This window comes from Erpetoichthys calabaricus, chromosome 11, assembly GCF_900747795.2.
Source record: "Erpetoichthys calabaricus chromosome 11, fErpCal1.3, whole genome shotgun sequence".
Classification (NCBI taxonomy): domain Eukaryota; kingdom Metazoa; phylum Chordata; class Cladistia; order Polypteriformes; family Polypteridae; genus Erpetoichthys; species Erpetoichthys calabaricus.
Window position 1 is genome coordinate 29271189 of NC_041404.2, and position 72089 is coordinate 29343277.

General features: G+C 38.5%; 1 protein-coding gene and 1 long non-coding RNA gene across 20 annotated transcripts; one reads left to right on the plus strand and one right to left on the minus strand.

Annotated features, from left to right (window-relative positions):
- Positions 1 to 694: 694 nt before the first annotated feature.
- Positions 695 to 1605, minus strand: LOC127529658 (uncharacterized). The gene is made up of 2 exons (XR_007936274.1): positions 1483 to 1605; positions 695 to 1128 (listed from the first exon to the last, which is right to left on the minus strand). It is a non-coding gene; the product is annotated as an uncharacterized LOC127529658 (long non-coding RNA).
- Positions 1606 to 1646: 41 nt separating this feature from the next.
- On the plus strand, positions 1647 to 38100 carry znf346 (zinc finger protein 346). Of its 19 annotated transcripts, none has more exons than XM_051933921.1 (10): positions 1647 to 1752; positions 12429 to 12532; positions 12636 to 12728; positions 17178 to 17325; positions 24147 to 24359; positions 27232 to 27322; positions 36492 to 36627; positions 36664 to 36771; positions 36808 to 36843; positions 36916 to 38100. In XM_051933921.1, exons 1-10 carry the CDS (start codon positions 1695 to 1697, stop codon positions 37117 to 37119), a joined length of 1191 nt encoding a protein of 396 aa, XP_051789881.1. In that variant the 5' UTR covers positions 1647 to 1694; the 3' UTR covers positions 37120 to 38100. The 19 variants fall into 19 exon arrangements, with proteins under 19 accessions (XP_051789881.1, XP_051789887.1, XP_051789891.1 ...); XM_051933927.1 differs by having other exon boundaries at positions 36664 to 36735; XM_051933931.1 differs by having other exon boundaries at positions 36664 to 36735; positions 36952 to 38100.
- Positions 38101 to 72089: the final 33989 nt, after the last annotated feature.

Sequence of the window (72089 nt, forward strand, 5' to 3'; positions counted from 1 at the left end):
TGGATGAATAAAAGGGACAACCTGGTTGGCGTTCCAAAATTTCTTGGCTGTCTGATACTGTCATTCTTGCACCTGGCACAGTAGCCTTATAGCGTGAGGATAAAAACAGTCAATGAATATATTGGTGTGAGGGCTAGTGGTCTGAAACTGCTTGTCAAAAAGGAGTAGGGCAGAATGTGACTGTGTAAGATGACTAAGGTGTTTAATGATAAGGTTCGCATTTCTTAAGCAGCTCATGATTTTTTTCCTGAAAAAGGGATCTGTATGACAGAAATATTCTGAGCCAACTTTGCCACCCTATACAGTGCTTTGTGGTTGTGGTAAGTCCACTGATGTTGGTGAGCACTGATGGGAGATATTTGGGCTTTCCTCAGCCATCTAAGAAGTAAAGGTGTTGATGGTCCTTGTTTACAATAGCTGAATGTGTAATGTGTGGTGCCCACTCTAGTGGCTCCAAGAAAGTCTGATACATAAAGCACAAAATGTATGAGTAAGTGCATTTATACATATGTGTATGGCCGGTATACAATCCACACTGTTGGACCAATCTCTGCCAAAATATTTACACCTTCCTCATCTGATCAGAGGAAGACTTTAGACTAGGTCTTGGATCTAAATTTTGATGCTGGTACCTTTGTGTGTGTGTGTTTTTTTCCTTTTCAGTACTGTTTGAACGACAGTGCCACTGGGTGGCTCAGGAAAATAGATAGATACTTTATTAATCCCAAGGGGAAATTCACATTCTCCAGCAGCAGCATACTGATACAAAAAAATATATATATATTAAATTAAAGATTGATAATAATGCAGGAAAAAACAGACAATAACTTTTTATAATGTTAACGTTTACCCCCCCCGGTGGAATTGAAGAGTCGCATAGTTTGGAGGAGGAACGATCTTCTCAGTCTGTCAATGGAGCAGGACAGTGACAGCAGTCTGTCGCTGAAGCTGCTCTTCTGTCTGGAGATGACATTGTTTAGTGGATGCAGTGGATTCTCCATAATTGATAGGAGCCTGCTTAGCGCCCGTCGCTCTGCCACAGATGTTAAACTGTCCAGCTCCATGCCAACAATAGAGCCTGCCTTCCTCACCAGTTTGTCCAGGCGTGAGGCGTCTTTTTTCTTAATGCTAGGACAAACAGACCAGAGCTTAAAATTACTTACTGTTTCTAGTTGTATTATATTGTGTCGCATATATTTAATAATTTATAGTGTATTTCTCCTGAAAAACTGATAAAATATTTTCCTTCATTTTTTTCAAACACTTAACTTACGGAACACAAAGTTAAAAACTTTCCTTTGTTAGCCTTTTTATTTGTTAATTATTAATTAACATCTGATTATGAAAACAAATAATGAAGAACTCCAAACCTTACTAGAATGATTTCAGATAAAACTAAATACATAACAGATTCGTAAATACAATCCACTACAGGCAAAATGCTGTGTATTTTCACCAAATAACCATTACTTACTTACTTACATTATGAAAGTAGAGTAATTAATATCATATCACGATTAACTGATTATAATCTCCCTCTCTAATATCTTACTTTATTTTTACAATTGTTCAGACATTTTTCTCGCAGAAAGACTTTAAACACCTACTCCATTGGGAATGCGTGTTCACTTTAAGTCTCGCGGGCTTCACGTAATCTCGCGCCTGCGCATAGGGCTTAGCTGCGGACAGGCAAGATGGACGGTGATACGCTAACTGGAGATTTCTTGTTTGAACCGGTGGGCAAAGCTGAAGGTATGATATAAGGTGATAATGAATGTCTGAATGGAAATAAAATGTGTGTCTAAAGTATGACAAAGGAGCAGCAAGAGGCAAAATAACATAACGATTTTAGCCATAGGTTGCGGATCTGACCGTGGAATGAATGGCCGACTTCCTGCTAGTTACTTGCAGGCAATGGCCTTAAAAATGCAATTTGCTGGTGGGCGCTGAAAAAGGATAATGCTGCTCAAGGTCGCAGTAGCGAGGTGCTTCGAATGAATGAATGAACGAACGAATGAACGAACGAATGAACGAACGAATGAATGAACGAACGAACGAACGAATTACATCTCTTCACATAGCACAAGTGCGATGGTCACGGCCCATCCATTTTGTGCAAAAACAGCGTGCGGGAGACCGCACCGTTGAAAATTTACAGTACGACGTGCTTGATTGCTTTTAATAGATGATAAAACACACACAAGTAATATGGTGTTTTTATATAAAAAAATATTCTTATGTCTTCTGTAAGTTCCCCAAATGCGAAAGCTGGGGTGAGTAATACCATAAAATATTGTACCTTTTAACTTTGAGAGTTTACGTGAATAGCGAGCATGCATCTGACTCGTATATGCTTGCAGAATTAAAATAAATCGTAAATTCAGTTCCAGGGATACAGCTATATCTGGAAGGGAACTTTGGTGACCTATATCATTTTTCTAAAATACGATAATGTTTAATTTTCATTCTTAAGTACATGATATTTTGGTATTTCAGTAGTAATATTGTGTCCGCTTTTGTTTTGTTCATAATCTATCCATTCAGTGAATTCTTTTATTTCCTGCAGGACGTTCAGAGTTATGTACAGTATTATTAGAAAATGTAGTTCATGCTCTGCCTTACCATTTGTATTTTAAGAACTGAGACATTTTAAGCATAGATAGATAGATACTTTATTAATCCCAAGGGGAAATTCACACGCATACTGCCACAAAGTAAATTGTCCATTCGTTAAAGGGTTCGTTCAGGGTCTAGGGTTACCTGGCTACAGTTCATTATAGCAGTATTTTTCATCGCAATATTTTACTGATACACTGACACATACCAAGATTTGTTAGATCGAACAATTTTAAAGTTCTTTTTTAAAATAATTTTTGACAGTTGTTTAAGAAAATGCGTTGCTAAGTCCTTTAAATGGAGCACTGGCCTCTGTTTGTTTTCACTTAAGAAGACACATAGCCCGTGAGCAGTTCTTCTTCTGGTGGATGCTAACTTTAGCATGGCTGACAGAAAATTCTGTGTTCAAGTTGAGCCTTTGGATTTGTTTTTGTTTTCATTATGCATAACTTGAGCTTATTAACAATCCAGGTTTTTGTACCTCCATTGACTGAAATCCAAGGGTATTTTATAAATAAATTGGGTCATTTTGCAAAGTATACAGAACGATATATTACCTTATCAGAGTAGTGAAAGCAACTGTTTAGCCTCATCAGTAGCAGAAAAAAAATACATGTTAAGCAGTATGAGTTTGATTACCTTTCTTGTTATTAAAGTAATGCTCAAAATATAATATATTGATACATTCAAAAACATGTTTAGGCACCACTGATTCATGAAAGTGTTTTAATCCATGCATGAATTTGCTAAAGTCAAAGATATAGTGGGCCATCAATGGTCAACAGTCATTTATTAGTGTAATATTTCATTACAATTACCACTTTTATTCAACTTAAACTTATCAAGTGGAAAATACTAAAATTGTAATCCATTGTTTCGCATCTAACACACAGACCAGGATTATACATTGTTGTGTATGTCTACAGGAGGAGGAGGAGGTTGGGAGCGTGCACTGATACAGTGCATTGCCGCACCCACCACACAACGAACCACCTCAGGATCCCAAATTAGGACCCGAGTGCAGCCATGCAAAAGGTGGCACTTCAGCAGCACACTAGTTTGAATGGAGGTTTTCTTTACAGTGGCTGGAGACACCCAAGTTTTCCCTGCAAGTTGGAGGACCAGCTTGCAGGCGAAATGCAGGTTAATGTTATATCCAGGACGGAGCAATTGCAGGATAAGGACCTTGCTCAAGGGCCCAGTGGAGTGGAATCACTTCATGGCACTTACGGGATTGCAACTGGCAACCTACCAATTGCCAGCGGAGATCTTCAGAGCCACTAGCAGAAGCTATGAACTTGTGTTTTCTATTTCTTTTCATTGCCTTTCTGATGAATTTGTAGACATCCTGCTGTAAAACTAAGAAAGAAATCTGTACAAACTTGTATTGGGTTTGTATCCCTTGCAGAATGAATTTGAACAGTTAATGATTTAAAATTGGAATTGAGTCACTTCTCGCTTCAGTGTACATGTAGCGAGAGTTGTATCAGGTTTACTCTTGTTCAGACAGTTTAACAGTGAAAATTAATAATAAGCAGAGGGGATGCTAGGTAAATAACACTAAAAGACTGCAAATTTACATCAATCCGTCCATTTTTCTAACGTGCTAATCCAGTTCAGAGTCATGGGGCAGCTGGAGCTTATCCTAGCAATCATTGAACACAAGGCAAGAACAATACATTGGCAGGGTGTCAATCCATCACAGGTTTAACACACACAAACGCACACAAGCAAGGGCAACACTAATCCACTTGGGAGAGAATCCACTTGTTGGGGAGAACATTTAAACTCTGTGCAAGGAACACCAGGGGCACAAACCCTGTCTCCTTAATACAAGGCAGTAACGCTACCACTGTGCCACAAAGGCCAGCGTGTTTATTAGTAAATAACTGCCTAAATAACCAGACCACCAGGAAAGCAGAATAACAGTTTTGCAGAAGATTCTTAAATATTAAAAATCCAGATAAAAACAAGTTAATTATACTTTATCAGTTCCATTAAGAATTTCGAAGACCTGGGTTAGGTCCCCCCTCAGTGTCCTCTGCTCGAGTCTAAACCTGGAGCAGATAAACATGATACATACCTTGCCTCAAGAAAAGAGTGGTAAGAATCCTTGATAAAATGTATGACTTCCAGTTTACTTTTATTGTCACAAGCATGCTTTTGAAACATGGAAGGCTTGTTTCTTAAACTAAAGCCTCAGCTGCTTCAAAGAAACATGCTAGATACATTTTAATGTTTTTGTTTTCACATTGGGACCTCGGTGACCTTCACCTCCATTAGAAAACTCAAGTGCAACCTACATATTTTTTTAAAATTCATAAAAATGCTTCACATTGGAAAACCATTCCATGTGGGAAAATTAATATTTACCATGATTATGAAGATATAACTGACCTGTAAAATCCCAAAGTTTAACAAACCAACTATAGCTCCCTGCGATAGATGACATCCACACTACACCCTGTCTCAGGAAAGTGAACCGTATCAGGCAGGACCCCAGAGACCCTGCACTGTCATTTTTCACCCTCCTCTCACCTGGGAAGCGACTAAAGTCCATTTGGATGCGCACCTCCAGGTTCAGGAACAGTTTCTACCTAACTGCAATCAGACTCATGAACAATTGGTAACCTTGTGTCACCTCCACTGCTACCTGCACATATACTTCTGCCTCTGTCTCTATTTATTCCTAGGATTCTGGTTTTATTTATTTACTTATTTATATTCATTTAGTTATTGTGTTTTTGTCTGTTCACTGTCTGCAGGGGCACATGCAAGCAAGCTTTTCATTGTACTTAGTACTTGTACACATGACAATAAAGAATTGAATTGAACAGTAAAATGAAGCACAAAAATGGTGCTTTAGCAATTATTGCTTCAGCAGCAGTAACTTGCTTTCCATTAAGAAATTTAAAGGACTTCAGCCTGCCAAGACTAAAGCTGAGTAGCCTGGCTGTAATATATGGTGTGAAATGTACATGTGCTACTACTAACATAGCAGCGCACAACCTACTAAATGAATTATGATAAAGCAGAATGGTTCTGGGAGTGAGCACAGGAGCCTGAAAACCGATGAAGGATGCAAGCACGCTGTTTTCCTTTAGTTCATTAATACTGTTGGCTCATTGGGAATCTTCATATGCCCTTTGCATGACAAAATTAATGAATTGTGCAGTTGCACTTGTTAACAAGATAGTCACTTGGTGTGCTCCATAGCGGTAATTTTGAAGCAGTTTTCCATGGACCTTAGTTCACTTTAACACGTGTCATGCAGCAGCATGGTTGTTATAAATAAGTATGTATATAACAGATGTTAGCTAGCTAAATTAATCAACAGTCATCAGAGAGATTATCCCTCACTGTCCTCTGTTTATATATTAAAAAAAAAACAAAAAAAAAAACCCTCACATTGTTCAGTGTGGTGCTTAGGTGTCACCCATTGCATGCCTGCACTCCGATCCCAATCCAGTTGGTTCGTCATGTGGTGGGTGCAGCAATGTGTTGTAATCGGTGCATGCTGGGTCGATTGTGCTGCTGTCCCATCAGAAAATGATCATCAGCTCTGGCGAGACTATGATGGAAAATTTACAACTTTTGCAATACGTTTTGAGGTATTTTATGAGCCTGCATTTCAGTTTTAAGCCATTGTAACCTCCATGATTCAGAGGTTGGTAGATTGACTTTAATAATCAGTAGCTGGCCACAGAAAGTAGTAGTCCATTTTCTGAACTAGAATGTTTATTTAGCTGACATGCAAAGGCAGGAGAGGGAAAATTGTTTATATATATATATAAAAAAAATTAGAATCAAAATATTAAAGCTGAGTTTTAGTGCAATAATGTGTGTAGTACTTGTTAAATTATTACTAACATTATTTGTAATTTTGGGTGCGTTTTTGGCTCTTGCCCTTATTTTTTATGTGATAAAAGTGTTGAATTTGCTAATTATTTCTGACTCGAGCAGTTTTTAATCACTGTCTGATTTAGGTCAAGTACACTAGTAAAACATGACATTTTCTTTCTCAAGGTATTATCCAGACATAGTGCTGCATTTGCTTGCTGTGGAATTTTTACACATTTACCATTTTCAAATTCACCTTTCAAAATCACTGTGTTTCTGTGAGTGTGAATATCTTGCTGAGATTTTGGGAGAACAATGAGGCAGTTGCAGCTGATTGGTTACCTGATTCACATAAAGAAAGAATCAGATGATCAACTTTTAAATTAAATAAAAAAAAAACAAAAGAAAAACAAATAGCTGTCTAAATAAATTAAGCACATATTGGACTGCTTAAAACATAATGAGACCACAAACGTAATTTCTGACTGATGTTTTTATTTGTAATTATTTAATGAGATGAGAAGTCAGTATGGATTAAAAATTTGGTGATTCAGAGAGTGTTTTCTCCAAGTTGACCCACATAGTTTCTGTTTTGAAGGGTGTTCACATTTAGTTCTCCATTAGAAAGCTCATATTCCCAATTCTCCAATATAGTTTTCATGGAGTATAAGTTTAGATTGTATACTGACTAGCATACTGTAATGAAGTATTCCTTTGTTGGTTATTGCAATATTCTTTCCATTTATACAATTATAAAAACATATTTAAATATGATGGATTGACTCCAGTTTTTGTTTACTAGGTATGAAGAGTTAATCCATCCATTTTCCAACCCGCTGAATCCGAACACAGGGTCACGGGGGTCTGCTGGAGCCAATCCCAGCCAACACAGGGCACAAGGCAGGAACCAATCCCGGGCAGGGTGCCAACCCACCGCAGGACACGCACAAACACACCCACATATCAAGCACACACTAGGGCCAATTTAGAATCGCCAATCCACCTAACCTGCATGTCTTTGGACTGTGGGAGGAAACCGGAGTGCCCGGAGGAAACCCGCGCAGACACGTGGGAGAACATGTAAACTCCACGCAGGGAGGACCCGGGAAGCGAACCCAGGTCCCCAGGTCTCCCAACTGCGAGGCAGTAGCGCTACCCACGGCGCCACCGTGCCGCCCATGAAGAGTTAATACTTTTTCAAAATAAATGAAGAATATTTGCATAATTAAATTTCAACATTTTCAGATTTTGACCTAATTATTGTGATGGCCCTGACAATTTACTGAAATGCAAATGTTTGATTCTCAGCTTCTGAGCTATAGAGGTCTTTCAAGGTGATTTTGTATTGGCTCTTCACTGGCTCTCAAAAATACTTAATGCAACGCGACATGTGAGCTTGAGGATGATGCTGCTATACAAGCAGTGTAATTTCTATTAAAAAACAAAAAGTCTTTGCCTTCTGATGTTGGTGGTGGTGTGACCGAAGTATCTACAAATGCCCTTAAATGAAAGTTTGCAGTGTGCACTTTAATCATTTCTGAATTGTTTGACTTGTAATTTTAAACTATGGAGCAGAGAGATAAATCAAGGAAATGTGTCTTTGCCCCAAACCCTTTAGAGGACACCATATATCATAGGCAAAGTCGAGATCTTCTAGTGACAAGAACATGGACTATATTATGCCTCTTCTCTGGTCACTGGTGGACTCTTTCATCACAAAGGCCTCTTGCCACATTCATTTTTGTCATTGCTGCATTCAAATACACCTTCTGTGAAACTTTTATAGTCATTTACATAGTATTTGAACAGTGACACAATTTTCATAATTGTGGCTCTGTATGCCACTGCAGTGCATTTGAAATAAAGCAATCAGTATGCGATTCAAGTGTAGACTTTCAGCTTTCATTTAAGAGGTTTACCAAAAATATTGTATGAGCCATTTAGAAATGACAAACTTTTCTATACATGGTCCCCCTATTTTGTGGGGCTCAAAAATATTTGGTCTTTTGTCGGACAAGCTGTTGTTCCATAGCCAGTTGGGAGCAGGTCCCTCATTATTTGTAAAAGTGACAATGACAATAAAGATCTATCTTATTGCATTAACTGTTAAGCAGGTAGAAGGTCTGGAGTTGATTCCATGTGTGGAATTTGCATTTGGAAGCTGACACTGTGAACTCTCAATATGAGGTTCAAAGAGCTGTCCATGCAAGTGAAAACAATCCATCATTTGGCTGAGAAAACAAAACAAACACTTTAAAGAGAGAGAGCTGAAGAACGAGGAGTGATCAGTTCCACCATTTGGTACATTTTTCAAAAGAAGGAACACACTGGTGAACTTGGCAACACCCGAAAGTCTGGACAACCACGGGAGACAACTATGCTAGCTGACTGCAGAATTCTGTCCTTGGTGAAGAAGAACCCCTTCACAACATTGAGCCAAACCAAGAACACACTCCAGGTGGTAGACCTGTCATTGCTAAAGTTTTTTATAATCAAGAGAAAACTACATAAAAGTAAATAAAGAGGGTTAACTGCAAATTGCAAACCGCTGGTAAACCTCAAGCATAGGAAGGACAGATTAGATTTTGCCAGAAAACATTTTTAAAAAGCCTGTCCAGTTCTGGAACAGTTTTCTTTGTACAAAGGGAAAAAAAAGGTCAGTATGCACAAGAATGATGGAAGAAGAAGAGCATGGAGATGAGAAGAAAGGCTCATGATCCAATGAATACCACATCATCTGTGAAGCATGGTGGAGGCAGTTTTATGGCATGATCATGCATGACACTGAATGGAAGTTGGTCACTAGTGTTTATTGATGACTAGCTGTCCCTCGCGGCTCTGCCCGCGTAGTGGTGAAGCAGAACTTTAAAAATCAATGAAAAAAAATGTAATAACTTGTATTGAGAAGAATTAATTTTGATAGCTTTCGTATCTGAGGGCCTTTTTTTATAAACAGTGTTTTTAGTTTTGCTATAAGGGGCGAGAATGTAGTTGTGATCTCTTTGCCAAAAAAGTAAAAGGTTGGCAAGATATCTCTGGCCAAGTGGAAGGTAGGTACGCTCCAACGTCAAACATTGCCACTGTATCTGATCGTGTTCAGGTCTGATGGGAGAGCGTCCCCCACGTGGGGGGAAGAGCACGTGGCCATGATATCTCTGCCAATGAGCAGGTACCCTGTAAAACACAACTGTGATCTCTCTCTCAAAAATGTTAAATGTTATTCTTTAACAATCTCTAGATGATAATATCTGCTCAACAAACAGGTAGCGCTAACTAAGCGGAGGCAAGGTATGCTCCAACATGTGGTGAGAGGTAGAGCGACTCGAATGGAGGCTGTCGCGTGAGTGAGGAGTGCACCACCTGGCTCCCTGCTCCTGAGGTCCTCCCTCCCCTCGGCCCACAGCCTGTCTCTTGGATTCGTGCAAATAAATTGGTGCTGCAACTGAAGTATAATACTTCGTGCGATGAGAGAAGTTGCAAAAATCAACTGAAATGTTCACAAATTATAGAAAAAAACCTAATCTAAATCCATTAAGTAGTTCTCTCGTGAAAAGCGGACAGACATGCAGACCGATTTTTTTATACATAGAGATTTGACTGCTGGCAGAAATAGGAAGAATTTTGAAGTGTATAGGGCTATACTATCTGTTCAGATTCAGCCAAATGCTGTGAATCTGGTAGGACGATGCTTCACAGTACATTTGGACAATGAGCCAAAACATATTGTGAAAACCAAGTGCTTTTCAAGTCAAAGAAATTAAATATTCAATGGTCAAGTCGGTCAACTGAACTCAACCCAACTAGACTTGCATTTCACTTGCTGAAGACAAACCTAATGTCAGAAAATTCAACAAACAAGCAGCAAGTAAAGACAGCTGCAGTAAGACCTGGCAAAGCATCGCTAGGGTGGAATCCCAGCAGGTAGAGATGACCATGTGTTCAGACTTCAGGCATTGAGTGTAAAGGATTTTTGATCAAATATTTAAAATGATCATTATATTTATGATTGTTAGTTTGTCCAAATACTTTTGAGTCCCTGAAAATAGGGAAACCATGCATAAAAATGGCTGTCATTCCTAAACACTGCATATATTTTTGGTAAACCCCTTAAATTGAAATTCTACACTTCAATCACATAATGATTCCTTTATTTAAAATCCATTATGGTGTCATGCCAAATTATGAAAATTGTCACTGTCCAAATACTTAAGGATCTGACTGTATATACCCTTCATAACAGCACATATCCTCATTTAAGTGGATGACATTAATATAAACACTTTCTGAATGCTGAATGACTTTTAAGTGTTGATTTTTTTCTCTCTCTCTCTCTGATTCCCAGACCTATTTTTAAAAGGTTTCTCTTGTGACTCAAAGTTATGTATTAGTTATCTCCATCATCTGTTTGTGCCTATAGTAAGCCTTAAATAGATAAGAAATTAATCCTTTAGCTTGCTTGTATCTGTTTATACAGAATGTAATCAACAATGAATCAATACAAGTAAGAACTGCCATTCCTAATTAATCTTAGTTATGCATAATGTATTGGATAAACTCGAACTGTGTTGCAGTATTAGTGGACTAACAGTTGTTTTTTATGACCATTTACATATTTAATGGTGATCATTACTAAACTGTAAGGTAATGTAGCTTAAGGTATTGTTAAATTAAAATATTACATAGTGTTTTATCAGTATTTTTTTTATTATTGGTACCAGACATTAGGCCCGTTACAATAACGGGCGCGAGAACAGTAGTGCATAAACATTAGTATTTTGCAAGAAGCCTAAAGTAAAATAATAATAAAAGTAAAATAGAAACGTATATGACAATACAGTAAGTATAATTAATATTACATTTATCCTCTCCTCTGTGGCTGTTGATTGATGTGTTGTGTCTGTTTGAAAATCTCCTATCTTGCCTCTCTTTATTTTAGCTTGCTGTGACATTTCTCCAGCAAGTACTGTGCAGTTCCCCAGCAAGTATTTTAATCTGTGCTGGCGTGCATTGTATGTGTGGCGTCTCCCCAGCAACGGATTTTATGTGCGTGAAAATAAATCTACTTTTAAAAGTTATCCTATTGTAATATCCTGAAAATTCGTATATTTAGGAAAACCCCTTCAACGACTGACACTTTACACTTTACCGGGCCAAGCTTCTTAATCGCAAATCTGACATCCTCAGAGTGAACACTTGCACAACAACAAACACTAATCCCACCTCTTTGGGGAAGCTGGTCTCCGCGTCTCAGTACCCGATTGGATTTTTCGTGCCTTATGTTTTAGGTGTTACCTCCTTTACCGATATCCGATTGGATCAGCCTCGCGATATTTTATAGGTCCTGCCCTCTCTGTCTTGTGTGACGCGTCTGGCGGCCTTTGAAGCATCTGCTAGAGGCCGGTGACTCTGCCACTCATTCCGCCCTTCCCTGTACTTCCGCCTTGTCCGTAATATGCGTTTAATTTTCTGTCACAACAGTGGGCAATCAGCAGAGTCTCCTCAGGAACTGATGTAATGTGTGGCATGCAGCTGATAATCGTGGCTGTGGCATCTCTCCAGCAAGTACTGTGCAGTTCACCAGCAAGTATTTTAATCTGTGCTGGCGTGCAGCTGATTATTGTATGTGTGGCGTCTCCCCAGCAACAGATTTTATGCGCACGGCTGCGAGTACCCAATCAGCACTCTCCCCAGCAATGATGTAATTTATTAAAGAGTGCCCCGCGCATGCGCACTTCACCAGAAGACACACACACACATGGATGCACACAGGGATTTTATTAAAGAGGATGCCATTGTGATAATTTTCATAAATGTTCTCATGTCCCTTTGTCTTGATTGAGTAAAATAACATTCAAAAATTATTTTAATGTACAATTTTATATGAAGTATCATTTTGTATGCAGGATGTATTGTGCGGTAAATGCCCTTGGCTGTACTTTCAAATCAAGACTTGTAACATTTTTTTGTTTCAGTGAATCGGATGATAAAAGACAATTGTCATATGTTCTCGGATACACATTGCAAAGTATGCAGTGCAGTTCTGATTTCTGAGTCACAAAAACTTGCACATTATCAGGTAAGTAATTTTGAATGATCCTTTTTCTGTTTTGGTCATGTTTGTCACAGAAAGGTTCAAGTATTCATGAAATTATGAAAAAACAATGTGTTTACTTCTTCAGGGTAAAAAACATGCCAATAAGGTTCGGCGATACATAAGCATCCACAAAGATGAGGAGCCATTGGTGAAAAGGGTAAAACTACAACCTGAGGAAGTAAGTAAGAATTTCATTTTTAGTTTACTAGCTGTTTTTCATTAAACTCCATTGTTACCACTGGAGTTTGACTATAATGATACTTGGTTTTTTAGGTTTATTTAAAATTTGGCCTTGTAATAAATATCATGTTAACAAACATGCACACTTTGTTTGTTTGCTTCTTCTTGGACTATCATGCACTGTAATGGAGCTGTTTCCATGGGGTTTACCCACTAACACACAATAGATGATTTTAGTAAATATTAAAAGTTAGCGTGTGATTTTGCAAAGTCAAAGGTGAGAGTAAAATTTTAACATGAATTATATTCCCATTGATGCTAAGTTAATTTGTTTTTTCTGGTTATGAAAAGAGACTTGTTATAAAGTCTTTAGCAGTAGCAGCAATGGAGAAAATGAACATCTTGAAGTCTTGGGTCTTTCTTTCATTTGACCCCATATTCTTTACATGAAATGCAGACCTGTTTTAAATCAACTTAGTATACTGAAATTTTTTTCTTATTACCATGAAAAGTGGCTTTAGAAAACAAGATGAGGTGAGTTTAGCTGACGCTTTTATTCAAGGGTATTTACATTACATCAGTTTTAGGGATAATTTTTACTGTTTGACTTGAGTCAAAGTCACACAGTGAGTTACAGCTTGGAACCCAACTGGAAAATTTAGGAGTAAAGTCCAGAGTTTTTTACCAGTACACCGCACCATCTACTAAGACAACACCACTACTTTGCATGTTGGCAGTCGAACTTTGGACGCTTCAGTAAATGTCATAATATTTGACGAACCATACATCTCTACTACACTGCTTTTGTATACAAATTTATAATGTGGGCTAGCCCATAATGCTTTTTACCTGTAACTGTAATTATACTGTAATTATCCGTAATTCATAATGTTATAGTTTGTCCCCATTGATTCTCTTTTTACCAGCTTTACATTTAACACAAAAAGTGGTAATATTTTCTTTACCAAAAGTATACTGTTTTGTTAATAATTTTGAAGTAATTGGATACTCTATTTATTGTTCAGTCATGCTTGGGTCATTCAAATGACATAACTGTAGAGACTCTGTTTTAGTTTTGCAGTATTAGGATATGAATACAGTATCTTTGTTTATTTAAAAGCACAGGGAAATTAAATGGTGGACGAGTTCACAAAATGATGCAGAGATTGAAGCAGCAACTTTGGTTGAAATTAGGAGTGTGCCAGTAGGCTGCTTATCTTGACCAAAATACTGACAGTTAATTGTTCTATCTCTACTATCTAGGGGAGGGTGTTTATGGTATAGATTAAGTTACTGCTATCAGATTATTTTCCATTTACGAAATAGTTTAAATGTGTTTATTTTTTTCTTTAAACAAACTTGCCTTTTTTTGTTTAAACAGTGTATTGCTTCCCTACCAACAGTAGCATATATACTATGCAGAAGTATAAGGTACTTTCTTGTGTTTACATATATAAAAAAAAAAAAAAGCTGAAGGTTTTTTTTTTTTTTTTTTACTTAAATGAATGTTTCACTGCAAACCGTAGCCTATAAATGATAAATGGGCTCCAAGCTGTAGCCTATTACCAAAATTAATCATAGCAAAGGTACACTTTGACATTTTTAAAACTGCGTTTTTATGCGTTTCTGCAAATTGTTTCTATTTGATGATTTAATGAAAGCCTTTTTGAAGAAATGGTGGCTAGTAGCCTTTTTATATCAAAATAAGTCTAAACTGCAGACATTGGATTTGGTTTCAAAATAATTTCTCTCGCCTAAGGTCATTCACAATCACTGTCCAGTCATTACCTGGAATAACATTATCCAGTTAAATTGAAAGTTGGTTTAGAATTGCTATAAATCAAAATATGTATTTATTTTTAATTGAGTAGCTTTGGCTAATTTGACAGCCTAACTTATACTGTAAGTGAATAATTCAGTCTTTTGGCCTTTGGAATCTTGAACCATGTATATTACTGAATCCACTCTGATTTGTACTGTTAAATAATGCAAATGAATGGCTTCTAAATGTCAATATTGTATAAAGTCATCATATTATGATAATAAAATAGAAATAAGATGCTTAGCAACCAAACAATATATAAAGAGTTGTCTTACTTTGGTGAAGTAAGGTTTAACTTTTTTTATTACTTTTATTGCTAGTCCCATTTTCATTTGGTTCCAGTGAAGAGCCTCGATCCTTGGCTGTTTGCCTTTGTGCATGTTGTAATATGTGTGAAACATTTACATTTCCTGGTTTCATTCTGTGTAGTTGTTTAGGGTTTATATAGCTTGTCTTATGGCATCTAGCTTATCTATGACATACTGTAGGTCTTTTCCACATTGTTTTTTAGCACTAAATGTCATATATTAAGGTAAGCCTCACTTTACCCCCATTTTGAGCTTCATTCTTGGCACCAACCCAGGTTGAGCACGAACCCTCACATATATACCCTTAAAACTTGACTACATTCTGTTTTTTAAAATAAGGTCATATAACCTCTTGTTTACATAATAGGTAATCTTTCTCTTTGAAGCTCTTATGGCTCTAAATTGCCCATTAAATTTGCCAGGAATTCATTTGCTGTTTTAATGGGTGAGCTCATATACCTTGCATTTGACCAAGTATTCAAACTAGTTTAAACCAACTTAATGTCTTTTGTCTTGTGATGGTTTTAGTGATTACATCTTCTGTAGGTTAACCCTACTCTTTATTAGGGAGAGCAAAGAAATGAATCTCTAGTCTAAACTAAGGGATTGAGCTGGGCTGTAGGATGAATGTTAAGTACACAGAACACATTTCAGGTTTACAGGCATTCTGAAAGAAAGAAAAATCTGTTTTGCCATTCAGTACACTACAAAGGTGGTATCCAAATGTCTGCTTTTGGCTTAATGCGTTATTTGATGCCTTTTGAAATTGAATATTGTTCATTTTGTAAATCATTTTACAGTGATCCCTCGCTATATCGCGCTTCACCTTTCGCGGCTTCACTCTTGCGGATTTTATATGTAAGCATATTTAAATATATATCGTGGATTTTTTGCTGGTTCGCGGATTTCTGAGGACAATGGATCTTTTAATTTCTGGTACATGCTTCCTCAGTTGGTTTGCCCAGTTGATTTCATACAAGGGACGCTATTGGCAGATGGCTGAGAAGAAACCCAACTTACTTTCTCTCTCCCTCTCTTGTGCTGCCTTTCTCTGATCCTGACGTAGGGGGTGTGAGCAGGGGGGCTGTTCACAAACCTAGACGATACGGACGCTCGTCTAAAAATGCTGAAAGATTATCTTCACGTTGCTACCTTCTGTACAGCTGCTTAGTGAAGCGACATGCCGCACGGTGCTTCGCATACTTAAAAGCTCAAAGGGCACGTATTGATTTTTGACTTTGTTTTTCTCTGTCTCTCTCTCTCCCTGCTCCTGACGGAGGGGGTGTGAGCTGCCGCCTTCAACAGCTTTGTGCCGCGGTGCTTCGCATACTTAAAAGCCAAACAGCCCTATTGATTTGTTTGCTTTCCTCTCTGTTTCCTTTGAAGAGGAAGATATGTTTGCATTCTTTTAATTGTGAGACAGAACTGTCATCTCTGTCTTGTCATGGAGGACAGTTTAAACTTTTGAAAAAGAGACAAATGTTTGTTTGCAGTGTTTGAATAACGTTCCTGTCTCTCTACAACCTCCTGTGTTTCTGCGCAAATCTGTGACCCAAGCATGACAATATAAAAATAACCATATAAACATATGGTTTCTACTTCGCGGATTTTCTTATTTCGCGGGTGGCTCTGGAACGCAATCCCCGCGATGGAGGAGGGATTACTGTATTTTCTTCAGTACATAGATGATAAATTGTTAAATAAAATGTTGCTTCCTACATTAAAATCTAGTGAAGGGGATGTAGAGATACTAAAGATGTCATTTAAAAAAATAAACTACTTGTTCGCTACACATTTTTTTAAAAGGTCTCCTGAAAGGTTTGCCATAATGTATATTTAAGGTAAAATTCAAGTGCCTGTTTTATGCACATCACATTTTAATGCTCCATTATTTTATTAAATGCATAATATCTATAGCAATTTTCCAGGCAACTGTGTTAAATGAATAATATACTGAAGAGTACATTTTTTTTTCCCTGGATACTTGTATCAACTTCATGTATAAAAATTGCAGATTTTCGAGTTTTAAAATAAAAGTTGTAGTTTATTGCTTTCTTTGAAAAACCAAACATGTTTGTTTAAGTCTGTCACATTTTTATTTATCTTTCAACAAGGCTAACAGAAATACTACCCTGGCAACACTGAGTATTTCTGCTGGTGTATAATAAAGTAAGATCCTTAATTTGCTAAGTTGAAGTATGGTGCTTCAATTAGTGTGTGAGCGCAGTATTTGTTTTAAGGAAGTTAACTTTTAAATTCATATCGATTGAGAAATTATGAACTTTAGTTGAATGAGTTTTATGTTTTTGTTTTGTAGACTAAAAGTAATGGTGAAGTAGATCGTTCTAAGGCTTGCCCCCTTTGCAATATGACTTTCTCTTCACCAGTAGTGGCAGAGTCTCACTACCAAGGCAAAGTTCACTCCAAAAACCTGAAGCTGAATCAACAAGTGATCTTGGCACAAGGTGAGGAAAAATAGATCTCTCTAAAATTTTAAGAATAAACATATAATTCTCAACAGTTTGTGTTTTGTGAAACTTATTACTGAACTTTAGCTATTTAAGCAATTGTGGTCTGGTTTGCCTTTTATTTTAAGTATGTGGGAGAAATATTCAAGAATAAGGTGACATATGCTTGATTTTTACAAATATACAGTCTCTGAAATTTTTGTTTGCATAGCATGTATTTCATATTTTACACAAATTTAATTAACATTTTTTTCAGTAAAGGAGATGAACACTTGATAATCATATCTTGTTTCAGTACATTTTTCCTTTCTTCTTCTAAAGGCCCTTGGTATTTGACATAAAATAATAAAGGCACATTGTGATTTTGGTGAGGTGAAACTTATGCAGGTGTCATTTTTTAATATTGCCATTAAATATTATGTATTTTTAATATTATTATTAAATTAAATAATATGTGCCATTGACACATCTATTTAATACATTTAGTAAGGAATTTGTGAGAAAATTTGGCAGATTGATTCATATGTGAATTAAGATGTTGAACCATACATGTTATTGTGTTACTATTATGTAACCTTTTTACTTAAATGAAATTTGTTTTCTCTGGTTTCTAATTATTGTAGTATTGTAGTATTATGTTGTTTAACATTTGATTTTCTCTAGTTTTTTTTTTTTTTACATGTATTCTTCATGACACAGGGGTTGTGTGAGTTTTCGATTGTAGATCTATATAATAAACGCTTGTTTCAAAATTTGTTATTACATTTTTTAAGGGTTAAAGTAAATCAGCAAGTAAACGAGAAAACTATTGAGTCCACATAATTCAATTCCGGTTCAACTTATATATATGTATATGTATATGTATATGTATGTGTGTGTGTATATGTATATATATATATATATATATATATATATATATATATATATATATGTATATATATATATATATATATATATATATATACACATATACATATATATATATATATATACATACACACATAAATATATATATATATATATACATACATACATACATACATACATATATATATGTACATATATATATGTACATATATATATGTACATATATATATGTACATATATATATGTACATATATATATGTATATATATGTACATATATATATGTACATATATATATGTACATATATATATGTACATATATATATGTATATATAATGTACATATATATATGTATATATATATGTACATATTATATATGTATATATATATGTACATAATATATATGTATATATATATGTACATATATATATGTATATATATATGTACATATATATATGTACATATATATATGTACATATATATATGTATATATATATATGTACATATATATATGTATATATATATATGTACATATATATACGTATATATATATATGTACATATATATACGTATATATATATGTACATATATGTACGTATATATATATGTACATATATGTACGTATATATATATATGTACATATATGTACGTATATATATATATGTACATATATGTACGTATATATATATATGTACATATATGTACGTATATATATACGTACATATATGTACGTATATATATACGTACATATATGTACGTATATATATACGTACATATATGTACGTATATATATATATGTACATATATGTACGTATATATATATATGTACATATATGTACGTATATATATACGTACATATATGTACGTGTATATATATATGTACATATATGTACGTGTATATATATATGTACATATATATACGTGTATATATATATGTACATATATATACGTGTATATATATATATATGTACATATATATACGTGTATATATATATGTATGTACATATATATATGTATATATATATGTGTATATATATATGTATATATATATATGTGTATATATATGTATAATTTATAATATGGTAATTACACTCAAAGCAATCATTTATGCAATCACAATGCCTTTTATGCCCATACACTACTGGTCAAAAGTTTTAGAACACCTCAGTTTTTCTTCAAAGTTTATCAATTAAAATGCAATGAATGACCTAAAATGGAGAAAAGCTAAGCGGTCAACTGCCAGAGTTTAAATTTCAACTTTAGGTTAAGAAAAACTGAACAAAAGAAAATTTTAGAATATTACAAATGGACCTTCTTCAGAGAACAACGAATACTTTACAACCTACATATGTTCTGCAGCTATAAAGCTAATTAACACTAGAATCCCTGAAGCCTACGAAAAGAGTCATAATCCCAGTGTCACCATAAATTCCATCACACTTCTCCATTAGCATTGTTTGTTTTGTAAAAGTGTTGATCAGCACAAGCAGCAAGCAGACTGCTATCCCACCTCCCCCCCACCGCCAAAGCTTACCTCGGGCAAAAAGTTCTTCCAGCTCAAGTCTCGTTTATCTGGGTATGAGGTGCCTGGAGTTGTATAGGGTAAATAATATATTGTTATTTGGAACACATGCATTTTATATGTGTTCCGTGTCTACAACAATCTGTGTAAATGTCGGATGACAGGAAATGTGAGAAATGCAAGAAATGTTGAACACATAGCTAAAACAGAAACTTTTTGCATGTTATAGTACTAATGAAAAAATTTTAACATGATGTGTATATGTGTGAAGACTGAAGTTCAAACACTTTCACAAAAGAAACTCATAACAAAACAAGTGCGCTGTTATCCAAGGATATAACTGAAGAAAAAGAAATTGGGTTAGGGTATGCCGCTGACACGGCCACTTGGGTGATGCAGCAGTAAGAAAAGCTGACTTATAATCAAGAGGTTGCGGGTTCGATTCTGGGTACTTCCCAGAATTACCATTTTGAGTAGTGAGCTGCTCTTATTGTTAGTATTATACAATAAAAACAAACATTTGGTTTGAGTCTGTAACAGCCCGTGTAAATTTATGGAACTTTTAAAGGTTAGCGTGTTGTGTGTGGTTTTTTTTTTTTTTTTAAATTCAGTCTTATTCTTTCAGTCACGTTCATTCTGCCCCAGATCTCATACTGTTGTTTTCAAATAAAGATGTACTATAACAGAGGTGAACTCACATGTGCAATGCTGCTTCAATACACAAATTACTTCAGCTTCAGGTGGAAGATCCCATTTTACGCAACTGTTATCACGGTTCTGCCTTTGTTCAGAAACGGCTCCTTAAATGTCCACTAACACATAAGAACAATGTAGCTGCACCAGCTGTAAAGGCAAAAGATGGCACCGTTTGGATTCCGCAAGAGGTCAGCCGTCATTCTGCCAGTCAATCTTCCACACGCATGTCCTTCAATGAAACAGCAGGGCATGCTGACTCGCCAAGGTATTATGCAAAGTTTCATTTGTGATTTATATGTTGCTTATATAAAAGCCACATCAAATGTTATTTACCTTGATTTATTTACTTATTTTCCTACAGCGTAAAGTCACAAGTAGAATGCAGAGCTATCTCTGTTTGATCGACACGGGCATGGTTACAAAGTACATGTGCAATGCTGCTTCAGTACGCAAATGACTTTAGCTGCAGGTTGAAGATCGCATTTTATGCAACTGTTTTCACGGTTCTGCCTTTGTTCAGAAACGGCTCCATAAGCTTTATGACCTTAGTCTCGGAAAGTCTTTCTCCTTTGGGGTGACTAGGATCTTTTCCTGAATAAGATGTGGCATTGCACATGTACTTTGTCAGCATGCTCATGACGATCAAACACAGGAAGTTTTGCAATTTAGTTGCGACTTTATACTGTAGGAAGATAAGTAAATAAATATAATTAAACAACACTCAATGTAGATTTTATATAAGTAACATAAAAACCATCACAAAACGCAAACAGAACTTTGCAGAATACCTTGGCGAGCTCTGTAAGCCCTTCTGTTTAGTTGAAGGACACGTGGGGCAGACTGACTAGAAGGATGATGCCGACCTGTTGCTGCATCTAACCAGTGCCATCTTTCGCCTTTGTGCCTGGTACAGCTGCGTTGTTCTTATGTGTGAGTGGACGTTTCTTGCGGGGAGGGCTTCTGTTCTCTTCCTCTGATGTAGAACCCTTATTCTCATCTGTGTTCACCTCTGTTATAGCATGTCTTTATTTGAAAACATCAGTGTCAGATCTGGGGGAGCGTAAACGTGACTGAGAGAAGAAGACTGAATAAAAAAAAAAAAGAAAAAAGCCACTAACCTTTATAAATACCATAAATTTACACCAGCTGTTACAGACTCAAATCAAATGTATGTTTTTATTGTACAATAGTAACAATAAGAGCAGCTCACTACTCAAAACGGTAATTCTGGGAAGCTCCCAGAATTGAACCTGCAACCTCTTGATTATGAGTCAGCAGTTCGTAATGCTGCACCACCCAAGCGGTAGTGTCAGCGTCATACCCTGACCCGATTTTTCTTTATCTTCGCTTATGTCCATCAATAAAAGCGCACTTGTTTCGTTATTCATGTACCTTTTGTGAAAGTGCTTATTTGATATTTGAACTTCAGTATTCACACATTAAACTCTTAATGTCAAAATTTTGTTGTTAGTACTATAACATGCAAAAAGTTTGTTTTAGCTATGTGTTCAACGTTTCTTGCATTTCTCGCATTTCCTGTCATGCTACATTTACATAGATCATTATAGGCACGGAACACACACGAAATGCCTGTGTTCCAAATAATATTTTATTTACCCACATACCCAAATAAACAAGACTTGAGCTGGGAGAACATTTTGCCCAAGTTGAGCTGTGGCGTTGGGGGGTGATGGGATAGCAGAGAGGTGCAAAGGAATTTAAGGTGGCCTGGGATTAAGAGTTTTTTCGTAGGCTTCAGGGATTCTAGTGTTAAGCCTTGTAAATTGAAGCAAACAATTAGCACATTTGTCCCATCCTCTGTTAATTTACTGAAAAACCCCCTCTGTCTTATAGCACAGTTGGAACAGACTGTATTACTATACCCTCTGAAGTACACCTTGGACAATTTTGCACTGTAGAAAGTTGTCAATTCCAGTGATAATGGCAAGAAAACTGCAATTGACAAATGAAATGAGACAGAGTATTATTACCCTTAGAAGTGTAGACCTTTCATTTAGAGATATTGCAAAAAAAAAAAAAAATCGGTGTCAGGTGAATCCAGTGGTGTCCTACACAATCCAAAGGCAATTGGAAACTGGAAGAAACTCTGGCTCTGCCAGATCTCCTTCTATCAAAGTCACCACCCAAGCAGAAAAGTTTCTGAGGGTCACCGACTTATGTGATAGACTCCCTACAGCACAGCAGCTTCAAGCAGAGCTTAACAGTGGTCGAGAAAAGCAAGTGTCAGTTTCTATAGTGAAGAGAAGACTTTGTGCTGTAGGTTTGACAGGTCAAGTGGCAGTAAAAAAGCCATTCTGTAAAGGACAAAAATAGAGACTTGAAATACTGACTGTGGACTACTGGAGACAGGAAGAAAATCTTATGGACTGATGAATCACGCAGCATGTTTGCATGCCGTCAAGTTGGTGAAAGGATGGTTCCTCAGTGTGTGTGACATAAACTGCCAAATGTGGAGGAGGAGTTGGTGACTTGCACAGGGTAACTAGCATTCTGGATTAAAAGGGTTATCACAGGTTGGCTGTTATATCAGCAAAAGGTGGCTACTATAATGAATCAAAAATTTGAATACAATTCTGTACACTTAAAGATTCCTTGTCTTTTTTTTGCTATTGTTTATTTGTTCTTTGCCTTGATTTCATGAAACATTAAGACATTAAACTGCATGCCTTTTCATAAAAGTTCAAAAAACTGAGGTGCTGTAAAACTTTTGACTGTGTATGTGCATCCCTATAGTGCATTAAAAGAAAAGTGTTATTCCTTATGTTGTACTATTTTTCCCCCACATCCTAAAGATATTTATGTTAGGTTTATTGGATTACTTAAAGTTAACCCTTTGTGTATGAAGTGGACTTGTGCCATGTGTAGGGTTGGATCCAAGTTGTGTTCAGTGCTCCTGGTTTGTGTTCACCATAGCAGTATAAGATGGATTAAAGTGGTTTGGGGAAAACAGAATTTTTTTTAACTGTTTTGATAGTTTGTAGCGATACTTAATTTTTATTTTTTATTTTTTTTACAATTTGCAGTTATATTAAATAGAATATTTTTAAGAATTTGAAGTTGGCAGAGTGTATGCACATTTTTAAATTATGATAGGCTGAAACCATGGATTTGTTTTCTGCTTAGTAAGCATTTCAATAACAAAAAATCTATATTGGCACACAAAGCAGTGTGTTTTTTAATCACACCTCTTGGTATATATATGGTAGAATTTATCATTATTTACATTTTAACATAAACAGGACTTAAAGCCACAGTATAGTTCTGTTTAATATAATTCATAGTATGTTCACTTGTTCAGAAATCTTTGGAATGATGGCAGAAATTTTATAGGTACAATTCCTTGTAATACCAAATGATGTGTGCAGTGAAAGTAATCAAACCGTGAATGCCTTAATATCAGGGTATAAAGTAAGCATAGGCAAAAGTACTAAAAGCAGTAATGTGTAGGATTAACTGTCACTTAGATGTCCTCAACACATCTCTCTTTAAATGTGAGATTCTACTTGGTGGTGGTCTCCATTGTAAGTTTTGCCAATAACGAGTTCTAAAGTTTTATGCACAGTGCTGTATGTCTTTGTAAAAGCTGCACTTTAATCCAAATTTCAAGGCTTTAACCCCTCTTAGTGCAAAGGTTACTTTTCAGTGTTATGTTGAATGTCATTTACAGATTCTTTCCTTGTATTTCATACCCTAACCTGTCTCTATATCTTTCAGCCAAGCCCACTGCTGCTTCAAAGAAAAAGTCATCAGCCACAGGCATAGCTTCAGAAGAAGGTGCTAGCAATGATCCTGACAAGTTCTGCTCAATATGCCACACCAGGTTCAACAACCCACTTATGGCAAAACAACATTATGTGGGCAAGAAGCACAAAAAGCAGATCACCAAGGTCAAGCTCATGGAACATTATGGACCATCCACCACACTTGGTAGGTTTACCTTAAAGTTGGTCATTCAGATTTGACAAATGTCAATGGAGAAAACTGATTCTCAAGGCAAAATGTGGACTCAATCATTTATAAGCAGTTACGGTTTCTTGAATTTGAATACTAATTTCATATTTCAGAAGTGTAATTTGCACATAAAACTACAAACATAATTTAAAAAATTTAAAAAATAGGTTTTAGTTCACTATTCATTAACAAACCATGTTACCAAAGAAAAAAAGAATAAAAATAGGACAGCAAATTAATTTTTCAGGAAACAATCCTTCACTTTGCAAAATAAATCAAATTTGGTTTCTTAACAGTGAAAAGAGACACTTTTCTGCATACAGAATTAATGCTACTTTAAAAATTGGAAACGGCATTCACAAGCGAATGGAAAACAAACATTGATTTTTTCCATTTTCATTATTAGTTAGAAAATTGTGCCTTCAGTGGTAATCATTGTTGTTAGTATTCCAGGTGCCTTCCTGTTATTATCCTAAACAAGCACAATCTTTCCTGAATAAATATGTCCAATACAAGAATATCACTTCTAGGTTACAGTAATGCTTTCAGCAAACTGTTTCTTCTACACCTGTATAGTATGCCTGCACTTTAGATAGTAATTCCATTTTGGGAGGTAACAAATAAAGATCACTCGTATTATTTTTATGATAGAATTATCTGAGATACTATGTTTTTTTAACTATGAATTAAAATGTACAGTAATCCCTCGCTATATCGTGCTTCGCCTTTCGCGGCTTCACTCTATCGCGGATTTTATATGTAAGCATATTTAAATATATATCGCGGATTTTTTGCTGGTTCGCGGATTTCTGCGGACAATGGGTCTTTTAATTTCTGGTACATACTTCCTCAGTTGGTTTGCCCAGTTGATTTCATACAAGGGACGCTGTTGGCAGATGGGTGAGAAGCTACCCAACTTACTTTTCTCTCTCTCTTGCGCTGACTTTCTCTGATCCTGACGTAGGGGGATTGAGCAGGGGGGCTGTTCACACACCTGGACGATACGGACGCTCGTCTAAAAATGCTGAAAGATTATCTTCACGTTGCTATCTTTTGTGCAGCTGCTCGAAGGGCGCGTATTGATTTTTGATTGTTTGTTTTTCCTCTGTCTCTCTTTCTGCTCCTGACGGAGGGGGTGTGAGCTGCTGCCTTCATTGTAACTGCTTTGTGCCGCGGTGCTTCGCATACTTAAAAGCCAAACAGCCCTATTGATTTGTTTGCTTTCCTCTCTCTTTCTGATAGTCTCTGCTCCTGACGCGCACTCCTTTGAAGAGGAAGATATGTTTGCATTCTTTTAATTGTGAGACGGAACTGTCATCTCTGTCTTGTCATGGAGCACAGTTTAAACTTTTGAAAAAGAGACAAATGTTTGTTTGCAGTGTTTGAATAACGTTCCTGTCTCTCTACAACCTCCTGTGTTTCTGTGCAAATCTGTGACCCAAGCATGACAATATAAAAATAACCATATAAACATATGGTTTCTACTTCGCGGATTTTCACCTTTCGCGGGGGGGTCTGGAACGCAACCCCCGCGATGGAGGAGGGATTACTGTAGTTTCACATTTTCCAAATTTTGCAATGCCATTCTATATGGAGACCTTTTCTGAAGAAGTGTCATTATAGGATTGAAATGGCTTTTGCCCTCTGGTCTGTTCCCCATGACATTTTATACTGTGTAAATTGAAGCAGGGTTAAAGCTAAGCAGCTATAGTTTTCTTCATGAAAAAGCTTGTTTAAAACTTAAATTCCTTAACTTGTAATTAGCTCACATTTTGAGTACTCCTTTGTGCCAGTGCAACATGATAAAATGGTACTGTTCAGGAATTCACAGAAACTAAACTAATAAATCTGTGTCAGACCATAAGGGAAGCCTAAATATATGTGTACACAGATGAAAATGTCAAGTAAAATCTAATTAGGTTGTAAGCCTACTGAGCATTTTTATCTAATGTGTTGATTCATGGTGTAGATGTGAAGAGTTTTGGGAAAAAATAAGTTCCTTGAAGGCTTGCATGGAATTAGAAAAATAAATCTATATTATTTCCTAGATATCTGTTTATACAAGTAGAAATTCTGACAAATTGTTTTTAACCTTCTTAGCGTTAGACCCGAGTGTCACTCAGCTGTAAAGGCAGTTCTAAAAGCATTAGTCCTGAGCGTCATTCGTGCAATTGTATAGATGCGTCTTGTGGAAGCATTAGACCCAAGGATTACTTGGGCTGTAACAGTGTTAGTGCAGAGCATCGGTCAGGAAACGATATAGGTGTGTTTTGCGTAAGCAACATGCACGAGTGTTACCCAGGCAATGGTACAGACACATCTTTTCCCAGTCTCATAATGGCATCTTGTAAGAAACACGTGCTGCACGCTCTTGACAGTGATATGAGCAGTGATGATGAAGTGAATCTTTCTTCAGGCAGTGAAACTGAAACGGACAGTAAAATCGAAAGCGATTCTGATGAATCCAAAAATGATGCTCATGTCAATTGCACATGTGCAGTGTGCTGTTCAAAATCAGACTGAAAAGAAAATCGGCAAGGAATCACGCTACTGTTGTCCTGACTTTAACGTTGGATTGTGTATTTCACCTTGCTTCAAGATATACCACATGAATGACACATTTTGACAGTATATACAGTATTAACATATTTGTATCATTATTATACTTTCTACCTTTCTGACTTTTAGTGTTTTGCATGTTTTACAGTAGAAAGATCAGATTTAATAAATATGTAATTTTTCAAGCCAAAAAATGCACTGCTTTTTTACATGTTCTTTCGAAAAAAATGTAATGGTAAGGAGGCTACAGCAAATCCAGACTGACTTTACCTTTTTGCATCCTTCACAGTCAAAGGGTACCAGTGTACACTGTGTAAGATTGAGCTGAACTCCGTAGAGCAGTATCAAGCACACATCAGTGGAGCCAAGCACAAGAACCAGTAAGTATCCATTAGCAATTCTATGGGGAGAGGGGGTCTAGCACAAGATTTCAGTTTTACTTTTAAAATTTTGGATACAGTAATCATAGTATTTAATATTTTTTCATCAGTTATGCACTTAAATTCAGTTAAATCTACTTGTTGAGCTCTTGCTCTTTGTAATTATAAATACAGTTCTAATACATGCAACAAAAGCAGTGTTTCTTCATAATAATCACGTGATCATTTTTAAAAAGAAAAATTTACCTGCACCCCCCATCGCTTCTCCATATAAGAACACAGTATTGTTACCTGAGTTCATTCATACTGTCTCTAGTCAGTTACATCATTCATATGTCAAAACGCAATTTGACAGCAACTGGTGGAAGAAAGGCAACTACAATGGATATGGCTAATGTAACATTTGGATCACATTAGATTTCTGTTAATTGAGTTTAATTAGTGATAGATTGCATTTGTTATTTTATATGTTTCAAGTGAGTATGTTTGAAGACATAGTTCAGGGTATATTATAAAACCTGTGTCAGTCATTAACATCACTAGTACATTATAAGCTGAGAATTGCTAGCCATTTTCTTACCACTTACAGGTTGTAAATAGTCTGTTTGTTGTACTGTAAATAAGTTATCTCTAGTTGTGCACACAATGAGATTTTAATACAGACACAGTATTTGAATCTTACCAATTCAAGATTGAAATATTGTAGATTGATAGATTTACATTTCTGTTAGTGGCTTTCATTTTACTCCTGTGTGATGAGAGTATTTTCTGGATGTATTGCTAGATTACCTGGAATGATATATTCAACCATCTAATTTCCTGTCATACTACTTCCTCAAATTCACATTCAGTCCCTCCTGCGTTGTCTTTGATTAAGTATTTGGAAATCCTGGATGGGTTTCCAGTACATTGCTAGACAATATGCTTTTCATACCCCTAATTTCCCTGGTCATCCTGAAAATTCAGCTTCCATTTTTATCTGCTGATTCTCAGGCAGGGAACCAGAGCCTTATCAATTACAATGACTGCAAAGCAGAAGCGAATATATTTTTTTGTGCTTTCAGTTTAAAGTGCATTTACAAGCATCATTTATATCAGCATACCATAAAGAATAAATAGCTGAGACTGATACGCTGCTGCTGCATAGTTTGTTCTTTGTTTAGTTTTCTGCATGATTTGAAGAATTAACTTTCCTCCAACATGGTGAAAAAATATAATTGGAATAAATGACTGCTCAAGAGAAAATGGGTGCATATATTTTCTACTCAGTGTGCTTAACACTAGAATTCCTGAAGCCTATGAAAAAACTTGTTATCCCTGCCCACCTTAAATCTGTTTGCACCACTCCATCAGCCTCTTTTGCTTTGTAAATGTGTCGACCAGCGCAAGCAGCCTGCTATCCCAATTCCCCCAATCCACCTACCACCCCCAACCCACCACCGGAGCTGATCTCGGGCAAAAACTTCTCCCAGCTCAAATCTTCTTTATCTGCATGTGAGGTCCTGTGAGTTGCATAGGAAAAATAGTATATCGTTATTTGGAAAACATGCATTTCATGTGTGTTCCGTGTCTACAATGATCGAATGACAGGAAATGCGAGAAATGCAAGAAATGTTGAACAAATACCTAAAATGGAAACTTTTTCATGTTATAGTACTAACAACAAAATTTTGACATGGAGTGTATAATGTGTGAAGAGTGAAGTCCAAATATCAAATAAACACTTTCACAAAAGGTACACTTGTAACAAACAAGTGCGCTTTTATTCAAGAAAATAACGAAAAAAAGAAATTAGGTTAGGGTATGACGTGGATACGACTCATAATTGATAACTCATAATCAAGAGGTACTGGGATCGAATCTGAGTGCCCTCTAGAATTACCATTTTGAGTAGGAACTGCTCTTATAATTACTATTGTACAGTAAAAAACATACATTTGATTTGTCTGTAACATCCGGTGTAAATTTATGGTGCTTGTAAAGGTTACAGTTTTTTTTATTTATTCAGTTTTATTCTCTGTCACGTTCACGCTCACCCCGATCTGACACTGCTGTTTTCAAATAAAGACGTGCTATAATAGAGAGTGAACTCGGATGAGGGTTCTACATCAGAGAGAGAGAGAGCAGGAGCCCTCCCCACAAGAAACGTCCACTCACATATAAGAACAATGCAGCTGCACCAGGCATAAAGATGAAAGATGGCACCGTTTGGATGCAGCAACAGGTCTGGTGTCATCCTGCCAGTCGGTCTGCCCCACACGTGTCCTTCAAAGAAAAAGCAGGGCCGACAAAGCTTGCCAAGATATCGTGCAAAGTCCTGTTTGTGATTATGTTTTGTGATGGTCTTTATATAAAAATATTTGTTGTATAAAAGCCAGATAGAATGTTATTTAAATTGATTTAGTCACAAGTAGACTGCAGAGCTTCCTCTGTTTTATCGACACTGGCATGCTCACAAAGTACATGTGTACTGAAGTGACTTTAACTGCAGGTGGAAGCTCCATGCAACTGTTGTTACGGTTCTGCCTTTGTCCAGAAACAGTTTCATAAGCTTTATAACCTTAGTCTCGGAAAGGCTTTCTCCCGTGGGGCGACTGCGATCTTTTCCTGAATAAGATCAAACACAGTTGCGTAGGGTGCAACAGGAGCTTCCACCTGCAGCTAAAGTCACTTCAGTACACATGTACTTTGTGAGCATGCCAGTGTCGATAAAACAGAGGAAGCTCTGCAGTCTACTTGTGACTTTACGCTGTTGGAAGATAAGTAAATAAATCAAGGTAAATAACTTTCGATCTGGCTTGTATATACAATGGGTATAGAAAAGAATCACCCCCTTCGAAATATTCCCATTTATTATGCTTTACAGCGTTAAATGAAAACACACACAAAACATATTTCTTCCCAGCTTTACTTACTCAATGCAACCTATAACATCCAAGTAAAAGATATCAAAGCTACAGTTCAGAAAAATTATAAAAAATAAGACATACTGAGAATAATAAAGGATCAACCCCCAATGTCAATATTTTGTTGAACCACCTTTTGCTGTAATGACAGCCTTGAGTCTTTTGGGATACTTCTCTATCAGCTTTGCACATCTAGATAGAGCAATATTTTCCCAGTTTTCTTTACAGAACTGTTCAAGTTTGGTCAAATTGGTTGGTGAGCATTGGTGGACTGCTATCTTCAAATCTTTCCACAGATTTTCAATGGGATTTAGGTCTGGGCTGTGACTGGGCCACACAAGGACATTCACTTTTTTTCTCCTTCAGCCACCGTGTGGTCAATTTTGCTGTGTGCTTCAGGTCGTTGTCATGTTGAAAGGTGAACATTCTGTCTATCTTTAACTTTCTGGCAGAGGGTAGCAGGTTTTCCCTCAATAATTTGGCGGTATTTTGCCCCATCCATTTTTCCTTCTACCCTAACGAGAGCCCCAGGCCCTGCGGCAGAGAAACACCCCTACAATAGGATACTACCACCTCCATGCTTTACTATAGGTATGGTGTGTTCTGGATGGTGAGCTGCATTGGATTTCCACCAGGTGTACCATTTGGTATTGAGGCCAGATAGTTCAATTTTGGTCTCATCTGACCATAAAACTTTTTTCCACTTGGCATCAGAATCTTCAAGGTGCATTCTGGCAAAGCTCAAACGAGCCTTAATGTGGCCTTTCTTGAGAAGTGTTTTTTTCCTTGCGACCCTCTTGAAGAAGCCACAATTGTGGAGCGCTTGTGAAATTGTTGTCGCATGCACTCAATGACCACTCTTTGCCATAAAATCCTGTAACTCTTCAAAGTGGTAGCCTCTCTTACCAGTTTCCTCCTTGCTCTTCCATCCAGTTTGGAGGGATGGCTAGATCCAGGGAGGGTCTTAGTAGTACCAAACACTTGCCACTTCTTTATTATGGACTTTACTGTGCCCCTTGGGATTGATAAAGCCTTTGAGATTTTTTTTTGTATCCATCTCCTGGCTTATGTCTGTCCACAACTCTATCCCTGAGATCTTTTGAAAGTGTCCACTCATAGTCGGTTATTTGCTGTCAGTTGCACTACCAAGCAAGGGAATTCTCCAGGAACAGCTGTTTTTACGCTTCACTAATCACACTGATTACAATTGATCATAGGTGGAAGCCAGTAACCATGGTCTGCAATGGAAATGGTGGGCACTTACACCTGATTGAGTTTACAAATATTGTTTAGGAGGGGGGTGATGCTTTATTAATCTCAGTATTTGTTTTTTATTTTTTAAAATTCTTAACTGTAGCTGTGATATCTTTCACTTGGATATTATAGATTGCGTTGAGTAAGTAAAGTTGGAAAAAATATTGGTTTGTGTGTTTTCATTTAAGACTGTAAAGCAAAAAAAATGGGAATATTTCGAAGGGAGTGATTCTTTTCTGTACCCACTGTAAGTCACATATAAATGTTTTTATATAAAGACAATTACAAAACATAATGACAAACAGGACTTTGCACGATACCTTGGTGAGCTCTGTAAGCCCTGCTTTTTCTTTTGAAGGACATGTGAGCAGACTTACTGGCAGGATGACGCCCAACTTGTTGCTATATCCAAGCGGTGCCATCTTTCGCCTTTACGCCTGGTGCAGTTGCATTGTTCTTATATGTGAGTGGATGTGTCTTGCGGGGAGGGCTTCTGTTCTCTTTTTCCGATGTAGAACCCTCATCCTCAGAGTTCACCTCTGTTATAGCACGTTTTTTATTTGAAAATAGCAGTGTCCGATCGGAGCAAGCATGGACGTGACTGAGAGAATAAAACTGAATTTATAAAAAAAAGAAACGGTAACCTTTACAAGCACCATAAATTTACACTGGATGTTACAGACTCAAACGTATATTTTATACTGTACAATAGTAACAAGAGCAGTTCCTACTCAAAATGTTAATTCTGGAGGATGCTGAGATTAGATCCCGGTACCTCTTGATTATGAGTCAGCAGTTTTTATCGCTGCGCCACTCAAGAAGTCGTATCCACGTCATACCCTAACCTAATTTCTTTTTTTCGATTATATTCTTGAATAAAAGCGCACTTGTATTGTTATAAGTGTACCTTTTGTGAAAGTGTTTTTTTTTTTTTTTTTTTTTTGATATTTGGACTTCAGTCTTCACATATTATACACTCCATGTCAAAATTTTGTCGTTAGTACTATAACATGAAAAAGTTTCCAGGTTAGGTTATTTGTTCAACATTTCTTGCGTTTCTCGCATTTCCTGTCATTCTATCATTGTAGACACGGAACACACATGAAATGCAAGTTTTCCAAATAATGATATATTATTTACCCTATGCAACTCACAGGACCTCACATGCAGATAAAGAAGACTTGAGCTGGGAGAACCTTTTGCCCGAGATGAGCTCTAGCGGTGAGGGGGATGGGATAGCAGGTTGCTTGCACTGGTCAACACATTTACAAAGCCAAAGAGGCTGATGGAAAGCTGCAAACAGATTTAAGGTGGCCCAGGATACCAAGTTTTTTCGTAGGCTTCAGAGAATCTAGTATTAAGTGTAATTTTAAAATTCCCAGACTTCTTTCACAAAGCATCTGCATTTGGGGCTAATCAGTTTTTTTGCTACAATGGTTTGTAATGTCTTAAAGTACAGTGTATTCCAAAGGTCTTTAGACTCCCTTCGCTTTCTTCACATTTTATGTTGCAGCCTTATGTCAAAATTGTTCAAATTTTTCCCCAAACCAATTATCACTTAATATCCTAGAATTAAAATCCTGCTTTCGCTTTGTAAGTTTTTGCAGTTTTATTAAGAATGAAAAACTGAAAACATATTGACAATAGTCGGACTTTTACTTAGTACTTAGTTGAGCAACTTTGGCAGCAGTTACAGCCTGGAGTCTTCTTGGGTATGACATGATGAGCTTCTATCTCCTGGATATGGGGATTTTTTTTCATTCTTTTCTGCAGATAATCTCGAGACCATAGGTGGACATCTGTTTTCAAGTCTTTCCAGAGATGTTCAGTTGGATTCAAGTTTGGGCTTGAACTGAGCCTCTGAAGGACACTCTTGTGTTACTTTTGCTCAGTCCAATCTTTGGTCCAGAGCACTCAAACAGATTTTTATTAAAGGTATTTCTGTACTTCAGCTTTCCTTGACCCTGACTAGTCTCCCAGCCATCCCCAAACTTCCTGTAGTATTACTCTGAAAGACATTGTTAACTACCAGACCTCCTATAGATGGGTGTGCGCCTTTCTTAATCCTGTCCAGTCAATTAGACTCAAAACAAAGTATAGAAACATCTTAATGATGATCAGTAAAATGGGATATACCTGAGCCAAATTTCAGGTGTCATAGCAATGGATCTACATACTTGTCAATGTAATATTTCAGTTTTTTATTTTTGTTAAGTTTGCAAAAAATTCTGTTTTCGCTTCTTCATTCTGGAGTATTGAGTGTTGCTTGATGAAGACAACATGAATTTTAATGATTTTAGTATAAGGCTGCAACATAGCAAAATGTAAAAGGGTCAAGATACTTTTTGAATGCATTGCGTTTTGTTAAAATGTATTTGTCTTTTAAGTATAGATTTAAATAATAAGTTTCAGCTTACATGTGGATGTTATTATTTTTTTTCTTTTTTGTCCCTTCCCTCCTGTTCTTGAAATGTCTAGTTTGAGCAATTCTGCACCTCTCCAGTCCCCACCAAGCCAAAGGAGGAACAGTCAAAAGAAGGCTTCTTCTGCCCCTACCTACCACTCTACATATCCACCCCATGGTTCTCAGTCCTTTGTTCCAAGCCATGGTTCTCAGTCCTTTGTTCCAAGCCATGGTTCTCAGTCCTTTGTTCCAAGCCATGGTTCTCAGTCCTTTGGGCCAAGCCATGGTTCTCAGTCTTTTCTTCCAAGCCCCCCAAGACGTGTTTCTAGCCAGAGAGATGACTATGGTATGGTGAGTGAAGCAATGTCAACCAGCTTTTCCTTTCCTCGCCTTGGCAACCATGAGCCTGAACGGCAGTATCCTGGAGTTTCCCAGCCTTATTTCAGCGAAAGATACAGACAAGACTTGAATCGGCGACCTGCTGACCACACGATGCACCCTTCTTTGCTACGCACTGTTCCTTTTTCCGGGTGACTTGTTTAGTGTAGGTATTTTGATCTAGTTAACTTTTTTTATACAGATATTTGAAAATCTTGTATGGTTAGCAGATGATCTATGATGATCTGCATATTCTAGGACCAGAATAAAGACATGATTACATTCAAAAGAGTCAAAGCTCCTCACTGACAGTACTGCTCATTTCAGTATAGCTTGATATTAAATGATGCATGCACATGTTTTGCTGGCTTAAGGCTGGGGAGCTCTGGGACAAGCCTAAATTGACTGGATGCTGCCCTGGAAAAGAATCAGTCAGCTGGTATTTGTATTGCTTTACTCACTGAACCTCAATGTCTCCTGTGATTTGCGAGGGCCTCCCTGTGAACCTTGGCAGGAATGCTTTAGGCCTACAGGGTTAAACTTCTGTTGAGGGTGAGGACAATAGATGTTGTTTGTTCAGCATCATTTCCTCTTGTGCTTGCAGGTAGCTTGTGTTGAGGCAGCGAAGCTGAATGAGAGGTTTAAAATATAAAAGACATTAAATCATCTTGTGAATAAATGGGACTATTTCTGTCTAATATTCCCGTTTGATTATTTTAGTTATAGATTCCAAATGTCTTAATCATTTCTTGTAGGCCTTATCAACTGCCACTGATGTTTCAGTATATATAGAAAATTAAGCATTTGCGGTGTGCTGTTCAGTGGCAAGATGCTGCTTCAAATTTAATTTACTACAATGATATATTAAAATAAGTAATACTGCACAAGATTTGGAAGCTTTGCAGTTTTGCGCTATTAGGTAGTTTTTACCAAAAAAGTTGAATTTAACCTGGAAAGTTCATTTTGGAATTCTCGTAATTCAAAAATTGAACTTTTATATTAACAGGTATTTCTCATATACATATATTTTACAGTAAATTACCAAACTGTGTTCCTGGAGTTTATCATGCATTTCTTTTTAATTTGCATTTTGACATTGGATTTACAAAGTAAGATTCTTGTTTAATGGTCAAACAGTGTTATTAATTATGCTCTCTCTAATTTGATATCTTCATTTGGGAGTTTAACAGATGTGAGCACTATGGCGTAACCAGAGTCTATTGATGTGTGTGACAGTGATGAAGTGTAGGTACTTGTAGAGAGCACAGTGGCAGGAGACCAAGCAAGTGCGCTCCAGATGATGTCATGGAGCCGGCCCCACCTAAACAGCTCTCCATTGCATTATTAACATGACAGTGAAAAACAATTTTCATTCAGGCACACTCTGTTCAGTCATCTCCTGGTATTTTGATCAGAGTTTTCTCTACTACTCTACATATTTTATATCTTTTGCCTGAAATTGCATAAATTAACAAAAGCCAAGTCCACTGTGTAACTTGGCCAGTTTGAAACTGTAGTAATCTAACTAAAGGAGAGGCTGGGACCATGACATTTTTAACAAAGTGTCTTGGTATTCTTTTTATGGTTGACATTCTTTTAGAAGTCAGTTGAAATTAATTCCTGAAGATATTCAGTGTGTGAGTTTCAGGACTTCAGAGAAGGTGCTAATGTATTTTACTATATTTTAAAAGATGTGTGTGTCAGACTAGTTTAAGTATGTAGTTTAAAGATTAGATGATCAAGAAGAAACCAGCATTGTTAGTTTAATTTATCTGTTTATCACATACATGTCTATGGCAATTGAATAGTGTTTAATATTTATGAGCATGTTCTTTAAAATTACACTGACATTCTGGTGACAGTTAATTTATGTTACTGTTTTGAAAATTGTTTGTTGCAACTCTTCAAACTGTTTACTATTTCTTTAAACAGCTAATGTATTGAATGTAATCAAATAGTATGTTTTTATGAAAAGACAAAGAATATAATGTGCTTTATATTTGTATGTGTGCGTTAGTTTATATATTTATGGTGTAGATCTCCTACCTGAAACATTGGTTGAAATATATGTATTTAAAAATATAGATTAATTCATTTGACTTAAATTTATTTTTGTGTAATGCTTTTCATTGAGTGCAAGGGTCAGAGTGTTGTGAGCAGATGAATAGTGCATGTCTGTTAACTGGTGAACTCTTTCTAAATCAATACTTTCTTTTTCTTTCAATAGGATGAAAGGGAAAAAAGATAATACACCTTCATCACCACAGAAAGAGTCAGACAACCTTCAAGAGTCAGACAACCTTCAAGAGCTACAAGAGCCTGAAAACCTGCAAGAATCTGACAACGTACAAGAGCCCAAAAACCTACAAGATTCTGACAACGTAAAAGACCCCAAAAACCTACAAGATTCTGACAACGTAAAAGAGCCCGAAAATCTAGAAGATTCTGACAACGTAAAAGAGCCCGAAAACCTAGAAGATTCTGACAACGTAAAAGAGCCCGAAAACCTAGAAGATTCTGACAACGTACAAGAGCCCGAAAACCTAGAAGATTCTGACAACGTACAAGAGCCCGAAAACCTAGAAGATTCTGACAACGTACAAGAGCCCGAAAACCTAGAAGAGTCTGACGACCTACAAGAGCCCGAAAACCTAGAAGAGTCTGACGACCTACAAGAGCCCGAAAACCTAGAAGAGTCTGACGACCTACAAGAGCCCGAAAACCTAGAAGAGTCTGACGACCTACAAGAGCCCGAAAACCTAGAAGAGTCTGACGATCTACAAGAGCCCGAAAACCTAGAAGAGTCTGACGATCTACAAGAGCCCGAAAACCTAGAAGAGTCCGAAAATCCCTGATGTGGGATCTGTTGATAATTTTTCAAGTTACAGTCAAGATTATGTGTGAAAACCTGCCCAAAGAACATTATTAACCTTAAACTCATGAAGACATCTCCTTGAAAGCATTGTTAAATAGAATCAGACTCCTAAGTTAGAAATGAGAAATTCAGATAAAGCTCAGTTCTCACATTGTTTATTACTATTTTTGTCTTTTAAACTTCAGTTTACTTCTCGTGGATGTTTTAAGTTCTTTGTCCTGCTTTATGGTAATTCTTGTTAACACTGGTTTCCTGGTACCGTTGCAGATCTATCTGTAAATAATTTCTGAAAAGAGCAGAACTACCTTTGTATCTTGTAATTTTCTTGTAAAAACTTACCTCCGGTTTGGTGTCAGAATGTTTATCCAAATATTTTAGTCTCTGTTTAGCTTTTATAAGAACTTTAAGATGCATTTGAAATCCTGGGAATTTAGTTGTAAATCTCCATAGCAAAAATTTTTTTTTATTAGAACTGAGCTTCATCTTTCCAATTTTATTGAGTAATTTTAAAGTGAATTGAAATTTTTAAAGACTTAGATTGCACTTTGCAATATTAATTATTTGATTTGTTCATCTGTTTAGAAAGAGGTTTCTTTTTCTGTTATGACTTATTAAGCGATCAAGGACAGGGGCATAATTAACTTAGAGACGTGTACCTTTTGAAAATTTCCCAAAAGTGTTTAATTTCTTTTGTGTAGGAAGTAGCATTTAAAGTTTGAATGGTTGATAGAAACGCAGCCAAAGTAGAACTGTTTTCCTTTTGCCCATGAGGAGTAGTTTAGTTATTTCCACATGGCCCTTCTTAGTGATAACCAGTTCTTCTTTTCCTTCTGCTTCACTAATAGTATTTTTTTATTATGGATGACAGCAGCTTTCAGCTGTCTGTAGGCTGTGAAGTAGCAGTGTTTGCAGTTTCATTTATGACAGTAAAGTTGTTTCATTGTTTTACACTTTCACCTCATATTTGAAAAGTCTGAGTGTGATTCTTTGTAGCATTTGCAGACTGGTTCCTTTCATCTTTCTCGGTTTATATACAACACTTGGATGAAGCAAAGAAGTAGCATAAAAGGGCACAGTGTTTGCATCTAAATTCCACTCAGTGGATTGGCACAAAAATATTGTATACTCTAATATGGAGGTGAGAGAAGGGCTTCATTAGTGTGCATTCTTCAACAGGGGAAGATAGGTAAAGGTAATTTCAAGCTGATAAAAGGTAAGAAGTGCAACATTTCTGCTGTTAAGCCTTCCTGTGTGTAGCTGAAACATTAGGTTTCTAATCTTTCATCAGTATGAAAGTAACCTTTGCCTTTTATTTACGTATGTATAATGCATATTCTTTCATAAAGAAAGACAAAATCCTGTTATCCACAGAAGGGAGTTGCATTCCATGGCACGGTTCATTTGATTGCTTTTTATGTAGATACCAGATTTTGTTTAGGAAATTTCACTTATGCAGAGGGTCTAAATGATTTATTTCTCAACTTAATAAGAAATTTTAATGTTATTCCCTAAATGGGCCATTTTTGGGAGTAAATGCACGCTATGGATTTTAAATGTAGGCCACATAATATAACACAGCAGTTCTTTCTGTTATGGAAACACCGAAAAGGGAACACAGAATGGTATTGTAGATGCCAACAACAAAACATTTCTGTGCGGTTATGTAAGCCTTTATATTCATCAGTTTCTCTTTAGAACTAGATATGCTGTTGCTCTCTGTAGTTGGAATTGTGAGGCATATTCTTTGTGGAGTGTACACATAATATGTGGGAAGAAATTCAATATGATGAAAGTGTTAAATTGCACACTGGGGATCTTGAGTGGCAATACATCATTCTAACTTTCTACTGTGCTTTTCTTCATACTGGCTGTGCTTTTAAATGTAGTTTTTCTGTAGAGCAGGAGTGTCCAAATCTGATTTTGGAGCGCTGCATGTTTTTATTCCAGCCACTTTTTAAAATAACTAATTTTTGCTGCAAATCGCTCCTACTTCTTTTGCCTTGCTTTTTAACATTCTGGACACTTGGTGGTTTCTTTTTTTTAACCAGCAGCCAAACAACAAGGTGAAACTACAGCAGGAGATGACCAGCTAACTGAGGGGCCTCCGAAGCCAGTTCCTGGAGGGGTCTCTCTTTTTACTCCACCAATTTCTAGTTAGAAGTCAATTCTTGCTATTAACAGAGCCTTATATTGAATTCTTTGGCCTTTCAGTGCTCTGTTTCTGCCACACTAGGCATTTGCAAAACTGTTGATTTTTCTTTTTCTGAATGCACCATCCAAATGTTTTGTAGATTAGAGCAGATCAATATTTTTATGTTCCATTGTTCTTTTCAAATATTTTATTGACAAATATAATGGACACACTGTTACAGATGGGATCACTTTAGTTGATTCACTTTGCATCTCATTGTTAAGCTGCTGGAAACAGATAAAGGAATACTCTATCCAAACATGACTTGTTTTTTTAATATGTTACATACCTCATGTAGCTTGTAGTGATGGCAGAGAAGCGTTTTAGTCTCTTGCTTTCAAGTAGAATGAAGATGTTTCTAATAGAACAGACGTCTTATGGTGACCAGTGTTGGAAAATGGCAAACAAAATGGAAAAATGTCCATGAAAAAATGTCATTACTCATGTTACATAATCCAAATGTAAAGTCCTCTATTTGTTTGTTCACAACATCCCAACCACATGCATTTTTGCTAAAATATTGTTAAAGAAGTCACGCTCTTGCGACCTAAAACGAAATGCACTTGAATGTGACCAAACCTCCCGTCATTAGATATACAGGATATATTCAGATCCACAACTGGAGTACCATGGAATTATTTAATGGCAGTCTGTTAAACTGCACACGTGCATTAACCTGCTTCTTGAAGTATCTTGGACACTTAGAAGTCCGAGGCGTATTCTCTTCCAGAAAATAACGTTACTTACTTTTTTGCTCTTAATCTTTAGTTCTGTGTGCCCCTTAGTGAACTTTGCGAAAGGTCAAAAATCATGTGATGTTCAGTATTACCCAGTGAAAAAAGCTACGACTGGGCTGGATTTCTGACCAATGAATGAAGGGAGGAGGCGGGTAGTTCAAGCATCAATTCAAACGCTCGGGCAGATTCCAGCAGGTTTCATTTTAGTTCAAGAGACCGTATTCCTGAAGTGATTTATTTAACAGTATTTTAATAAAAATACTCCTGAGGCAGGTTGAGCATTCGACTGAATGACTCCACATGTGGATTATGTGACGTGTAATGTGAGATGTTTTTCATGGGACATTTTGATTTTGTTGGCTGTTTTTCTCAGTATTGGTCACCATAGACTTCTGTTCTAAGGGGAACTGTTTTTTTTTAATCTCCACTCTGCATGAAACACGAGTTTAAAAATTTTCCACAAACATTGGTACAGTCGATCTGAGGTAAGCACCATTTAAAAAAAAATGTGATTATTGGGTGATGTATTCTGAATATTAAAAAGCAAATCACTTCAAATGAAGGCAGAATAAGTTCAATGAACAAGATAAATTTCTCAGTAAATAAGGTGGCTGAAATGATAACCTGCACGCAATGCGGCCTTCCAGTGTCCGAGTTTGTCACCCGGGCCTTGTAACCAAAACTGCTATCAATTGTCTGACTATGAAAAGGCAGTTTTATTGGGATTGATCACGTTATAATGATTAATCTTCAGCCATGGGGTGGAAGTGATGGCTCTGAGGCTAAGGATCTGCGCTGGTATCCGGAAGGTTGCCGGTTCGAATCCCCGTCACTGACCAAAGAGATCCTACTCTGCTGGGCCCTTGAGCAAGACCCTTAACCTGTAATTGCTCCAGGGGCGCTGTACAATATGGCTGACCCTGCGCTCTGACCCCAAGGGGTATGTGAAAACTAACAAATTTCTAATACGAGAAATTGTATAAGACGAAATAAAGAACAAAAAAAAAAAAAAAAAACAGGGCAGTAGGGTTGACATAACTCGGACCTTAAGAAAGAGGAGGACAAGTATGTTGCTGAAGGGTCAAAGTGGTTGGAGGCTTTTGTTCCCACCAGTTTATTAATTTAACATCAAAGAAGCTGCTGGATAAACTGCTGGGTTTGATTGGGTTGCTGTGTCTCCTGGCTATTGTTAATAATGCTGGTCAATGGAGATTTTGCTTTCTGCTCACTCTTGGGTGTATCTTATGGGTTTTAGCCTGCTGAAATCCCTGCTGAGTTTCTCTATCTTGTAATGTTTATTGCAAACGCCTGTTTTTAAACGTGTATGCATACAGTGGATCAGCTACAAACTGGAGCATCGGTGTTGACACTGCTACTAGGGATGTAGCTTGGATTCACCGAGTACTGTTGAGACTGTACATTAAACAGAAATGGCTGATCTTTACAGGCAGAAAGGTGTGGTACATAAACCACTTGGTGATATTTTTGCTGCCTCTTTATGTAAAAGTTTTGTGAAAGCAATGATCAAGAAAAATGAAGGATTTTGATATTTGGGACAGAGGTTTCCAAAAATAACTGATGCCAAGACTAAGGCAGTCATTTTTGTTGCTCCACCAATTGGAGAGGCCATCAATCAAAGGCAATTTGGAGATCTGCTAGTGGGGCTGAAGAAGATCACATGGAAGGCATTCAAGGATGTTGAGATAACTACAGAACTCTAAGCTAATAAAACCATGAAGTGTAACACGTCGCTCAAGATTTGTTGTCTGTATTCACACTTGGATTTCTTCCTTGCTAATGTTGGTGGTGAAAATAGTGATGCAATGATTGAAAAGTAAAATCAGGACCAATAGAATAAATCAATCCCTGCGGACTAGTGTTGGACGGTGAAACGAGAAGCAATATAGGCCGAGTATAAATGAAAACTGGCAGCAGTGGAACTAAAGCAGTGTGTCTGCATCATTAAGCGAAGAAACACTAAATTCAATAAAAGTTAACTTCATGTTTCTACAAATTGAAAAATATGAGAGACAGTAAATCTGGAATTATATTTGTTCTCTAGTTGGCGCTGTCTACTATAACCACCAACATTATTTTCATGTGGCAAAACTTGAAAAAAAATTATCTGGTGTAACGTGACTTCACTTTGAAATTTAGAAAGACACTTACTGCTGCTGTTCCTTTTCATGCACAGGAGTCTCTTGAGCTGTACCTTTTTATTTCATTTCATTTAACCTTCTATTTAGGAAGTGTAAGTTACTTCATTGTATCAACTGTAAGATATAAATAAATACTTTTTAAAAAACCACGCTTATATTAAGTTAAGTGTACTAAAATATAAGTCTCTTATGCATCACTCTTAAAAATAATAAAAGCGTGGGTGCTTTTTGAATGTTAATTGATGCAAAGCACCCACGCTTTTATTATTTTTACGAGTGATGTATGAGAGACTTATTTTACTTTTTAGTACACTTTTTAACTTAATATAAGCATGGTTTTAAAAAAAGTATTTATATATGTATATAGATTTTCAACTTCTTAGTCTTGGGTTTGTTTTTAGTATGATTTTGTAATCGATATTTTAACACTTCAATATTTCTATCCGTTACTTAGCGCCATCTATTGGTGAAATCTTGAACTATTCATATGCAAATGTCATTTCTTAATTAACATGGATTAATTGATCACTTCGTGAAACTGATTATTGATTCATGTATTGTCAGCGGAAGTGAGTAAGTGTGCAAAATTTCCAGTCATTTGGACAATAGGAAGTGGGTTAAATATCGATTACAAGATTTGTACCAGACAACAAACAGGTGCAGTTAATAGAAGCGTGGTAAAATAGCCATTAATAAGAGCTTATCTGTTCCATCAGTACCATTTTCACCTGTGGCTGTCGCAGTGATGTGACTTCAGACCCTGCAGTTGTGACTTCAAATAGTGCTAACTCTCCCTGAGTAACCACAAGCAAGTCACTCTGCCTATCTGCACTCCAATTGATGATGAAAAAGAATAAATAAATGTAGTCAATTGTATTTCAGATATTGTAAGCCGTCTTGGATAAAGGCGTCAGCAGTATAAGTAAATAATAATAATCATTGAGTGCTTGATTTTAATGAAATAAATAAAAAGGATAGAAAAAAATAACGTTCAGAGCACTACTCTGTTTTATCAGTTTTTCCCACAAAATAAATAAAAAACATTTATTACTGTAAATGAAACCGTATTTTTTTTTAAACCAAAACAACTTCTATGCAATTACGATACAAGTTGGAATAAAAGAGGCCGTCAAGGACCAGGATGGTTCACTTTCGCCTTGACTTTTCTTCAGTTCTCAGCCTGGAGTTGTCCGTTCCTTGATGACCAACAGGGGGAGCCCTCGGTCCGTTTCTGAGCAAAGACGCGTCTACGTTTGCAGGGTTAATGCGCAAGCTCAGGAACAAAGCGCACGGACCGGGGATAGAAGGGCTGACATTCGCTTGACTGCTTTAATCACTTAAATATCTTACTTTACAAAGGAAACAAAACCCGTCATTTTCATCTAACCTAAGTGTCCTAAAACTATAGGAGCTTGATACATTGTTCTGCGTATGCCATTTAAATAACAATGCCCCACCTGGACTTAATCAAGCAGGAAATAGTCATTTATATTTCTAATTTTATTTGGTCTGACATTTAAGGATTTTTTTTTTCGATTCCCTGGAGCCAGGAAACTACTGCGTCTGCTACCCTTACACCTTTTAATGAACTGAAAAATTATCCCGTCCAAGCGCATAATTGAAAATAAAATATTTTAAAAATGTGGACATTTTAAAAGAGATGGTCTGTGAAAGCCTTACTTCTGATTTATCACGTTTCTTTGGACCACAATACACTCAGCAGCAGTTATTAAAAAAGAAAAAAAAATCATGCCAGCATTAAATGTCTCGTGTAGGAGACAAAGCCGCTTGTGAATTTGAGAAAGAAAATAGCATACAGGAATTAGTTTATGCTTTTTGAGCAGATTGTGAGAACTATTATTTTTTTTCTCTTTCTGAAAATATATGTCCCTCTATTTCTTATTTTCTTTTCTGTAGAACAAAAGGGTTTAGTGTTCCTGTCCTGGCACAGTTACAAGTTCCATTCATAAAAAAAATAAGCCACCTTTCTAAGTTCTCCGATAACATCTATTTACTCTAAGGGGGAGGTTTCTATATCTCCCCATTCACTGGCTGGCCAGACGGTGCGAGAGTCACCGCAGGTCCAGAACCTTCCTTCCTCTCAGGCGCCAAGTTTCGTAAACAGCGTGGCCTGCCTCTGTGCCTTGCACATGGGGTATGAATTGAGTCATTAACTGAGATTTACTGAGAATGGAGCTCTCACACCGGACGAGCTGAGCTGCTAGAATGAGCCATGAAGACTTGTCCATGGGAGATGCACCTCTTTCTTTTGCTATGTCACAAAATTCATCTGTGATGCAGCATAAAGCCTACACAACTAATGTGTGCTTGTCCAGTTCATGTCCACATCAAATTCAGCCTGGACCTGAGAAGCTGGCCATTCACTGGAAATGGCAGCAAGTCTTTACGTGGTCGAGTAAGTCATCCTTGATCCTACATACTGTACTGGCCCACCTGGACACTAAGAGAGGGGTTTGCCTGCTAATGCCGTTTATAAGTCAGGCCCATAAACATTTAGACAGCGATGCAATTTTCCAAATTTTGTCTCTGTGTGCCATCACAATGGATTTGAAATAAAGCAACCAAGATGTGTTTGATGTGTAGACTTGTAGTTTTAATTTAAGGTATTTAACTAAAAGAATTGTATGTGGGGCGGCACGGTGGCGCAGTGGGTAGCGCTGCTGCCTCGCAGTTGGGAGACCTGGGGACCTGAGTTCGCTTCCTGGGTCCTCCCTGCGTGGAGTTTGCATGTTCTCCCCGTGTCTGTGTGGGTTTCCTCCGGGTGCTCCGGTTTCCTCCCACAGTCCAAAGACATGCAGGTTAGGTGGATTGGTGATTCTAAATTGGCCCTAGTGTGTGCTTGGTGTGTGTGTGTGTTTGTGTGTGTCCTGCGGTGGGTTGGCACCCTGCCCAGGATTGGTTCCTGCCTTGTGCCCTGTGTTGGCTGGGATTGGCTCCGGCAGACCCCCGTGACCCTGTGTTTGGATTCAGCGGGTTGGAAACTGGTTGGATGGATGGATGAATTGTATGAGCCGTTTAGAAAAAGCAGCCATTTTTATACAGGGTCCCCCCATCTTCAAGGACGCAAAAGTATTTGGACAAAGTAACATATATATATATAACATATAAATTGTGGCAGATGACCAGGGACCTTGCCCCACCGGGACACCTGAAGTAAGGGAGGACCGGGAAAGGGGCAATATATTCCCCTGGACGCAAGAGGACAGCCTCCCTGGATTACATCAAGAGCTGGGAAGCTCATTCCTGTGGGGGTCCATGGTCGCCACCAGGGGGTGCCTGGATGGTTCCTGAGCCATGGACTGCAGCACTTCTGCCACACCTGCTGCCGGAAGATCATCAGGGAGCACCTGGAGCACATCCGGGGAGTCGGAGTCGGGTGGAAGAGGACAGGAGTGGAGTGGAGAAAAGGAAGTTTAAAGGACTGTGAGCTGTACTGGGCTGAGTGTTGTGTTGTGTGTCCAGGAATAAAACGTGTGTGCTTTTCGACATCTGGAGTTCGTGTCTGTCTGTGTCGAGGCTGATCTTCCACAAAATATATAACATTATATATATATATATATATATATATATATATATATATATATATATATATATATATATAACATACACTGCTCAAAAAATTAAAGGAACATGAGTATAGCATCAAGTCAGTGAAACTGCTGGGCTATTGATCTGGTCAGTTAAATAGCAAAGGGTGTTCTTAATAATTTTCAGCTGCTTTGGTGTTAAGGAAATTAACAACAGGGACACTAGAGGGGCAACAATGAGACGACCCCCAAAACAGGAATGGTTTACCAGGTGGAGGCCACTGACATTTTTTCCTCCTCATCTGTTTTGTCACTGGTTTTGCATTTGGCTACGGTCAGTGTCACTACTGGTAGCATGAGGTAATACCTGGACCCTACAGAGGTTGCGCAGATAGTTCAACTTCTCCAGGATGGCACATCAATACGTGCCATTGCCAGTCTCAAGGGCATGAAGGAGATTCCAGGAGACAGGCAGTTACTCTAGGAGAGCTGGACTGGGCCGTAGAAGGTCCTTAACCCATCAGCAGGACCAGTATCTGCTCCTTTGGACAAGGAGGGACAGGATGAACACTGCCTGAGCCTTACAGAATGACCTCCAGCAGGCCACTGGTGTGAATGTCTCTGACCAAACAATCAGAAACAGACTTCATGAGGGTGTCCTGAGGGCCCGACGTCCTCTAGTGGGCCCTGTACTCACCGTGGAGCTCGATTGGCATTTGCCATAGAATACCAAAGTTGGCAGCTCCACCACTGGTGGGTGCCCTGTGCTTTTCACAGATGAGAGCAGGTTCACCCTGAGCACATGTGACAGGCATGAAAGAATTTGGAGAAGCCGCGGAGAACTTTTTGCTGCCTGTAACATCGTTCAGCATGACCGGTTTGGTGGTGGGTCAGTGATGGTCTAGGGAGGGAGATCCATGGAGGGACACAGACCTCTACAGGCTAAACAACTGCACCTTGACTGCCATTAGGTATCTGGATGAAATCCTTGTCAGACCCTATGCTGATGCAGTGGGTCCTGGGTTCCTCCTGGTGAACGACAATGCCCGGCCTCATGTGGCGAGAGTATACAGGCAGTTCGTGGAGGATGAAGGAATTGATACCATTGAATGGCCCTCACACTTGCCTGACCTAAATCCAATAGAACACATCTGGGACATTAAGTTTCAGTCCATCCAATGCCGCCAGGTTGCACCTCAGAATGCCCAGGAGCTCAGTGATGCCCTGGTCCAGATCTGGGAGGAGATTCCCCCAGGACACCATCTGTCATCTCATTAGGAGCGTGACCCGACATTGTCAGGCATGCATACAAGCACATGGGGGGCCATACAAAATACTGAGTACGATTTTGAGTTGCTGCAAGGAACTTTTGACAAAATGGACTAGCCTGCCTGCCGCATCATTTTTTCACTTTGATTTTTGGGGTGTCTTTGAATTCAGCTCTCTGTAGGTTGATAATTTGGCATCCTTACATTCCTAACACATTACCCAGTCCATATCAGTAAAGATATCCAGCAGGATTTTTTTCCCATTGTGATCTGCTGTGTTTTCAAAGTGTTCCTTTAATTTTTTTGAGCAGTTTAAATATAACAGTCATTTTCAGTATTTGTTCAAAAATCCGTTACAGTCAATGACTGCCTGAAGTCTGAACACATGGTCATCTCCAACTGCTGCATTTCCACCCTAGTGATGCTTTGCCAGGTCTTACTCCAGCTGTCTTCAGTTGCTGCTTGTTTGTCGGACTTTCTGCCATCAGTTTTGTCTTCAGTAAGTGAAATGCATGTCCAGTTGGGTTGAGTTCAGTTGACTGACTTGGCCACTGAAGAATATTCCACTTCTTTGCCATGAAAAGCACTTGGTTTGTTTTCACAGTATGTTTTGGCTCATTGTCCATCTGTACTGTGAAGCATCGTCCTACCAGATTCACAGCATTTGGCTGAATCTGAGCAGACAGCATAGCCCTGTACACTTTAGAATTCTTCCTGATATTTCTGCCAGCAATCATCTCACCAATAAACACCAGTGACCGACTTCCATTCACAGTCATGCATGATCACACAATTAAACCGCCTTCACCATGCTTCACAGATGATGTGGTATTCATCAGATCATGAGCCGTTTCTTCTCTTCTCCAAATTCTTCTCTATCCATCATTCTGGCACATATTGATCTTAATTTTATTTGTCCAAAAAAACTGTTCCAAATCTGGACTTTTTTTAAAAATATTTTCTGGCAAAGTCTAATCTGTCCTTTCTTGATTGCAGACTTTATCAATGAAAGGTCTACAATCCCTGTGAGTGTTCTCGTTTTGGCTAAATGTCGTGAATTGATTTTTCTTCACCAAGGATAGCATTCTGTGATCATCTAGCACAGTTATCTTTCATGGCTGTCCAGGCCTTCTGGTGTTGTTGAGCTCACCAGTGTGTTCCTTCTTTTTAAGGATGTACCAGATGGTTGATTTGACCACTCCTGGTGTTTCTGCTCTCTCACTCTGAAGAGTCAGCAATGTCAGCTTCCAAATGCAAATTCCACACATGGAATCAACTCCTGGTCTTTTACCTGCTTAAAGATTAATGAAATAATGAGGGACTTGCTGCCACCTGGCTGTGGAACAGTCAAAAGTCCAAATACGTTTGAGCCCCTGAAAATGGGGCGACCATGAATAAAAATGGCTGTCATTTATAAATGGCTCAGACGATATTTCTGTTAAACCCTTTGAAGCCTACACTTCTATAATGCAATTATTTCTTTATTTCAAATCCTTTGTGGTGCCGTATAGAGCTGTGAAAATTGTGTCACTGTTGAAATACTTATAGACCTTGCTGTATAGTTCAGCATTTAAAACAAATCCCACCAAGCTCAAGGACCTGCATCTGAACACTTTGCTGTGCAGCTGGGATTTTAAGTTCTTGATAGGCAGACCTCACATAGTTTTTGTGGGTGGCCACACTTTGTTACCCACCAGCATCATATACTGCTTCTTTAATGGCACTTTATCAAACTTTATTGGGTTGTGTGGTCCTTCATAGATCTATTGCTTGACAAAGCACCGTTTCATGTTAAGAAGGGTTCTTGGCATATGAAGTTGGTTCTTTGTGCTTTGAGAAACCTCCCAGTATGTAGGAAAACTGAAATCTTTAAATTTTGGTGGGCTACCTACACTCATAAAAATACTGGTTCTTTAATGGCATTTTATGGTTCTTTACTGAGTTGTGTGGTTCCTCAAGGAACCATTGTTTTACAAACCACCATTTCATTGGGAATGGGTTCTTTGCCTATGAAGGCAGTTTATAATCATATGTAGGAAAAAAAAACTGAAATCTTTAATGTATGATGTAGGCTAACTAGCAGGGCTTTAACAGATTAAGAAAACGTGGACTTAGTCTGTGTGATTGTGTGAAGCAAGAGTCCTTTTAAAATCATGAGCCATTGGCATTTCACAAATTTGTTACCATCTAGTCATGGTTATTCTCTGTATGGAGCCTGTTATGGATTTAAATAAATGGTTCTTTTTGGAACCTCCATATGGATGGGTCTTTTGGGAACCAAAAATGGTTCCCCTATGGCATCCCTTGAAAAAAACTACACTGGCACCTTTATTTTTAAGAGTGTAGAAGGATACCAACAAATTAAGAAAACCTGGACGTGGCCTTTGTTATTGTATGCAGCAAGAGTTCTTTTAAAGTCATGAACCATTGGCATTTCACAAATCTGTTACCATCTAGTCATAGTTATTTATTGTATGTACCCTGTTACAGGTTTAAATAAATATTTATAAGACCTCCATGTGAATGAGTCTTTTGCGAACCAAAAATGGTTCTCCTATTGCATCGCTTTGGCACCTTTAATTTTAATAGTGACCCACTCTATCAGGTTCAGGAGCTCCACATGGCTGTGTTCTGAGTCCTCTTCTGTTATCCCCCTTCACATAATACTGCATGGCTGCACATCACTTCAAAATCACTGTCAAGATTTTTGAAAACACAGCCATGGTGAGTCTGACCTCTAACCACCAGTGCCAGGACAACAGTCTACCTCTGAATGCCAGCAAGACAAAGGAGTTGATTGTGTACATTAGGAGCAAACAAAAGAGGCACTACCACCCCCTCAGAATGAACAGCACTTGGGTGGAGAGGGTAGACAGTTTTAGATACCTCGGAGTCCATATTACAGAGGGCCTGACTTGGTCCACGCATATTGACACGTTGGTGAAGAAGGCACTTCAACATCTTTACTTCTTTAGATGCCTAAAGGATTTTTGGCTACCTGCACCACAGTTACTAAAGAGCCTGTACATATTGACGATTGAAATTATAATGACAGAAAGTATTACTGCTTAGTTTGGAAACTGCACACAGCAGGACTGCAAGGCTCTGCACAGAGTGGTGTGCACTCTTTAACTTCCAGGACATCTATACAAAGCAATGTCAGATCAGACCAATGAAGATTATCACAGATAACAATCATCACAACAATGGCATCTTTTGTGTGCTGTGGTCAGGGAAACACCACCGCTGTCTGAAGAACAGTACAGAGACTGGTGAGGAGCTCCTGTCCACAGTCCATCTGCATCCTAAAGGAGGACAGTGTCTAGAGCTATATGAGGTTAATTCTCTTATATTAAGTTATTTAAGCTTTTAATTAATTATTACATATTTCATAATTTTAATATAATGCAGTCTAATGCTGTCATTTAACATAATGACTTTTACAGATATTTATAAAGTCGCGTTTATTGTTTATTGTCCTTTTATAGTCTACTTAATGCACAGTCTTGAAGTTCAGCAACTAATCATTTCACTGCATATTGTCCGGTGCGTATAATTGTATGTGACAAATGCATTTTGATTTGATTAAAAGGTGTCACATCTAAATGATTGATTTGCTGATCTCCTAGGATGTCAGTAGTAAAAGGAGAAGCTGGTCCACCTTGCTTATGGCCTGTCTTTGCTTTACTAAAGGTTAGTTTCTTTCATCAAGACCATTTTTGCAATGCTAGATGAGAATGAAGGGTACTGCAGTGGCGTTGCTGCCATGAGGTATTGCCCATGTGGAGGTCTGCACATTTTCTTCATGTCGGGTGGGTTTTCCTCCTACCTCTCCCTCTTGAAAATAAAAAAACCAGCTGAGTTGTGGAAGGTGAACTCAGCTGCACTGGTAAGGATTTTGTGCCCCCCTGAGAGGTCAGTTTTTGTGTGCGGCAGAAGCCTGTAAGGTAGGACATCTTCTTTATTAATTGTGATTATCTGTATCTTTCATTGTTGTTTTTTTCTACTGGTGAAATGGTTGGTTGAGATAGAATATTAAATAGAAATAATACTGACAACTGTAATGTTTTTTTGTGATTTGTAATAATTATAAGGAATTTGACAAAGCTTTACATAAATATACAAACCAGAACCAATACAAACTCATTACTTACATCTAGAGGTAATGAATAAAACATTTATGGAACCAAATGATATTTTTCACTTAATTCAAGTGTTTTCTTTACCATTTTTCAGAACCTTTATAGACTTTTGGAATCTACATGAAAGATGCCCAGACGGAGTTTTCTTGGACCATTCTAATTTATGAATATGAATTTCACCCAAAAAATGAATAAATTTATCTATCCACCTTCCAAACCCCTTTATCCAGAGTAGGCCCATGGAGAAGCCATCAGGTATAAGGCAGGAGTGATCCCAGAACAAGATATCAGTCTATCACAGAGTAAACACACACACTCATACCACAAGCACACACACACACACACACACACACGAACACACGCACACACACACACACACACACCAGGGGCCAATTTAGCATCACCAATCCACCTAACCTGCATGATTCTGGACAGTGGGAGGAAACTGTTAAAATAAAATACAGGCTATCATGAATTGCTTTTTTTTTGTAGACAAAGAAACAAATCAACAGCAACCTTGTGTTTCTCCCAGAAAGTGCAGTGAAGTGGGAAGGTGAAACGTCACAGGTCAGAGATCTGAAAACTCCAACAGCACATCATAAATGCAATTAGAGTGTAGCTTTCTGGGTACCCAAAAAATTACCTGCTGTACCATTCATTCAGATGTGGTGAAGTCAGCCTCAGTCTGAGCGATCTAGTGACTGTGAATTTCATAATCACTTTTGGAGAAGGATGACAACCCAATTTGTACTGTTGCCGGACATTTTTTCACAAGTTTTTACTGAATTTGTGTTTCATCATTGGATGCAAGGTGTGTATAAGCTCCCAGTTCTTCATTTCACATCATAAAGACAGAGAGGGTGTTAAACTTGATGACTTTAGTCACTGATCTTGTTGTCTGAGTATGTCAAATTACACAACTAGAAATCGCATTACATGACAAATGAAACAACTAAGTCAATAACAGTCAAGTACCAAGTCAATTGGCTTTCAGAGTCCAGACAGCCAAGTGGTAGAATCTGCTGCAGTACCTGGTAGAACTGGTTAGGATGATACCTTCTGCCAGGTAGAAGTGAGATGAAGATATTGTGGAAAGGATGGGAGCGGTCTTTCACAATGCTGTAGGCTTGCCGGATACAACATATACAACTGATGCTCTGTGCAAGAAAGGACAGAGCCGACTATACTTCTTTAGAATGCTGGTGTCTTTCAACATCTGCAATAAGATGCTGCAGATGTTCTATCAGATGGTTGTGGCGAGCGCCCTGTTCTACATGGTGGTGTGCTGTGGAGGCAGCATAAAGAAGAGGGACGCCTCACGCCTGGATAAACTGGTGAGGAAGGCAGGCTCTATTGTAGGCACGGAGCTGGACAATTTGACATCTGTGGTGGAGCGACGGGCACTGAGCAGGCTCCTGTCAATCATGGAGAATCCACTGCATCCACTGAACAGGATCATCTCCAGACAGAGGAGCAGCTTCAGCGACAGACTGCTGTCACTGTCCTGCTCCACTGACAGACTGAGGAGATCGTTCCTCCCCCACACTATGCTACTCTTCAATTCCACATGGGTGGGTAAATGTTAACATTATTCAAAGTTACTGTCTGTTATACCTGCATTTTTATCACTCCTTAATTTAATATTGTTTTTCATCAGTATGCTGCTGCTGGAGTATGTGAATTTCCCCTTGGGGATTAATAAAGTATCTATCTATCTATCTATCTATCTATCTATCTATCTATCTATCTATCTATCTATCTATCTATCTATCTATCTATCTATCTATCTATCTATCTATCTAACATTTGGTAAAGATGTCTTTAATGGAAGGTTGAGAGGTCCCAGTGAGCTTTTCTGCTCTGTGCACTGTTAATTTTAGGACCTTGCCATCAGAGACACTGTATTTCCCAAACCAGATGATGATGCAGCTGGCCAGAACATTCTCAATGGTGCCCCTGTAGAATGTGGTGAGAATGAGTGGTGGTAGATTTGCCTTCCTCAGCCAACAAAGGAAGTCCTTCTTGGTTATGGAGATGGTGTTAATTGAGCAAGAAAGGTCAGCTGCCAGGTTTACAATACACCATGGAAGTTAATGCTCCTGTCTGATTCCACTGCAGAGCTCTCAATGTGCAGTGAGGTGTGGATATCATTGGCCTTTCTAAAGTCAGCAATCATCTCTTTCATTTTACCCACATTAACAGAGATTGTTGCACTTACACCAGACTGCCAGTCAACATATCTCCATTCTGCAAGCTGACTCATCCTCAGGGACGTTTCTGGGTGTAGGCAATCTAGACAAGTGCCTAAGGTGCCCTCTAGTATTCAAGGTGCATTACTGTAGCCCCATGTAGAGATTCCTATCTTTATTTTGTTTAGAAAAATGAGCTTGGACCGGACTGGAACACAAAGAAATATTTATGTTGTGCAACTCTGCAGCGCCTGCACTGTCTGCACTCTGCACGGCACAATCTGTTGCCCAGTAACGGTCGTGGGCGATGCAACATTTTTTTTAAACAATACAGACCTATGAACACTCAGACTCAAAGCAAATGTCTGATTATCTTCTTCTTCTTTCAGCTGCTCCCGTTAGGGTTTGCCACAGCGGATCATCTTCTTCCATATCTTTCTGTCCTCTACATTTTGTTCTGTCACACCCATCACCTGCATGTCCTCTCTCACCACATCCATAAACCTTTCTCTTAGGCCTTCCTCTTTTCCTCTTTCCTGGCAGCTCTATCCTTAGCATCCTTCTCCCAATATACCCAGCATCTCTCCTCTGCACATGTCCAAACCAACGCAATCTCGCCAATCTGACTTTGTCTTCCAACCATCCAACCTGAGCTGACCCTCTAATGTACTCGTTCCTAATCCTATCCTACACCCAGTGTGATTATATTGTTTTATATTATTTTCACATACTAGTGATGTTCAGTCTTAACGTCTGATGACCTACACAGTCCAACAATAACACGAACAACAACAATAATGATGCCAATAATAATAATAATCCTCAAACTGTAACATAGAAGAGTTAGACATGGCAAAATAAAATTAAGTGATCCAAACTGCAACAGGACTGTAGCTCCTGAGTGAATTGCTAAAAGATGATTTAACCCAACCTATGATTGTCTCCTAAATGGACATATACTGAAACTTGTGTTAAAACTTAACAAATATCATCCTCTGTTGTTCATCACCATTTGTGAGTTTTGCTCTGAGCACACAAAAACAGTTGTGCATTTTTTTGGATAGGTATATTACATTATTTGCATACATGAGCATACGGTAAATAAGAATAATTGTGGGTAAAGATTCCTATTTAAAGATAATCATTATATTCTCAGTTTCACTGAACATTGACATTATGCTAAGTTTTCAATTTATTTTATTAATTTAAATGACATATAAATGTTGCAATAATGCCTAGTTAAAAAAAAAAATGTATAAAGAATGTTACCATGGTAGCGCTGCTGCCTCGCAGTTGGGAGATCTGGAGACCTGGGTTCGATTCCCGGGTCCTCCCTGCGTGGAGTTTGCATGTTCTCCCCGTGTCTGCATGGGTTTCCTCCGGGCGCTCCGGTTTCCTCCCACAGTCCAAAGACATGCAGGTTAGGTGGATTGGCGATTCTAAATTGGCCCTAGTGTGTGCTTGGTGTGTGGGTGTGTTTGTGTGTGTCCTGCGGTGGGTTGGCACCCTGCCCAGGATTGGTTCCTGCCTTGTGCCCTGTGTTGGCTGGGATTGGCTCCAGCAGACCCCCGTGACCCTGTGTTCGGATTCAGCGGGTTGGAAAATGGATGGATGGATGGATGTTACCATGGCGCAGTGGTAGCGCTACTGCCTCACAGTTAGGAGACCTGGGTTCGCTTCCCGGGTCCTCCCTACGTGGAGTTTGCATGTTCTCCCCGTATCTGCGTGGGTTTCCTCCGGGTGCTCTGGTTTCCTCCCACAGTCCAAAGATGTGCAGGTTAGGTGCATTGGGGGTCCTAAATTGTCTCTAGGGTGTGCTTGGTGTGTGTGCCCTGCGGTGATCCTGCCTTGCGCCCTATGTTGGCTGGGATTGGCTCCTGCGGACCCCAGTGACCCTGTGTTAGGATATAGCGGGTTGGACAATGACTGACTGACTGAATGTCACCATCATCAAAAGGCACACATTTAGCTTGTGGTTTAAAGAAATAACTACCAAACCTAAACTCTAGTTTTAACAAAAACTTGTGTTTCTTTTCTAATATTTTTTAATGAAACGTTGAAAGCAATAAAGACTACTAATACATCCCAATTTCTACTTATTTTCTGAAATGGCACCCCTCATGAGCATATGTTTCGGAGACAGTCTTGTAAACAGATGTTGCTATAGCTTGACATTCTTAAATTGTGAATTTGATGCCCAAACTACTTCACTGTCCTCAGTCCTGTCTCCATGTCTCAATGTGCAGGTCTGGCAGTGACGATTCCTCTCAAAGCAAAGGGGATGGTGTGGCACCATTTACAACTTCACCTAGGGCAGCAAAAATCCTAGAACCGGCTCTGCTCGTCCCCATTGCTGATGAGACCCACCACTGTGGTTTCGTCAGTAAACTTAATGATGGTGTTAGAGTTGTACGCAGCTGTGCTGTCATACGATGTTCCACCAGTTTCATAACTCGCAAGAACGCCCCATTTTCTGACACCCTATACTATGTTGTTTGACAGAGCTGTATGAATTCTTTACAGGTATGGCTAGTTTAGCCACAGTCTCCAACTTATTTTTGATTTTCTTTTTCTTCTTTCAATTCTGTTCTGGTACATAAAACAGGAGACATCAGGCAGATGAGCCTCTCTTCAGTTTGTGAGTTCCAAAATGATCTGCATGCATTGTACTTTCAGCTGAGCAGTCATTGGTTCTCAGCTTTTGCCCACAAGAATGCACTCCTGTGGTTTAGTCAAACCTTATTGATTTGTTGGGTCGAGTTGCAGATTGGTTGGACTGAGTCACTGGGTATTTCACACAACACGACTGGATTTCATGAGAGTGTGCTGTGACTGCCTCCCACTCGCTAAGATTCTGTAAATGAAGTCTGAGACTGAGAATTGCTGGACAAGTCATATAGTGTGACATCGACAACGCAAATTATTGTTGTGTAAATGCTGCAGTATATGTTTCTCAATGAATAATGCACTTTTATTCAGGATGGCTCTAGCTGGCATCAGGGGTTGGCAGTGATTCTTGTTACACCTGGAATCCATCCCTGCACATGGGTGAAGTTATTTGCCTTTTCCAGACCAGCCCTGTGCGAGTGTGCATGAGAGGGGCCTAGGGTGGGCTGGTGTCCTCTCTAGAGTTGTTTCCTGCCAGAAGAGGCCCTCAACACCCCTGGATTGGATAAAGTGGGTTGAGAATGCTATATTAATAAATATGAAGAGTTGTTGTTTATAGGTCCTATAGTTGACTCCTCAACTCCAACAGAGGGTTTGGCAAGTTTGACTTTGTTTGAACCCTGACCTGGTCAATGGCTCTTTGGACTCTGCATGCTCTCCCCGTGTTTTTGTGAGTTTTTCTCCAAGTACTCCAGCTTTTCCAGATAATTACCAATTGTAAATTGGCCCTGTGGTTGGTTTGTGTGTAAACGTATCCTGTGGTTGGCTACTGCCCAGTCCATGGTTGGCTCCTGTGTTGCACTCAGTGTTACTACAATTTACTTCAGACCCTCCACACAGAAGTAGATTGTGTGGCTTTGACAAAAGACGGACAGACAGACATGTTTAAAAGACTGTTCAAAACCACTTTGGCTTCAGACTGACATCAGTACCTTAGCATCCTGCAAATTTTTTGCCAACTTCAATAACATAAGGAAAGAAAGACATGCCTGGCATAGTTTCTGGCCTCTTGGCTGTGAGAATATTTCACCTTGCGAACCAAAGAAAACAGGGTGAGCCGCATTTCTGGGAATCATATACTTGCAGCATGGTGCCCATGGTGGCCAAATACAGCTGCTTAGCCCAGGAGGTTTTCAATGCTTACTTGACGATTTTTAGTCCTAAAATAAACTTTCAGTTCAGGTATTCATTTTTTTTCTGAAGCACTCGTTTGCATGATTTAGACTCAAGAGACAAGAATAATGGAGGTAAAGCAATGCTGAGTGAGTTGATGCCAGACGTTGGACTGGAGTTTCTGCACACTTAGAAATGCCACAGAGTACATTTACATCTATCATTTAATCCAAAGCAACTTACAAAAGAGGTCAATATAATCGAGTAACCATCAGTCTAGGGTACCGTTTAGGAACAAGTCTTACAGGACCAAGTTACAAAATTGCTCATCACAAGTGAAGAGTTTTAAACCAAACAGAGCACAAAACTACTTAAACTTTTCTAGTTAAGAAGAACATTTTAAAGCCATTATCAGTTAGACAGATATTTACAAAATATGAGAACAAGAAGAGTACCTGCCATCTGAGATGTCAGTATACTACTGGTAATTTGGCACAGGAGAGCACAACCAGAAGTGATTATTTAAAATTAAATGAAAACAACAAGGAAAACCTCAACTTCTAGAAAACTGAAAAAGTTCGACAAATAGGTTAACTAGCCAGGAAGTTGGCACAGTGGTCAGCACTGCTGCTGCCACAGCACTGATCCTTGGGTTTGGACCCTTTAGCCAGTTGTTGTTTGTGTGGCTCAGAGGCGAAGTTACAAGGGCTGGGGCATTCAGAAGCCAGGCCCCTCCATAACATTTATATTTTACTTTGGTTTGATCATTAATAAACCAAGCTGCACAAAACTTCAAGTGAGGAACCCCCGTTCCACAGACATTACCTCAAAACCTCAAGGGGGTCCCCTCCAGACTGCTCAAAACTTCAAGGGGCAACCCGCCCTGGTCCACTTGAACATCTTTATTGCTTGATCACTCTGTTGTTTCCAGGTCCACCCACTTTGCACTTTCTAGCTTCATCACTATTGGGGCTTTTGCTTGCCTTTGCTGTGTCTGCATGGACTTTAACTGGCAATTACAAATTAGACACATGTGCCCTTAGAGGGTCTGGTGTCCCACAACTCTGAATCATGGGAATGTATGTTGTCGGGCAAGTTGTTATGTTGAAGCCAGGGTTTCACTGCAGGCGTATGTGTAAATTTCTTTTTTATGTATTTTTTGCTTAATGTTATTTATGTTATTATTGTTATATTTTATTAATTATCTAGGTTTGTATTTGTATGCAAGTATTTAAAAATTTCTAGATTATTTATTTTCTATGTGCATATTTTTGTTCTCCTATGTTACTTGTATTTTATGGGTGGACCTCCTAAGAGGCGTGGCCACCAATTCCTCTCCGTAAGGAACCGTCCCCAGCTTTTAAAGGCAAGCAGGGAGAGCGAGTTTCTTGCAGTTCATTGAATGTACTGTGGAGAAGAGTTAACTGAGCATTGCTGTTTCTGGTTTTTCAATGTTTTTTTTCCTTGGTAGGGCTGTAGATAGATAGATAGATAGATAGATAGATAGATAGATAGATAGATAGATAGATAGATAGATAGATAGATAGATAGATAGATAGATAGATAGATAGATAGATAGATAGTGTAACATTAGAGGGCACTGTCGCTCCTCTAACCCGACAGAGAAACGCTCCGGACACCAGGTAAAAGTACTCAGAAGAGTTTTAATTCATAATCTTCTTATTAATATTGTTACAAGCACCACAGCCACCATACACAAGTAAATAAATAATAACAATAAAGCACACAAATTTCTCCTCCAATCTTCCCAGCAAGCTCTGTCCTACTACCTCCCAACTCCGTCTCGCTTGCTGGGTCTCCACCAGTCCTTTATGTAGTCCTGACCCGGAAGTGTTTCTGTCCTTCTGTCCACGTGACTCATCTGCTCTTCTGGGTCAAATGGAGAATTATATTTTTCTTCAGCCCGGAAGTACTTCTGTGCTTCTGTCCCCGTGACTTTGGAGTACTTCTGGGCTATGTAAACAGTAGGGGCTCCCCATTCTCCCTGCAGCATCTCCTGGCAACACCCACGGTACCCAGCAGGGCTGTGTTGCTGAACTCCAAGTCCCATACTGCCCTGCGGGCAACCAGGGCACCGCTGCAGTCCAGGGAAGCTGTCATCTATCATCCTAGGGGAGGCAGTGTCCCTGATAAGCTGCCTTCCCCCATCCTTTTTTTACTGGGGTGTCCTGGCCAGGATAAACTTACAATAGATAGATAGATAGATAGATAGATAGATAGATAGATAGATAGATAGATATGTAAGGCACTATATGATAGATAGATAGATAGATAGATAGATAGATAGATAGATAGATAGATAGATAGATAGATAGATAGATAGATAGATAGATAGATAGATAGATAGGAGAACACTTAACAACAGTATGGTAGGACTGCGAGAAGAAAGCCACTGCTTTTCAAAAAAACATTGCTTCCCATCTACAGTTTGCTGAAGAGCATGAGGACAAGCCTGAAAGCTTTTGGAGTAATGTTTTATGAACAGGTAAGACCAAAATAGAACTTTTTGGTTCAAGTGAGAAGCATTATGTTTGGAGAAAGAGAAACATTCCAGCAAGAGAACTTCATCCCATCTGTGAAACATGGTGGTGGTAGCATCATACTTTGGTCCTATTTTGCTGCTTACCAGTAAATTCTAAAGTAAAATGTCAGGACATCTGTCCATGGACTACATCTCATGCAAAACTAGATCATGCAGCAAGACAACAACCCCAAGCACACAAGTCATTCTACCAGAGTGGTTGAAGAAGAATAAAATAAACATTTTGGAATGGCCAAGTCAGAGCCCTGACCTTAACCCAATAGATATGTTGTGGAAGAACCTGAAGTGTGCAGTTCATTTGATAAAACCCAGTAACATTCCAGAGCTGAGGCAATTCTGTATGGAGAAATGGGCTAAAATTCCTCCAAGCTGATGTGCAGGACTGATCAAGACCTACTGGAAATGTTCATTTTCAGTTATTGTTGCAAAAGGGGGGTCATACCAAGTACTAAAAGCAAAGGTTCACCTAATTTTTCCACTTACAGATATGTAATACTGGGTGATTTTCCTCAAAAAATAAATGACCAAGTATGATATTTGTCTCATTGTTTAGCTGGGTTCTTCATATCTACTTTTAGGATTTGTGTGAAAATCTGATGATGTTTTAAGTCATAAAAATAGATAGATAGATAGATAGATAGATAGATAGATAGATAGATAGATAGATAGATAGATAGATAGATAGATAGATAGATAGATACTTTACTAATCCCCAAGGGGAAATTCACATACTCCAGCAGCAGCATATGGATAAAAACAATATTAATTAAAGAGCAATAAAAGCACAGTGCAAGTTAAAAAGTGCAAGTTGGAGAGTGCAAGGCAGGTGTAACAGTCAATAAAATTGTACAATGAAGAGTCGCATAGTGTGGGGGAGGAATGATAAAAATGCAGGTATAACAGACAGTAACTTTGAATAATGTTAACGTTTACCCCCCTGGGTGGAAATTAAGAGTCGCATAGCGTGGGGGAGGAACGATCTCCTCAGTCTGTCAGTGGAGCAGGACAGTGACAGCAGTCTGTCGCTGAAGCTGCTCTTCTGTCTGGAGATGATCCTGTTCAGTGGATGCAGTGGATTCTCCATGACTGACAGGAACCTGTTCAGCGCCCATCGCTCTGCCACAGATGTCAGATGGTCCAGCTCCATGCCTACATTACAGTTTGTCCAGGTGTGAAGCGTCCAGGAATATGAAAAATTCTGAAGGGTTCATAATTTTCAAGCACAGCAATATACCAGCCAGCACAGGGTGCAAGGCAAGAACAAACCCTGGACATGGCGCCAGTCCATCACAGACGAATTGGAATTCCTGATTTCATTCTCAATATATGTCATTGCCTCTTATGTTGGCATGTTAATGCTTCATGAAATTTTTAAAGTGCATGAATTGAAAACGTGGAAACTTCTGAAGTCTACGAACTCACAGCTGAACACAGATGCCAACAGCAAAAGTAAAGAGGAGTGTCTGTCTGGGCTGTGCACAATTCACAGGCGTCACTTAGATTCTGAACAGATTGTGTGGCCACAGACTCATTATTGCTGGCCAGCATGCTAATGCACCAATGGAGCGAAACCCAAGTCAACACAATAATCATTATTGGCCAAAGCGAGCACTTAAGAAATGCAGGCTGCAGCTCAGCTGTTATTTTTGTCATTCAACAAGCAGAACACCTGCTAGGCTGGGCTCTCTTAAGCTGACGTGTTGACAGACTCAGAGAACATGCCAGGATCTCATTGCTGGGGCAAGCAGGTAAATTTGGTAGGAATGAGTCACACATACAAGCCTGTTTAATTATGCCCTGCAGGACTAACCAATTTATACAATAACGGGCTTTTTTGTTTATTAATCCGCTGAAGTCTCTTAGAAAAGCTCGGCAACGAATACTTCACTATGCTGTCTTTGTTTGTTTTTGTTTAATTATATTTATGTTCCTCATAGCCTGGAAACTTCCCTGCATTTTTTTATTATTCATCTGAATAGACATTTATGAAAATATTCGTTAATTTCATTAAATTGTAGTTGTTAACTCCAACGTAGAAATCGCCAGAGGGCAAGGAACTCTTTAAAATAAAAATGTATGCCACAAGAAGCAACTGAAGTGTGGGGCCATGGCCCACCCATTAGATATTTAAGAGAATAATAATTATGATGTAATTACCATCTTGCCTTTATCATTTGGCTAATCAGTAGGGATTATTTCTGTCAAGTCTGTGAGTGGCTGACATCCAAGGTTCAAAGCTCCAGCACCTTTTCACATTCTCTGCTGCACATGTCATGGTTTCAAAGCTTCTTAAGAAGAAATGTTTTTATTACTTATATATAAATGTGTCTCATTTCATTCATTTGATGGAGATGCCATATACACAATGGAGGCATCTTTTGAAAGTGCACAATGTGACTACTCCAACCTGTTGAACCTTCTATAAACCCCCAATGGAAACAAGAACTGCGATCTACAGTGGAGTAGTCTACATGTTGTAGTTGCCTCTAATTCTTTCTTTAAAAGAACATACAGTAAGAAATTCGGCAAAGGATGAGCTCGTTTGTTTCACTAGGAGCTAAGCTGTCCCATCATCTTCCATCCATCCATTTTCTAACCCGCTGAATCCGAATACAGGGTCACGGGGGTCTGCTGGAGCCAATCCCAGCCAACACAGGGCACAAGGCAGGAAACAATCCCGGGCAGGGTGCCAACCCACCGCAGGACACACACAAACACACCCAGGACAATTTAGAATCGCCAATCCACCTAACCAGCATGTCTTTGGATTGTGGGAGGAAACCGGAGTGCCCGGAGGAAACCCACGCGGGGAGAACATGCAAACTCCACACAGGGTGGACCCGGGAAGCGAACCCGGGTCTCCTAACTGCGAGGCAGCAGCGCTACCACTGCGCCACCGTGCCGCCTCCCATCATCTTGTCTAGACATTTCTCAAGGGTTGTCAAGGTTTCTGCTTCAACTCCATGTCTTGATAGTTTGTGACCACGTGCTTGCTGGCATCACTCTTAAATGCACTTCTGCTTAACTTCCACTGATATTCTTGAGTACATCATTCACGGTTGAGTTGAAAGAATTCGGCTGGATCTACTTTATCAATGCCTTTCAGGATTTTGAAAACCCGGATTAGGTCTCCATGCATTCTCCTCTGGTTGAGAGCAAACAGGTTTAATTCTCTGAGTCTGTCGCAGTAGGACGTGTCCTTAAGTTCTGGGATGCACTTGGATGCTCTCCTCTGCACAGCTTTAAGTGTTGCTATGTCTTTCTTATAGCGTAGTGGCCAGAACTACACACAGTACACAGTCTGAGCATAATTTTCCTTGACAGTATTCAACTGGTTTAACAATATAATCTAACATTTGGTTTGCCTTTTTAAACACTTCTGCACATTGCTTAGACAATGAAAACATTGTCTCAACATAAACCCCTAAATCCTTTTAAAGGGTTAATTCCTTGGAACAGTGTCTCCCATTTGGTATTTATAATTAATGTTCCTTGTGTCCACATGGAGCACTTAGCACTTAAACTGTATTTTCCAAGTGTTCACCCAGTTCTGAAGCTTGTCTAAGTCTTGTTCCTGATGCTCCACCAAAGCAGATTTGATATTGGTGTGAAGAAATAATGTATGGTATATACAATTGGTTCAGAAAGTATTCAGACAACTTCACTTTCTGCACACTTTAATGTGTCACAGATTAAATTTTAACCAGATAAACTTGCCATTTTTGTCCATCAATCTACACTCAATAAACTGTAGTGATGAAGTGACAACGTGCTTTCAGAAAGGTTTCCAAATTTATTACAAATTGAAAACTGAAATCTCTCATTCATGTACATTTTCAGACCCTTCATTCAGTACAAGCTCTTTTGTCAATGATTCCAGCTTCAAGTCTTCTTGAGTAAGTCTCCACAAGCTTTACACACTTACCCCATTCTTTATGACAGATCCTGTCAAGCTCCATTAGATTACATGGAGAGCTTCTGTAAGCTACCATCTTGAGGTATCTCCACAGATGTTCTATGGGGTTTAATTCTGGGTCTTGGTAGTGCCACTCAAAGACAGTCAGAGTCTTGACACGAAGCCACTCCAACATCTTCTTGGCTGATCCAGGTCATTGTCATTCTGAAAGGTGAACCATCGCCCCCAGTGTGAGATCATGTGTACTCTGGAGCAGATGTTCTTCAAGGACTTCTCTGTATTTGGCTGCATGCATCCTTCCCTCAATTCTGACCATTTTTTCTGTCCCAGCTGCTGAGAAGCACCCTCATAACATGACGGTGCCACTACCATGCTTCACCATACCAATGAAATTAAGTCGGTGATGAGCAGTTTTTGGTCTTCACTAGACGTGGAGCTCAGAGTTCTGCCCAAAGTGTTCAATTTTTGTCTAATCAGACCAGAGAATGTTTTTCCTTATGGTCTCAGAGTCCTTTAAAATGTCAAATGTCATTTAGTCAAAAGTAGTGTCCATCCAGCCCGTCTACCGTAAATGCCTGGTTGATAAGAGTGCTGCTGAGATGGTTGTCCTTCTAACAGGTTCTCCCATCTCAGCAGAGGATTTCTGAATCTTTGTTAGATTGACTGTTGGGTTCTTGGTCACCTCCCTGACCATCTTGCTAAGTTACTCGTTTTGGTTGGACAGTCAACTCTAGGAAATGTTGTCTGGTTACAAACTTCTTACATTTCACAATTATTGGGACCACTGTGCTCCTGGGAACATTCAAAGCTTTGGAAATGCTTTTATACCTTTGCCCTGCTCTACAGGACACACGTGACAATTTGCATCTAAAACAGAGTACATCTCTTTTCACCTGCGTTAACATGTGTCTTGATCAGACAGCACTTGACCACGTGACGGATTACACAGACCACATTCAGTTGTTCTGAAAAGGTAGCAATCACATGTAGCGCTACTGGAAATGCAAATTTGTCTTATATCCACATATGATAATCAAATCAGCAGAAAACACAAAAAAATCATTCAGGGTAGGGGCATGTGGTAGGGTAGCCAGTCCTGATACCTGTGTGGCTTGAAAAAGTGGGCAGTGTGGCAGCAGTGGGGTGTGTGAAGTCGAGCTACCATCTCCTTCATAACACTGTCACGTCTTTGACCTCATACTAGAACAGTAAACTTCTTTACTACTGTGTGGCATATCACTTTCTTTTATTTTAACTAGGGGACTTTGCCCCCTGCTCGCTTTGCTTGCCAACCCTCGTGTGGGCGCTATGCGCTAGCCTCTTTGCGGTTCTGCCGCTTGCATATAGTGATGCGTGATGTACAATTTAAACAGATTTTTATTTTCATGGGAATTGTTACATATGCATAATAGAACTAACTATTTTACATTACTGTGAGTAATTAACCATAGTAAAAAATAGTAAAACGTAATAATTTGAAAGTAAATTATGTTTCATGGTGCGTTAGAGTTACTCGTTAAGTAATACGATTTCATTCTGTTTGGCTTTGAAATTAACATGCAAATACTTTTTAAACTTACACTTTTACTGTAAAACTTCAGTAAAAACAATATTTGGAATTAACTTTTCGTCAGTATCGCATTGAATTTTGATTCTGTGTTTGGACTTTCATCGTGACAATGCAATGTATAATTGCCTGTGATTGAATTTCATTTCTTTCTCTCTATTAAATAAAATGACTTTTTCGAAATTTTGGCTCTGAGATTTAATTGTTTTTGCAACAACTATTCTAACAGGAAACTGTTAATGCTTTAATACGAATGGCATATCAACATCTCCTTTGTTGTGTAATGTTATCCCCTGAAGATGTACTATATTACCTTTCTTGGATACATCCTTCTTTCTACAGTAATTCGTGCGGTGGAAGACAGTGCGGTGTTAACGTTTGTAGATATTCTATGGGATATTGTAAATTGATGTTTTCATGTTTCGCACGATCACCACCAAACTTTTTCAGCATAGTCTATTGATACTCTTTTAACTAAATTGCTTTGTAACCAATTGACATTTTTGGCGTTAATTCGTTTGACGTCATTTTTTCTCGGTGCTAGTATTGCCTGTGTACTCATTTTTTCCATTGATAACCCTTTGTGATGAAATTCTTCACTAAGATTTGGACATAATACATCTTCTTTAATTGGGAACTTCAAGTGAGGAAAACGTTAAAATTTATAAGAGCTGAGAGAGCAGGAACTGTGTCTGACAAAAGCATTCACACGAATGAGAGGTGAAAGTACCGTGTGCGTGACTGAATATGGTTGACAGGAGGGCGTGACTTGAAAAAATCTCATGGCCAAAGTCTCGTGGGACTTGAAAAAATCTCTTCAAAAAAGTCTTGTCTCGTGCCAGGATTTTTTTTTTATAATAGAGAGACTTGTTGGGTTATTATGTGCAGCCATTTCCACTCTAACTACAGGTTAGTAGCTGTGGTGTGGTGCAGACAAATATGAGCAGACGCCTGCTAAATTAACTACAGATACAAGCTATATAAGTTAAAATGGAGTCTTTAAAAGAAACAAACAATCATCAGGACCATATGTAACATGTTTTGAATTTTGGTGAAACAGGTCACTTGAAAAGGGTCCAAGGCCCTTAAGTTTGATGCTTCTGTCTGATACCTACAGTGTAAAGATGCTTCCATGTGCCCTTAATCATGTATTGTATTGTATATCTTGAACCTCCAGACACAAAGTGTCTTAAATGACTCTCAGCACCATGGTTGAATGTTTTTCAGGAGCCTTAACTACTTGTAGGAAAATAAGCAAGCTGTGGTTGGAATATGAAAGCCAAGCATTGCCTACAAGCTACTACTACAAGCAACACTCTTAAATTACAGTCAGCAGAAAGGACTATACATCCGCCTTTGTTCTTCTGTAGGTTGACACAATAAAAGCTAAAGGCCACAGAATGCATGTTGAAAACAGACCAAAGGGTACTTACTGCGTGGTTTCAACTAAGGAAACAGATGGAGGTAAAGCATAGAGGTAAGCAGGGTAGGGTAACAATGTGGTTAGGTCGGAAATGAGGAGAAAAGTTGGATTAAAGTATGGCAGGATGTGGTCTACCATTCCTCATTACTTTGTTCCTTTAGTCCCTTTATTGGGTCAGACCCCTCTGGGACTTTGGATTGCCATTGAGCAAGTGTACGTGGTCACATTCAAGGGGATGATGACAAGTAAACATCCATGTAATTCTGTTTAACTGAAACGTAGGGGCATGAGGATTCTAGCAACATCTCAAAGTAAAAAAACAAAAATCATCATGTTCCTAAAAACATTTCAAGGTAAAAAAACAAGGACAATATCAAAACAGACCCGCTTTACCATCAGTGCGATAGTCTTAGGAGTATCAGTATCTCCTGAATCAACCTGGTGATGAAGTTTAAAGCATTCAATCATGACTGCTCATCAAGATTTGAGATGAAGACATCATGTTGATGCTGTCTCTGGCCGTAACTACTGGCTTTATTGTGTACTGTAATGGAATGAGACAACCAACATCTTGTAGTAACACGCAAGCAGGGCTTCTCAAGTTCAGTCCTGGGCTACCTCTGAACCTGCAGGTTTTCTATCCACCCATTTTCACAAATCAATGGGTCACATTTTATCCTAAACGATTTTATTGTTTAATTAGCTAACCTTTCTTCTTCTCTTATATTACAATCAGAAAAAGCGTCCACTATATTTACATTTAGAATAAATTTATAAATGTACATACCTTTAAATGCTCACCTTTCTTTTACCATATTCTTTCTAATTTGCCTTTTCAAGCTGATTTTGCTCCTTAATTGTACCCACTTACTGACAATCAATGCCATGCAGTGTAGACACGGGCGCAAATGACACAGCATGCCAAATGCAAGCAGCTACTTCAATGTCATTCATGTGCATGACAATAACACTGCTCAGCAAAAAAATAGGTTTTTTTGCCTTACAGATTTGAGGTTGCTGAATCCAAATCTGGCAGCAAAATGACTCTATCCTATCCAGTTTTAGAAAGATGAAGGTTTAAACTGTTGTAACACAAGACAAAGGACAATGTCAGAGTGTTGGGTCAACTTGCGGCAAATCCCATATATTTGAAAGTTGGAAAATCAAAAAAAAAAAAAAAGCGTGTACACACACACACACACACACACACACACACACACACACAGAGAAACAGATGTCTTCCTCCAACTTGCATCCTCACAGGATGACTGCCCAAGATGGCAGCTCTTCTGGCTATGAGAATGCCTAGGAGGAAGAGACAGGTCCAGGTGGATAGATCTCAGAAGTGACGTCCGAGGTGGGGATCTGTCAATCTTCCTTGATACAGAAGTAGGAAAACAGAGACCATTATCTCCATTTATATTCCAATCCCTGGCTCAGCGGAGAATTACCATCACCCAAGCCTTTAAAGTATTTTAACAAGCGTTAACTTATTTAAAAAAAAATCAACTATGAAGAACTGAATTCAATATCTCACTGAACTGGATTATGTTAGAAAAATTCTAATTCCAGAAATGGATTCTGCATATCTACTGTACATCTATAAAGAACACCGATTGTTTTGTGCAGCAAGATTTTGGTACAGACCAGAGTTATCAAGAAAAGGTATAATAACAAAAATGATAAAAAAAAGTAAAAACCTTGAAAAACAAGAAAAAGGAAAACAATTAATTTCTGTTTAACAGACACAAGTGTTTGTTTTCCCTGGGAACAAATAAAGTTCTATCTATCTATCTATTGCTGGGCACAAGTGCTTAGGGGTCATCTTCAGGGCTCTGAGAAGGTTAGCAGTTCCACCCTGTACCAGGAGAGGGTGCCATCATTAACTCTGTGTTCTTCTCTGTCCACAGTCCAGAAGCCCAGTTGCCAAAGGAATAAGGACCTCACTTCCTTTTCCAGCTTGGAATGCCACTTCTTCCAGAAAACAGCAAATATAAAGAACCCCTTGACTGGAAGCTGGCAGTCATTTCAAGTAGAAGATCAGTTCAAACACTAGACACTTTTCTTTTTCACTGTTTTGTGGATATTCCAATCTAGTATGACTTGATTAGCACCTTTGAGCATCTGTACTTAATTCTCTGACCTTGTTTTCTTATTCATATGGGATTTTGTCGGCTGACATTCTGTTCGAACCTGTGCCAGCCTCTTCATGCTATCTATCTATCTATCTATCTATCTATCTATCTATCTATCTATCTATCTATCTATCTATCTATCTATCTATCTATCTATCTATCTATCTATCTATCTAAATTGGATTGACACAAAAAAGGCAGAAACTTGGAAATAGCAGCTTGACGAATGAAGGCAGAAGTCCATTTAGCAGCTGAACTTGAGAACTGCTGAGTTAAGGCTTTGCATAAATGAACACAACACTGAAGTAGTGGTACCGTTTTAGCATTCAATGTTATTTGCACCCCTGTCTCTAGACCACAACACTGCCAGCTTAGTCCCTGATCCTAAATAACTCAGTGACCATGAGCAAGTCACTTTACCTAACCTTTCACTGACGGTTATGCATGTGAACAAGTATAACCTGTCCTGATCCTGTAGGTCACCTTTGATAAGGCATTGCCTACATACACAGTGATGATATTTATTCAGACTGGGGTCAATCAGCAGATGTTGTTTAAACTAACAAGTGTGTGTTTTGGAAGTGGGAGTACCTGGAGCAAACCCATGTGGCCATTTACATTTATTCACATAGCAAATGCTTTTATCCCAAGCAAGTAACAAAAGAGGCCAACATAATCAATTATGGAGACTGTGTAGAACAAGCATTAAAGGACCAGTTTATAAACTGACCATCCATCACAAGTGACGAGCTCTACAGAGTGACCCAAGGCTAGTTACTCTTTCTGAGTTATATCACATCAAGTCATTATGAGTAGGACTGACACTCACAGAATGAGAGAATCTTCAAATGCTTCTTAAACACATTTGAGGGAGTCAGCAGTTCAGATGGAGGTGAGAAGCTTATTCCATCAGGTAGGTACTACACATGAAAAGAGTCTGCATTGAGATTTGAGGCTACGCAGAGATGTTGTTACCAGACGACGTTCATCAGCAGACCTGAGTGGTTGAGAAGGAGCATAGGGCCTCAAGAGGGACTTCATATACTGTATATAGGTGTTGATACACTGAATACTCTATAGACAAGCATCAAGTACTTGAACTTAATGAATTTTGCAATTATTATTGTTATGCACTATTAAAATAATTATTCTTATCAATAGAAATCTGTTGTGTTTTCACTGATGACAGCACGAGTTGTCAGATGTTGTGTCTTGGCTTTTTTTCTTGCATTCCTGTAACAAAACCTTTTATTTTTGTGCTCTCCTGCTGCAAACAATTTTTTTCTCTTGGCTAATAAGGTCTACCTAAGCTAGCCGAACCTAACAGGGAGCCCTTGGAGTGACCTGAAAGGAGGAGTGACATGTGTCCATCTCAGTTGATTGAATACAAGACATGCTGCTGTGTGGGGAGAATGTGCAAGCTCCAAACTGACAGCAATTCCACTTCAAGCAATGACATATTTAAACCAACAGTGGTCACCTGCTTAGATTTGTTTTCCTCAAAAAAAAAAAAAAATTAATAAATAAAAACTTTCACTTGTTAATATGTAACAATGCACCTTTGGCCAAAATGGCTCCACTGAGGATGAATGGACTGAAGGGGTGAATGACTGACGGGCTGAGGTGAATGAATGCTGTCTCCCTTTGTGAATGACTTTCAGCAGAGGGGCTGTTCTTGGAGGAGGGGTCTAATGAGAGGGCGGGGCCAGCGAGGAGAGAGTGAACAGGAGATCAGATTACGCCACACTAATATAAACACCTGCATATCTCCACCGGTGGGCTCTGCTGGCACTTATTAAGCAGATCGGGCTGATGATACCAGCATTCAGACCAGACAGCAAGTGAGAAAACAAGCCGGCAGTTAACTGTTGTCATCATCTCTATTTCAATATGACCCTCAGCTTGATAGTCTTGCCCTGCACTACAGTTTGCATCCTGCAGATGATAGATAAGCTCCAGCAGGCATTTTTTTCATGGTGAAGCATTTAAACTTTGCTGGCTTAAAACACACAAAAAACAGAAATATCAAGTGGCTGGCATTTGTGAAGATAGTGTTGAGCAGAGAGCTTTCTTTTTTCACTTTGTGTAAAGAAACTGCAAGGGTCTGCTAATGAGATAGGATGACTGCAGCTTGCTCAGGCTGTAGTTGGTTCCCCCCACTTTCAGAAGGTCTGATGTCCTTTTGAACATATCACCAGAGATCAAGGATACATTGTGGCCCGTACCTTTAGGATTTGCTGTACTCTGGTGCCATCCCTAATTATTTAGTTACCTCTGACCTCAGAAGTGTCACAGACCAAAGGCTTTTTAAAGTCGTGGAGAACTTGGACTGTATCTCTTCAACACGGTGACTATCAGTTACCAGGATTTTGGAGATATTGCTAGGAAAAGTTTTCAGAAGAGAGAAACGTAAATTGTTATGGATAGGTGCATAGGGCAGATACCTTCCAGCTTAACAAAAACGGAGCGGTGCACATGCCAGAATTGTCATGTCAAGGTGAGTTTCCTTTAGGCACTCCATTTATCTTCCACATCCCATAGTTGTGCACTTCAGGTTGGTTACCAAATTTAAAGGGCCTGTTGTGAGTTTGTACCTGAATTGGCATCTCTTACAGGGTTGATTCCTTCCTTGTGTTCAATGCTTCTAGGATGGACACTAATCCTCTTATGGTCAGTGGTCAAAGTGGGTAAAAAAGAAGAGGCTGCTTTAGCTAACCTGGGTAATTTCCACTATGTCCACATATAAAATTCAAGATGGATAGAGTTCATGTTGGATACCCCTGGGAGTATTCAATTGAAAATATTAAAGCATGGCAATGGATGAATTTTAAACATTGGGAATGGGTGAGGAGGTGGCCTGCCCTCTCTGTTACTCCCAGAAGATAGCAGCTGGTTAACATGTGTGGTACTATAAAACTGAGAGGTTGTGAGAAGTGCTGATACTGCATGCTGGTGAGTGCCGGCCTGCTTCAATTGCCGGTTATCGCTTAAAATAGATGGAATATTAACTGTTTAGACACACAGTATCTGATTGAAATTTCTCTTCAACTATATGAGCCATCTTTATTATATTAGACTTTCTAAATTTTCCCTAGAAATCGTTTTCCAGTTTCTCCTTTTGTCTTTTTTTTTAAATATCTGCATTTTAGCACCCTGTCATTTAACATTTAATCATATATTAAGCAAGCTTGAGACGGTGTACCAATCCCTTAACAATATATATTGTGATAGATTGAGGTCTCCGTGACCCCTTGAACCCTCAGACTAGACGTCAGACACCAGATAAAAGTCCAAATAATAGTTTTATTATTAATAATAATAATAATAATAGT

Coding starts and splice junctions, on each gene's coding strand:
- znf346 (XM_051933915.1), top strand. CDS start 1,695: ATGGACGGTGATACGCTAACTGGAGATTTCTTGTTTGAACCGGTGGGC. Junction 24,360..27,231: donor TGGACCATCCACCACACTTG/GTAGGTTTACCT, acceptor CATCCTTCACAG/TCAAAGGGTACCAGTGTACA. Junction 36,844..36,915: donor ACGTACAAGAGCCCGAAAAC/CTAGAAGATTCT, acceptor GAGCCCGAAAAC/CTAGAAGAGTCTGACGACCT.